The sequence below is a fragment of the Pistacia vera genome, unplaced genomic scaffold (assembly GCF_008641045.1).
Source record: "Pistacia vera cultivar Batoury unplaced genomic scaffold, PisVer_v2 Contig623, whole genome shotgun sequence".
NCBI lineage: Eukaryota > Viridiplantae > Streptophyta > Magnoliopsida > Sapindales > Anacardiaceae > Pistacia > Pistacia vera.
Window position 1 is genome coordinate 111,267 of NW_022196472.1, and position 54,267 is coordinate 165,533.

The following is a 54,267-nucleotide window of genomic DNA, read 5'->3' on the forward strand; positions in this document are numbered from 1 at the left end:
AAGCAATTATATATGGAAGAAATCAAACTGAATATGAAACCCTAGACAACATAAACACCAGAATTTAATAATATCACCAACGAAAAAAATTCACATCAAACACTCATACAATTCTCAACATCCCACACATAAAAATTTCTCATCCATCACACAAACCAACATAAACATCACAAAGATTTCATATCAATCCCTCAAAACTGTCTTCTTTAGCAATTCAATTGGTAACATAATTTGTAGGGTTAATTTTGACTGTACATATTTAATTTAACTGACCTATAATTCGACTTTGAACAATCCTAAATTTGTTACCGCTTTGGCCGATTTTAGCAATTGCAATTTTATTAACTTAAGCAAATCTACAGTTTGTGTATTACTTGTCATTATGATATCAGAGGATTATAACTAAATGACATTTCTAGACCTATCAAATAAAAAGAAGACCAAGATCTCTCTGCATTCACCTGATTGCCAAAACCAATCACAAGTATAATCTTACCTTTCTTTTTCAAAACTGCCCCCGCCAAGAATCTTTACCACAAATATAGGTAATTATGTGCCTTGCTAAATGAAAACATATTTGGAGTCATATGCCAAAATGAGCAAGTAATGCTATACCAAAAGGGTAGAGGAGCTTAATTCATAATTTTTCTTATGACAAGGAATAATCAAATCAAACTACCATCCACTCATATTTTGATGGAACCACCTGTTCAATAACTCAATCCCAACACACACACACACAAGAACATAATTGAAATAACACTCAATTGGATTAAACTAAAATTTAATATTGAAACTGATTGATAAAACAGTAGCAAGGAAAAAGAGACCCCAGAACAATGCCCAACAGTTCGAGGAGCTGGAGACCTCCTACAACACTTATCTGAATCAACTTGATACCTCATTTACCACACCCTAGCTATTTATACTCAATTACTTCCTATACTACCCTTACCCTAACAACTTTATTCTATCCAGCCACATGCATGCAGAATCCTATAACAAACTGTAACAACCCTCACACACACTCATTTCTCCTTAGTGTAACAATCTTCACTCATACTCATTTCCTCTTAGTGCTCCCGTTTATGCCCCCTTGACTTATAGACTATATTGACTGGAGGTCTATCAGATTCGCTCAAAATGTAAAACAAAAAGTGACACAACATTCCCATCTGTTTTCATAAGACAACAACAACACAACAACAATATACTTTTCATCATCAATTTTTTTGCTTTTACTCTAAATTTCATAAATCAATAAATAATTGGAGAATAAATTGGAAGTTGAGGCTGTAATTTAATGGCAAGGTGATAGAGTAATTCAAAACTGCCCCCGCCAAGAATCTTTGCCAGAAATATAGGTAATTATGTGCCTTCCTAAATGAAAACATATTTGGAGTCATATGCCAAAATGAGCAAGTAATGCTATACCAAAAGGGTAGAGAAGCTTAATTCATAATTTTTCTTATGACAAGGAATAATCAAATCAAACTGCCATCCACTCAGATTCTCTCAAAATGTAAAACAAAAAGTAACACAACATTCCCATATGTTTTCATAAGACAACAACAACACAGCAGCAATATACTTTTCATCATCAATTTTTCTGCTTTTACTCTAAATTTCCTTGACTCTATAAAAGTTGAGAATTTTAAACATTTAATGTGCAAGTGCATAAATCAATAAATAATTGGAGATTAAATTGGAAGTTGGGGCCTATAATTTAATGGCAAGGTGATAGAGTAATTCAAAACTGCCTCCGCCAAGAATTTTTACCAGAAATATAGGTAATTATGTGCCTTCCTAAATGAAAACATATTTGGAGTCATATGTCAAAATGAGCAAGTAATGCTATACCAAAAGGGTAGAGGAGCTTAATTCATAATTTTTCTTATGACAAGGAATAATCAAATCAAACTGCCATCCACTTAGATTCCCTCAAAATGTAAAACAAAAAGTAACACAACATTCCCATCTGTTTTCATAAGACAACAACAACACAGCAGCACTATACTTTTCATCATCAATTTTTCTGCTTTTACTCTAAATTTCCTTGACTCTATAAAAGTTGAGCATTTTAAACATTTAATGTGCAAGTCATCAATCAATAAATAATTGGAGAATAAATTGGAAGTTGAGGGCTCTAATTTAATGGCAAGGTGATAGAGTAACTTCAAACACCTAGATAACAGGTAGAGAGCAGCCAACTTGTTGTTAAAAAATTCAAAAGAAAATCAGCAAGGTACCAAGGCACTTATGTTATCGAACCAAGTGCAGATTCAAGAAAAAAATAAATCAAACAACTGATGATAAGACAGTAAGGAGCTCAGCAAATGATTAAGCCATACTAAACTCTGCCTCACCATTGAGATAATCAATTCCAATGGGTTCCTATTACTAGACGGTGCCAAAACAAAGAAGCAAATGGCAAAGATGGTGGACCAACGACAGACGAAAAATGGACAAGTTAGGGTTACAATGGAAACAAATAACGCAACATTCAAAGAAAAGAGGGCAAACCACTTACCGGAAATAGCGATCGACTGATGAACGAGATCGTCGATATATTTTTCTCCACCGGCGGTGAACGAGTTTTAGCGCTGAGAACTGAGAACGAAATTGTGCCTGTTGTGCGATTTGGGAAATTTTTTTTTTCTTTTATCCTGTAGTTTCATTGAAGTTCAAGGGCATGTTGGTCACAATATGCAAAAATCTGAGGATAATATGGGTACACCAATCTTCGTGGCATTTCTGAAATAAATGATAAAAATCAGGGTAGTTTCGTCCGAAAAATAAAAAAACCGAGGACAAATACGTCTGTTTGTGCAAATTGGCTATTTTATAATTATCAATAAACCAAAGGATATTTTCATCCGCAAACTGTTTAGGGGCAAGATTGGATAGAAATCATGATTACCGGGGTAATGTCTTAATACCAGCCCCCCATCAGGTAATATTATACCCGGCAATTTACCCCCTTTTTGGCACTGTTTGTCATCTTATTTTCCAGTAATGTTTTTGTACAAAAATTCCAAACACTGTAATCTATTCAATTAAACAAATATTACCAAATTTCAACCCAATCCAAACGGGCCCTCCAAGTCTACCCCTAATCTTCTATTTTTCCCATTCCTCTTGTCAAAGAAATTGACCCAAGCAGAGATTAAAGAATACAATGAATCTCACCTACCACAAGACATGCCCTGGGTTAGGTTCAAAAGTATCAAAATACAAAAACCATATGCATAAGCATTTACAAGAAGAATTCCATAAATATGGACATTAACAAGGTAGGGTCCGTTAATAACACAAAGGCAAAGCACTAGATTAACACCCCAAGTCTTCCAATTGCCAAAGTAGCCTCGTCTAGCATAATCAACCGCCAAGATGTCATATAACCAAATCCCCTTACACCACCAAAAACCTATCACATAACAACAAACCATAAAATTAGCTCCCATGGGATGTTTTAAAAATAGACATAGGAAGACCCCATTTCTTGGCAAGTCTTCTATTGTAGGTATTCTTTATGATCTTGCTAAGGTCCATAGCTCTCTCCCTAACCACATTCTTGATGGAGTTGTAGAGAGTATGTGCATCATTGCATTCCCCACCAAAAAAAAGGCTATTCCTCTCTCTCCAAATAGAGTAAACAGTGGCTCCCAAACTTAGCTTCCCTATAGAGTACTTTAGCTTATTCTTCCTCCACCTACTAGCTATGTGCTCAACATAATCGTTCCAAGGCCGGGTGACATACCCAAGAGAAGAGGGCTCAAGGATACGATTCCAAATCCTTTAGGTGAAAGGACAAGCAAAAAAGAGATGATCGATCGTTTCTTGCCCATGATTACAAAAACAACACACATTGCTAGAAGCTATTCCATACCTCATCAGTTTGTCCCTAGTCTGAAGTCGATCCTTACATGTCATCCACGTGATTATGGAGTGTCGTGGAATAGCTTTTGGGAACCATACAAGGTGATGCCACTCCACTCGGTGTTGGTGCACATGAGACGAGTAACCTCCCAAGCCGATTTTATAGAGAACTTACTAGATGCATTAGGCTTCCAAACAACCACGTCCTCGCCCTCCTTTGGATCAAAGTCGATAGAATCCTTCATGGCCATCAAAGCCCAAGAATTAGCCATTGGCCATCTCCACTTTGTCCCATCCCAAATCTCACACACCTTAGCAAGATGATGTAGCCTTGAATCATACATAATGCGGCTGCCATATCTATCCTTGAGAGGGCCTTTTGGGTGCCAATTATCATGCCAAACATAAGTTGCTTGACCATTTCCGATGATGGCTTTGATGTGCTCTCTAGTTTCCCTTCTAAGCTTCAAAATGCTCCTCTAAGCCCAAAAAGCATTCGAAGGTATAAGAATCTCCCAAAAGCTCTTCCTTGCCAAGTAGGCTGCTTTGATCCACTCAACCCATTTGGAGCCACTACGTATTTGATTAAGGTTCCAAACATGTCTCATCATGGCTACCTTATTCCAATCTTTAGCTCTCACAATCCCCAACCCACATTCTTCAATAGGGACACAAACCTCTTCTTATGCAACTTTGGCCTTTGAGGTTTTCATGTCACTCCCAGAGCAAAGGAAAGCCCTTAACTTAGCATCAATTTCATTGAGGATCTTTGAAGGGAGCATGAAAGTAGATGACCAATAAACTTGAATGCTAAAAAGAATGGCTTTAATGAGAATTACCCGACCAGCATAGGAGAGGAATTTGTTCCGCCAAGATTGAATGTGAGCCAAGATTTTGTCCACCAAACGTTTGCAATCAGTAAAGAAAAGCTTTTTCATTATGAGGGACACCAAATACTTCATTGGTAGCTTTCGTTCTTGATACCCAATGATCGGCAAAAGAGCTTGTTTGCTCTCCTCACTCACACCGGAGAAGAAAATGTTGCTTTTTGAGGGGTTTGTTTCTAACCTCGCCCAACAATAAAACGATCCAATGCTCTCTTGACAATGCCAAGAGAGTTTTCATCCATGTGGCAAAAGATCATTAAATCATCTGCAAAACAAAAATGGGTTAGGTTTAACTCTTTGAACCTCGAATGGTGCTTAAAAGAAGGTTCAGTCGCTGCTCTATTTAGAAGTCTTGATAGCACCTCCATGGAAATCACAAAGAGATAGGGAGAGATAGGATCTCCCTGCTTAAGCCCTATAGACTCGCTAAAGAATCCGATTAACTCCCCATTAATGGCTATGGAGTATTTAGGAGTTTAATGCACTCCTCTACCCACTCAATAAACTTCAAGTGAAACCTGAAAAGCACCAGAGCTTTAATAACAAAATCCCATCTTACAGAATCATAAGCTTTCATAAGGTCTACCTTCAGTGCACATCTAGCCCCTTTGGCCGACTTCCTATAATAGTTGTGGAGAAGTTCTTGGCTCAAGAGGATATTGTCTACAATTTTCCTCTCTCCCCCCCAACCGCAACCCCCCCCCCCCCCCCCCCCCCCCCCCCCCCCCCCCCCCCCCCCCCCAACGAAGGCATCTTGGGCTTTGTTGATGAACTTAGGCAAAACTTTTTTAACTCTATTGGCCATAATCTTGGATATGCATTTGTAGATGGTGTTGCAACATGAGATCGGCCGAAACTCACTACAAGATAAGAGGTTTTCATTCTTTGGGACTAAAGCAATAATGACACAATTCACCTCTTTAAGCATCTTCCCAAACTTAAAGAAATTCTAGATCGCTTTAACAACATCATGGCCTATAATATCCCAAGCTTTTTTAAAGAATAAAGCTCCATAACCATCTAGCCTCGGTGCTTTGTCTTTACTCATTCCAAACATGGTCTCTTGAATCTCTTCTTTGGAAACCTCACTAATCATGTAGTTGGCCTCCTCCTCCAAAATAATAGGGATGAAAAGTTCCTCCATGCCTTTATAGGAAATGCCTGCACACTTATCTTTGAAAAGATTGGAGTAGAAAGACACAAACTCATCTTTGATTATATCTTGATCACTAGTAATCGAATCTTCCCCAATTTCCAAGGACATAATCCTATTCCTATTCCTCCATCCAGCAATCGATTTAAAAAAGTAAGAAGTGTTGGCATCCTCTTCTCATAACCATTTAGCCCTAGACTTTTGCTTGGCTAAAGATTCTTTGGCTTTTGAAAGCTTGACCATCTCTTCTACCTTAACTCTCTCCTCTTGCAAAAGAGCACTATCAACCGGATCCACAAAAAGTCTTTCTTGGACTTGGGCTAGATCATCTCTAACAAATTTCACTCTTTCCGAAATGTTCCAAAACTCCTTTCTATTTAGTCTCTTAAGCTCAACCTTCAACGCTTTTAGCTTAGAGACCAACCTATACATGGGGTTACCCTCTACCTCCAAACTCCACACTCTCTCTACCATAGGTAAAAAGTCCTCATGCTCTGCCCAAAAATTGAAAAGTTGAAAAGGGATTTCTTACCTTGAAAGTTCAGTCCACTATCAACCATCATTGGGCAATGGTCCAATATGCCTGGAGTAAGGAAGAAAGCAAAAGAGTTGGGAAACTCGCTGCTCCAATGCTCATTACACATCACCCGATCAAGTTTGCACCAAATCCTCCTATTGAGCTCTCCTTTGTTATTCCAAGTGAAGAATGACCCAGTAACATTAAGATAATCAATAACCCATGCCTCACGGTGGCTAACATTGGCATGGTGAATAAGCTCCTTCCATAGCTCCTTCTTTCCCCCACACTATTCATCCCATAGACGATAGAACAAAAGAGCATGGAATTATCTTTCAATATTCTAACCTTACAAAGAATTGCTTGAGTCGAAGCTTGGATAACCTGCACATGCAAAATATCTTCATCCCAACCCACCCAAATTCTCCCCCTTTCACAAAAACAATAGTTCTCAACCATATTCCAATTGCGGAACACCATTTTCTTAACAACATCCATATTATTCTCCCTAACCTTAGTCTCCAAAACAGCATATAAACTTAAATTATTGCTACTAATAAAATTCCTTACCTCTTTTTGTTTAATGGGGGAATTAAGTCCCCTAACATTCCCCACAGCAACTTTAACCATGGTTAAGAGGTAGCTTAGGTGGAGTTCTCGCTTTCTTCGCTAGTTTCTTCCTCTTCGCTAGTTTCTTCCTTTGATTCTTAGAAAGGCTTCCCTTTTCCTTCTCCAATCTTTCCTTTTCATCCACGCGTACCAGGTTCCCAAATGGTTGACAAATTGGAGAGCTAGTTCCCATATCATCCTCCTCAAACTTTTTCAAGAAAACAACCTTGGTAGTTGGAGTTCTCTCCTCTCTATCCTCATTGGCATTCGCAAGTTCCTCCCCCAAAACCACTCTACCACACTCTGTTTCTCTTTCCAGCCCCTCCTCAATACCATTCCCTCTCTTCCTCTCCTCTCCTCCCCATTGGCAACATCTCTCTTTTCCTCACCCTCTTCAGATAGCACCACAAATTGGTTCACACTCTCACAAGGTTTAGGGGCCTTACCTTCCTTCTTTCCCTCTACTATTTCCTTACTTACTGCTTGAGGGACACTCATATTCTTCTTACTAGCAACTTGTCTCCATTCTTGCACATGAGGAGAAGTCGGCTTTTTGGGTAACAATGATCTGGGTTCCGTAGGAGCCAAATGAAAATTTCTTTGGACATGCCTAAATGTTTTGCACCAAGCACAAGTAAATGGCTTCCACGCATACTCCACCTTAACTAATGCAATCTCACCACTCAGAATCTCTTGCTCAAATTCCTCCTTAACTCTGCCAAAGAATCCATCTCAATGCACACTTTAGCAAATTCAAGCCTTTCGCCCGATTCGATAATATTGTCCATATAAAGAGGGGTGCCTATTACACTTGCTATATGGCTTAAACCCTTAAGGGTCCATAACTCAAGAGGGATACCATATAATTTCGCCCATATGGGTACCCTAGTAATCCCATTCACGCCCAATGAAAAATTAGGAGTCTATAACTTCAAAAAGAAAGGCTGCTCGCCTATGAACCATGGACCACCCTCCAGCACATCCATTTTAGTAACCTCATCTGGGAACTTGAGAAAATAGCCCCCATGCACATATAAAGTGACCCCCACGGCTCCAAAACGGCTCCAATTTCTCTCAACATAGCTTTTTACTTGGTAAAACGACAATTTCTTCCTAAGGAAAAACCCGACTAGACAATTACTCCATTTGTCTATACCTAAAGCCGCAATTTCAATAGGGGTTGAAAGTCTAATCTTAGCACCCTCCTTGCTCATATTTGATTTGACATATTCAAGGCAAATATCAGACCTCTTTGAGACAAGAACACTTGTCCAAGCTCTTTTTTCCTCCCTTTTCACCGGTTTCTCATCACCACAATCATTTGGCTTCTCAATTCTATTCACTCCATCCACCACTTTGCTTGGGAGAGGGAGGTAATCCTTAGAAATCTCATCAACTTTTGTTGCCACATTTTCATAAATTCTCCCCTTTCCATTAGAGCAGTTCCCTAGCTTTGAGTTGAAATCACCATTAGCCAATAGTACATCATTCTGGCCTAATTTTTCTATAGCAATAGGTGCCTCTTCAACCTCACAGCCCTTATCCACACCATGGCAGATTGTGTCCTTCCCATTTTCACCAGACCTAGAAGAAACTCAGTTACCCTCCAAAGCACTCTTGGATTCAGCACAAATAGCTCCTCTATCCACCCAAATGATTTCACGTTCTTCAAATTCGGAATTCCCTCCATTAAAAGGTTTCACCAATCGAACTTGGACATATTCTCTATTAGAAATGGCAGCCCCTTTCAAGACTTCATTAGGCATTAATTGGCTCACCAAAAAACCATACTCACACTTTCAATCTTCTTTTCCACAATGTTTGGATGCTGCTCACTCAAACCAGAGTTTTTCCCACGTTCAACAGCCCCCATTGGAGGCAAGGAAGAGAAATGGCAAAAAAAAAATTGAAAAAATTTTGTACTCTTTTTTTTTTTTTAACTCACCTGATGATGTGGCATCTAGGGTGACGTGGCACACGTGGCAGGATGGGGGATGATGAGGCGGTGAGGTAGCATGACAAATGAAAGGATAAGGTGATGTAGAAATTTGTTAGAAAAAAGATAAGACAATCACAATAACCAATAGGAAGAGGTGAGGTGGAAAAGAAAATCACTTATGGAGCTTGCTATTAACTCCAATAGGAAAGCAATGAAATCCAAAGAGATGGGGAGGAGGGACAACAAATTTAGACGAAAAATTCAAACAAAATTCAAATCAAGATTGACCACTTAAAGAGCATGCTATTAATCGGTCACAAGGGAGAAAGGGATAAGAGAAAATCGCCAAGCCAATAGGAACAAAGGGAAATCTTAGCCAAAGAAAATGAGGGAGAAACAAACAAAGAACCACTCCAACTTTTCAAACAAAGGAGATCAAAATGGGCCAACAAACCAAAAGAACTCTACCACAAACCTCAACCTTTGGTGACTAGCAAAAAGCAACACACTCCCACTTCAGATCTTCCAAGCAGAGTCGCATAAGAACATCAAAATAACAACCAGACCTCAAAAGAACAAACACAAGGCTGCTCTACAACCACGCAAATCAAACTCAGCAATACACAACAGCTCCAACAATACCACAACAACCAGAGAAAAGCAGGCCTGAGGAAACCCAAATAGGTCCACAAAAAGCAACAAAGGAAACCCAAAACTAGACAAAGAAGAGGGCAAACAAATTGGCACTTAAAGAAAAACACACAACTGAATTGAACATAACCAAAATGAAAACCAGAAAAAATAAGAAAAAAACAAAGGATGGGGGGAAGGGAGGAGGTAGAGGATGGATACGAACGGAGGTGGAGGATGGATAAGGAAAGGGGTGGAGGAGGGGGGGTTAGAGATGGAGGACGATGAATGAAAAGAATGGGAAATGTAGTGGATGGGAGTTGGTGGGTGGAGGAAGGACGAAAGGGAATGTGTTTAGGTTTGACTAATCCTTTTGCAAGTACATATTACTTTCCACATAACAAAAGTTGCATCCTTGTAAATTTTTATCTATATAATAGCAAATCTAAAACTTCAAAATATGTTCCTTTGTATTAAATTTTAGGCAGAAATGTATTTTGTTGACACATTACTATGTTCCAGCCTATACTGACTGTGGAGCTATACCAATGCAGCAAAATAATACTAACAGAAATACTTAAGCCCACGATCTTCAATTCACACCATCCCTCGCCTTCCACAATTGCCATAAAGTATTTCCTAATTCATTGCATGAGTACATTCGATAACAAGCCTTTACGGAATCAATCATCATTTTGTTGTTTGTTTGCCATAAAGTATTTCCTAATTCATTCCATGAGTACAACTATCAACTAAAATCTATAAAAACAAGTCTCCTATCCCAGGTTAGCTCTTTAAATGCATCCACGTCTCTTGTTGTGAAAAAAGCAAGCTGCATAACAGGTGAATACACTATTTAGAGTCATTGTATCAGTGAAACCAGTGTCAGCAACAAAAGACAAAACAAAAAGCATGAAGATGGAGCTTCTAATATGCTTTACACGATAGTAATGATGCTATCCATTTGGAATAGGAAGAAATCTGTGAGAGTTACACACAAAATTAGTAATATTTGGACAATTACCTATGATTTAAGAACCTGGCAACATTTCTGTAGCATGTGGCATCCAAACATAGAACTTCTTCATCTTTTGGAACTCCTTTTGAAGCCCAATATGCATCATGTAGAACTTTTTAATTTTTTTAGTAAAATCAAAAATTCGGTTTTCTATTTCTATAAACCAAAGCCAAATCGGTTTCGTAGATAACCGCAAAACCACTTCGGTTCAATTTCTACATTTTTCTGAACACCCCTACATTTGGGTGTTGGGGATACACCTCGACAAGAACTCATCAAAGTTAACAAACTCCATCGGAATAGGCACGAAGTAAGCGCCAAAGTCATTGAGCGAGTCATCGTCTACTGAACGGGAGTGGTAGAAACGAGAACTTTTTTTTCCAATGCCAGAAATAGGTCGACTATGAGGGTTTGCAAAAATGAGTGAAATAGGGGATAAGCATAAGTTCTAAGGAAAAATTGTGGGAATAGTGAATGAAAAATTGGTGGCAAAAGTTTTAGGCAAATTTTTGTTTTTGTTTTTTTGTTTTTTATATACTTAATCCATTTAGTTAAAAATTGTCAAGGATTGAGATTACAACAGTCAAGAACAAGATTTACAAAATTTATTTTTAGCAAATTCCTTGACAGTTAATAATTGTCAAGAATCATCCAAAACGGTCAGTGATTATTTCAAATTCTTGACAGTTCATAAACGGTCAACAATCAGTCAAGAATTACAATTCTTGACTGCTTTTTAAAATGGTTAAGAAAATTTGTCAACTCATTCTGTCAAGGAATGGGGTTTTTCTAATAGTGAATACAGACATATAATTCCTTATCATGTTAATCTACTCAAACTCATTTGACATCTTTATGTTCATTTTAAGTCCTTTCTTCTAACATAATCATATATTATAAAAAAAAAAAAAAAAACTTAAAAGGAAATTGGATGTATCCAACAATTTCATCACCAAGACCAATTCCTCCAACAAAAATTGGATAGAAGGGATCAGAGTATTGGACCATTTCGAAAAGGACATCATGTATCTCCAATCTTACATATGTTTTATTGTTTATGGGTACTCTAAATATTTTTTCCAGAGTTAATCAATTAGATAAATGAGTGAGCTAAACATGAATTTCACACTTGTAACAATTCTGGAATTAACATGCTAATCTATCTAACCAAACAAAAAGAAAAAAAGTTTCCATAATAAAGAAAAAAAGATATTAATGATAGCAAAATACCATGAAAAACATTCAAAACCTCTATTAACATTTCTGAATTATTTAACCAATATTTTTCTACAAAATCTTAAAAACATTAGTTACAAACTCGATCAAAATCTCCATTCAAAACAAAGGATTGGCAGTGTGCATACTGCTAGAAACGAAAGTACATCACCTTCAATGGAAATAAGTGCCCAACAGTGGCTACAAAAGTGTACGTAGTAGCCGCCATGCCAACTTTAAGTACCAACCATGCAACTCTGCAACATTTACACACTGATAGACAGAGACTATAGCAAAAACACAAAATGCTCAGAAAAATGCAAACTGTAAGAAAATACACACGGATTTTGGCTTGCATTGACTTATCATACAGAGTCTTATCAAATGATAATGCAATCATAATAGTGGCAACCATTGTACCTAGAAAAATGTATGCATTTTCAACTGTGAACAATTATTTTCCCGACCACCATCATGAGTTGGAGGATTGTTTACCCTACCATCATGAGCAAATGGAGGATTGTTTACAACACCCCCCCCCCCCCCCCTTTTTCCTCCCCCCTTTTTTCTCTCAGTGCCAATCTTTTTCTACACAATCTTAAAGCCATTAGTTACTAACTCGATAAATATCTCCATACAAAACAATAGTGGCAGTGTGCATACTGTTGGAAGCATCAAAGTGAGAAAAAACATCACCTTCAAGGGAAATAGGTTGGCCATAAGGGCGTACGTAATAGTTTTCATGCCATCTTTCAGTACCAACCCTGCAGCTATGTGACATTTACACACTGATAGACAAAGACCATAGCAAAAACACAAAATGCCTAGAAAAACGCAAATTGTAAGAAAATACACATGGATTTTTGCTTGCATCGACTTATCATAGCGTCTTATCAAACAACAGTGCAATCGCAATGGCAACAACCATTTTACCTAAAAAAATGTATGCATTTTCAACTGTGAACAATTCAACTCTAGGCCCATTATTATTTTCCCTATCACCATCACGAGTTAAAGGATTGTTTATCCCAGCATCATCAGCAAGTAAAGGATTGTTTACTCGATAAGGATTTTTGCTTGCATCGACTTATTATAACGTCTTATCAAACGATAATGCAGTCTCAATGGTAGCAACCATTTTACCTAGTAAAATATATGCATTTTCAACTGTGAACAATTTAGCTCTAGGTCCATTATTATTTTCCCCATCGCCATCACGAGTTGAAGGATTGTTTACCCCACCATCATCAACAAGTGAAGGATTGTTTACCCGACATGGATTTTTGCTTGCATTGACTTATCATAGCGTCTTATCAAACGACAGTGTAGTTGCAATGGCAGCAATGATTTTACCTAGAAAAATGTATGCATTTTTAACCATGAATAATTCAACTCTAGGCCTATTATTTGCCCATCACTATCACGAGTTGAAAAATTGTTTACGCACCCCCCCCCCCCCCCCCCCCCCTTCTACATAATCTTATAAAAATATATTATGCACATCTTGCGCATATATTGTGCACATTTGGTGCTACTATAAAAAATATATATTATTTGATACATATCATATTTAGACATATAATTTCCTATCATGTTAATCTACTCAACTCATTTGACATCTTTATGTTCATTTTAAGTTATTTCTTCTAACATAATCATATATTATTAAAAAAAAAAAATTTATATAATTAAAGACATATCAATTGAAATAAGTTAACTAAAAATGTAACACGGTTGAAAAAAAAAAAAAAAAAAAAAAAAAAAAAAAAAAAAAAGGAAATTAAAAGGAAATTGGATGTATCCAACAATTCCATATCCAAGACCAATTCCTCCAATAAAAATTGGATGGAAAGGATCAGAGTATTGGACCATTTCGAAAGGGGCATCATGTATCTCCAATCTTACATATGTTTTAGTGTTTATGGGTATTCTGAATATTCTTTCCAGAGTTAATCAATTAGATAAATGAGTGAGCTAAACATGAATTTCCCACTTGTAAAAATTTTGGAATTAACATGCTAATCTATCTAACCAAACAAAAAGAAAAAAGGTTTCCATAATAAAGAAAAAAAAAAAGATATTAATGGATAGCAAAATACCATGAAAAACATTCAAAACCTCTATAAACATTTTTGAATTATTTAACCAATATTTTTCTACAAAATCTTTGAAATATTAGTTACAAACTCGATCAAAATCTCCATTCAAAACGAAGGATTGGCGGTGTGCATACTGCTAGAAGCTAGAAAGTATCAAATACATCACCTCTAAGGGAAATAGGTGCCCAACAATGGCCACATGAGCATACGCAATAGCTGCCATGCCAACTTTAAGTACCAATCGTGCAGCTCTGCGACATTTACACATGGAAAATGATACAGTCACCGAAAAAAGGATACCGAATTCATGCACCAATAGACGTGGCACCATCATGACCGTTGATTAATTATGAATTTTATTTTTGAAAAAAGCGGATGGTGCCACGTCTGTTCGGTGCATGAATTCGGTATACTTTTTCGGCAATTGTAGCATTACTCTTTACACATTGATAGACAAGACTATAGCAAAAACACAAAATGCCCAGAAAAACACAAACTGTAAAAAAATACACATGGATTTTGGCTTGCATTGACTTATCATATAGTCTTATCAAAACGACAATGCAGTCATAAAACCACCATCATCATGGAGGATTGGTTACACCACCATCATTAGCAAATGGAGGATTGTTTAGCCCCCTCCCCCTCTCAATGCCAATATTTTTCTACACAATCTTAAAACAATTAGTTACTAACTGGATCAATATCTCTATACAAAATAAAAGATTGGCGGTGTACATATTGCTAGAAGTATGAAAGTGATCAAACACATCACCTTCAAGGGAAATAGGTGCCCAGCGGTGGCCACAAGGGTGTACGCACTAGCCGTCATACCTTTTTTTAGTACCAGCCATGTAGCTCTGTGGCATTTACACACCAATAGACAGAGACCATAGCAAAAACACAAAGTGCCCAAAAAAACGTAAACTGTAAGAAAATACACATGGATTTTTGCTTGCATCGACTTATCATAAAGTCTTATCAAACGACAATGCAGTCGCAATGGCAATAACTATTTTACCTAGAAAAATGTATGCATTTTCAACTGTGAACAATTGAACTATAGGCCCATTATTATTTTCCCCACCACCATCATGAGTTGGATTACTTCACCATCATCAGTCTTCTGCAGACTAAAATTAATGAGGTTTCATCAAGTGGACTAGGCTAGCTTGTTTGAAATGGGCTCTAGGCGGTCCAACTGTAGATTTCAATGGCAATTTCCATCACAATTTTTTTTTTCCACACGAATGATATTGTCGATAAATAGAAGCAAGTTTTATTCATTAACATCTCAAGAATATTCTAGCATAGTTGGGTTGGTCAAAACAACTTTCATACGAACTCTCAATGGTTTATTTGAATAATCGTAGACTATAACTACATTTGCTTTTGAAAAAATTTCTTCGTTAATATTAATTTCTGTAATTTTTTCATTTCTTTCATGTTCATATATATCAATGAACTTTGGCAATTTTGTATTTTATTTGGAATGATGATATAGTCATATAGAAATATTTATATAACAAATTTAACATGTTATTTAATATACAAATATAAAATAATTGGTTCATAAAAATGAGTTTAGACTCCTACCAACCAACAAGAACTAAGAATCTATGGAAATTTAAATCTTTAAATCAAAACCGACCATCTAAGTAAGAACAAAAAACAGGTCGCCTAACATAGCATATGGATGTGTTAATTAATATTGAATATAACATACTTACTATGTATATGTAATCTTTAAATTAATTTATAATTTGGGTGATATTATCTCATTAATCTTAATATTAGAAAATAAGAGAAGGTATTAGATGTAACTGTAATCTTATTATAGTATCATAATTTTGTCTTCTATCTTGAGATGTTAATGTGTAATATAATCAATTAATATACCGTAATATGAGGAGATATTTTTATATTTATGTTGTCATTTTTTATTAAAAAATATTTTTTCTACTAATTAAATGATAGTACAAAATATAATGCCATCTTAATTTTTTTATTACTTGTAAAAGTTGTTAGTATAATGTATCTATAAATTTTAATATTTAATGTAATTTTGTAACTCAATTCTGAATGTTATTCCTAAGGAAAATAGTTCACCATATAGAGTAAACGACTTTTTTCCATCCAAATAATGGACTAATGACACTTTCTCACTCAAAAAATTTCAAAATACAACTTTACTATACTACACACTATTAAAAGATAATCAACTATTATATTAGTAACCGCAAATAATAAATCTATTGAATATGAAAACAATAGAATTATATGTCAATAAAATAAAATGACAGGATGAATGTCGAGGCATGTGTAACACACAGTTTCCTTAAAACAGATTCGCCTCCTTCACTCGCGTGCACAAGGATTTGAGCAGCGTTTATTTCCTAAGATACAACGACAGATAAATAGAAAGAGAAACACCACTCTTCTATTCTAACGAACTGAATTAAGCATTAACTCCAATAAAAGAAAAACTTAAAAACTAGAGAGAAAATGGGAGATTGAAATTTTGGTGTTTTTAAAATGAGAGGAAAAACACATTTTTATACTACTCCAGGTGGGACAATACATTGAATTCCACCACCTTTTCACTTTCCAACTCTAAAACCCCATTCATTAATCCACTAACCTTTCATCTTTCAACTCCTTAACTTACACCATCACTTTCATTCCATTTATTTCATTTAATTTATTAAAATATTGCAACACCCACATCACAAATCCGTTAGTAAATTTCATTGTGAATGAAGGCAAGATGGTCAAAAGTCCGTTATAAGTAAGAGTGTGATGGTCAATTAACATTTTTCATCAAAAATCAAAATTTAAAATTCCACTTTGCTGAGAAAACAACAAACGACGAAGGAGGACGACAATTCACAGTCGATGACTAGCAAGTAACCAAGTGTTGGGGTTTGAACGATTTTGAAGAGGGGAGGTCAGTGGTTGAAAGGGTGGGAGAAGTCGGTTTGGGACAAATGGTCGAGCAAGTGGGGTGGTGTTGTCTAGTGAGGCATGGGTTTTGGTTGGGGCAAATTGTCAAGCAGGTGGTGTGCGCCCTAGGTTTAGAAGCTGCGGGAAAGGTTAGGGATGTGGGAAAAACCAGAAAATTCACCTACAAACTCAACCAATTTAACACTTCTCAATACACACAACAATCTCCCACCAATCTCCCTATAAAACCAACTCCACAAACAACTATTGGTGTCACAAAATGCGACTATCGTGTGGTAGTGAGTGCGGTTCATGAGTAGCAAACAACGATTGGAGACAGCTGGTGGTTGGATGGGTTTTATTGAGGAGGGGATGGGGGTTTGAATGGTGGTGGCAAGGGTGATTTCCTATGGCGAAATAAACCAGAATCTGGCTTTGAAGATGGGAAATCACGCTAAAAGGACAATGGCTATCGGCCGGCAATTGGAGGGTGCACTGATGTGGGAGTGAAAAGGGTTTTGGTGTGGGTGATGTAAGGAGTCTGAGGGAAGTGTCAAGGGTTGCGATGGTGCCGAAATAAGGCCAAATCCGACAGGTGGTGGTTTCGACCATGGTTTAGGCTAAGAATAGAAGAGAAAGAAGAAGAGAGAAGGGTATTTTTGTCTTTACAATAAATATCACTGTATTTAACCGAAATTGTTAATAGAATATAACGTTTGGATAGTAAAATTGTATTTTGAAACTTTTTGGGTGAGAAAGTGTCATTAAGCCATTATTTGGGTGGAAAAAAGTCATTTACTCTCACCATATATATCAACAAAATCAACGCATAACACAAGATCATTCAAAGTTCATCTATAAAGTTTTGTTACTATTATATTATTTATCAAAACATTCTATCATTTAATATAAGGTTATTTACTTTCTACCCTCCATGTTTAGTGGTAAGAGGTAACCTCTAGGATTCGAAAAACCAAAACATCCATTAACAACCTCACTTTCATCTTTTGTCAATATCCGATTAACTTTGACCTACCTTGATCAATGACTCCTTTACATTGGTTTAGAGAAAGACACTCAACACCTCCCTTGTTTAGTTGAAACAGACCACCTTCAAGTTTCTAACTTTACCTTTTTGTTAATATCCGTTTAATTTTGACCATTTTTGACCAATGACTCATTTACATTACTTTAGTTGAAAGGCACTCGATCGTGTCCCCCCAAGACTTGATGGTTTTTTTTTATTGTAAATGATTTATTTGTATTAAAAAACGGTAGATTACCAAAAATAGGGATGATAGTGTTAATTTCTCAAATTTGGGGTTGTCGTCTTTCCTTCAAACCTTATCTTCATTGGTACCAAATTAACCTTTGATATACCAATGTCAACTCAGTTTTGACATTACTTAGGAAGCAAGTTACAAAAAGCCCATGGTGGGTCAAGCAAATGAAATCTACTTAGAATTTTCTAAAGAAAGTCGGTATAAATTAGACTCCTCGGCATCTTTTTACATCAACAAGGAACAATAAATTAAGTAAAGTTCTTAACAGAAACCAAGCGAATCTGAACACATAATTCTAAACTTTATTATAAAAATAATAATAAAAAAGATTTAATAAAAAGTTCTAAAGTTTTGGTTGTTTACCAAAGAACCTGTTATAAAGTAGGTATAGTTGGTAACCCATATAACATAAGCCAGCTGCCTATCTTTTTCTTCACAATCTTCCCTTTATATACCGCCAATGATTCTCCCCAGCAACCCACAATCACAAATCATCTCTCGGAAAATTCCCATTTCAGAATTTGCAAAAAAATATTACTCCATTCTTCAAAATCTAGTTAAGTTTCAATGGCAGCTAAGAGAATTGAAACGGTTGTAATTCTGATTATTGCAGCAACATTGTGGGCAGGAGCTGCAGCACAATCAAGTGACTGCTCTAATGTGCTCATCAGCATGTCCCCGTGCCTGAATTACATTACTGGAAACTCCTCGAGCCCATCTTCTTCATGCTGCTCTCAGCTTTCCAGTGTCGTTAAGTCGCAGCCTCAGTGCTTGTGTCAAGTCATCAATGGCGGCGGCTCCTCACTCGGTATCAATGTTAATCAGACTCAAGCTATGGCTCTCCCTTCTGCTTGCAACGTCCAGACTCCTCCTGTCAGCCAATGCAACGGTGAGAAAATTCCCATCCAATTTCTCCCAACATAAATTCTTTATTTGCTTTTCGAAACTCTAATTGTTTGGTTCTAAATGGCAGCTGCTTCTCCCTCGGGATCTCCTTCAGGTTCAGGTGCATATTTAACTGGACTCTTTTTGTTCATATAAACAGTTGATACGTTTTCACACTTGAAAATTCTCATATATATATTAATGTCATTCAATTATTTTGTGCAGGTGGGGGATCAAAGACTGTTCCATCAACAGATGGGGATTCATCAAATGGAAATGCTACAAAGCTCACATTTTCTCTGCTTCTGCTGTTGCTCTTCGTTGCATCTACTCAGTTTTAAATTAATTTTTTACCATTTTACATATAAAAAAAGTGTTGCATTTTTTATTTTTATATATATTTTTTGGGAGTGTTTTATTGTATGATTAATTTATATTTTATAGGGGGAATAATAATAATTATTATTATTATTATTGATTTTGGATTATTGTATTATTGTATTATTCTCTTTACAATTTTATAATAAAGTTCATTATAATGCTCAAAGATTATGTGGTGGCATGGTCAATAATTAAGTGTAATTTATTATCCATAAGACAAAATTTGGCTTAAACAAATCATGATGTCTGATGGAGCAAAAGCAAAAATAAAAAAAAAGTTAGGTACACAATTTGATCATATCAATTACAAGCTTCCAATACTGACTTCTTCTTCACTGCATCATAATGAAATACCCAAAAAAGTTAAACACCTAATTAAATTAATCAAATCTAATTAATCTAAAGCTGATTTAAAATGTGGACAGACCAACTGGTTCTAGACTTTTGAACTCTCTTAATTATTATTATTATAATTGATATAATAAATTATTACATCTATAATGATAAGAATAAGAATATTATCTACTGTTGGGTACTGCTTTATTTCTGCATTTGGATTTATTTTATAATTAATTTTGTATTTTAATCTTATAATAAAAATGATTGATAGAGTTATGGGTCCGTTTGGTTCATTATTATGATAGTTTTTAAAATAATATTTTAAAAAAAGTTAAATTGGATGGATATTACGATGTACAATTTGAAAATTAACAAAAATATCCCCTATGTTTGTTTATTTATTAAACACCCCTATAATAAAATATTAAAAGTCAACAAAAACACCTCCAACTCATCCATTAAATACGGACAGTCGGCCACCACCGCCGGAGGATGGTCGGAGTCGTTATATTAGCGCATGACCGACTAGATCTTGCTGGTCGTGAATCGATATGGCATTTTTTAATCAGATTTAGCCGGTATTGCGCCATTACACCAGATTCCTGTCAGATTCTTACAGTGGTGGTCGGAATCTGGTAAATGTGGGTTGTGGGGGTGTTTTTGTTAATTTTTTTAAAAAAATTGAGGTTGTTTAGTTAAATTAACAAATTTAGGGAGTTTAAAAGAAATTTAATAATATAGAATAATATTTTGAGAATAAGTGTTATTGTTTAACTAATACTTTTCCCAAACTATGTACCAAAGGAGCCTTATGTTTTGTTCCCCTGTCACACTCTATCTATATTTTATTAAATTTAAGAGATAGAATTTCCCTTTATATTTTATTCCGTCCTCCCTTGAAATTCCTTTCCCTCCTTGTTGTATAAGTAATCCTTTTATACTTCTTCTGCAATTTGGATTTCTTTATTTCATAATTTTTTTATATTTAAGTATCAATTATAAACATTTTAAAGTTTTTTAACATGTTCGTCAAGAACAAAAAGATTAATGGTTGAATTGAATTGTTAATATTTGTTTCATACAAATATCAAGACATCTACACCGATTATTGATAATAACAAGACATTTACACCGATTATTGTTATCAACGACATAACTATTTACAAGTTCAAACAATCTCAATCCCATCATTTTTTTTGTTAAGTTTATTATAAATATAATCATTTTCTTTATAATTAGCCTCTTTTATTCGAAAAAAGAAAAAACAGTTTGATTCTTTTAAATTGAATTTTGTAAATATAGATGTATTTTTTCAAAAGCACTATTAAAACACTTAAAAAAAAATTAACATATTATTACATCAAAAATTGAGATTCCCTTTGTTTTATCTTTTTTTTTTTTTTACATATTATTACATAAAATGGATAAATGCATTAAAACAACTGAAAAATGAAAATTTTAGCATATTTTTTTTACAAATTATTACATTAAATGGATAAATATTTTTATTTTTCAATAATCTTAACTATATTCTAACCGACTGCCCTTGTATTTGTATATATATAATCTAAATCTCATCTAATTCAAAGGCACGAGGTTCATGAGTCCGGGTCAAAGAAGAGAAATGACATCACCCGAAACGACAACGTAACGTCGTAGTAAGCAGAAGAAAGAAAAAATAAAAAATCCATTTAAGAAAGGAAACAATTTAATAAAAAAGAAAAAAAAAACACGTGCAAAGAACGTGGGAAGCAAGAATGAGAGAAAAAGAAGAGAATAACGAAAATGCCATTGCAGCAGGTGAGGTGAATGAAGCCACTAGGATTGGAATATCCTCCATGCCTATTCTGTTTGTTTTAGGTTAAACACAAAACACAAAGCCCCAAGCTCATCATCATCATCTACACCAACAACAACAACAAGAAGGTTAAACTTGAAATCCACTTTGTAACGTTTATTAAAAATCACATTTTTATTTTTATTTTCTTTGTAAACTCATCGGTTTCTTAGCCGTGAAACCAAACCACCAACTCTTTCTTTCTATTCGTTTTCCAATTTCCCATTTCTTAATTACGGAACCCCAAGTTTCGTGTTTCTCCCCGTCTTTGCTCTTTCAGGTAAATCGTTTTATTTTTTTATCTCTTTGGGAAATTCGCTTGTGGATTTTAGCTTTTCTTTTTTGTGCCGAATTGCTTGTTTATTTTTGAAATTGTTGAGTGTCTCTTTTTTTTGGTAGTTCAATTAGGAGTGAATTTTATGTGGGAAATGGATGGCGTAGAATTTTTTGTTGTTATCTTTTTGTGGGCTTCAATTTTTATTTCAATTGACGCCTTTGTGTTGTGGTGGTTTGCTGTTGTTAGTCTGTGAATTTTGGTGAAGTGTTTCGTGTTGTGATTGTGAATTGGTTTTGATTTTGGTTTTGGTTTTGTGAAGCTAAAGTGAATCATGGGTTAGTGGTTCAGTTAAATTTTGCTGAGAAATGTAACAACATTCTTTATATCTACAAATTATGCATTTCTTTCGGAGTCATTTTGTCAAATCGCGAGTGGAGAATTTGTTTCAAACGCATACTTTTTTAGTTGCAAATGTGTTAGTTTGGATTTCATCTTGTAGCTTTTAAGCTTTCATTTTGTTCTACAATTTATAGTTTTTTTTAATTGAGATTCAGATAGTGGTTCTAATTTGAATCTCCCTTGCCTTTTGATAAGTTTTGTGATGTTTTTTCTTCACATACTATGGGATCATGTGGTGTATGTGTAAGTATTTTTTTGGAGGGATTCTACTGATTGAGAGAAGATTACCTGAACAAAGGAAAAATAATGAAAAGAAATGGGATTTTTTGGGTTCGAGTAGCTATAGTTTGTTTGTGTGTACTTTCAGGTTGGCATGTTGAGGTATATGTTAGCCAACCTTGGCTGGTAAATCTTTCCTTAACAAGGAATTGTTAGGTTATTAAGGCCCTTCCCAAAGGTTTCTCGAAGCTTAAATTTGATTGGATCTTTCTGGTTAGTCTCATTCAGAAAGGGTTTATGAAGAATGTGGTACCAACTCCAAAGCTTTAGGTTTGAAAGTTTTTTTGGCAAACATGCTATTGATGGAGCTCTAGTCTCAGAATTTTCCCTTTGGAAATAATACTATGTGGGGTTTGTAGATTTTATGTTACTTGGAACCCAAAACTATACCCTATAAGGTTTGTGAATTATAGGTACCTATGCAATACAAATGTTTCATAATTTGAGGCCAAGAATGCTAAGACTAGAACTTTCTTTTTTCATATAATTGGAGAGGAGTTATCCATTTCAACAGTTTAGTTGAACTTGGTGTATTAATGTTGAATTTGATGTCTCAATGTCAGTGTTAATAACTTAATTCTTTTTTAAGAAGCAATAAACATCTGTAGTCTTAGAATTTTGGTCACTTTAAATTCATAGATGGCAAGACCTGATGCTAGTCAATGACTTTCCCGGTTTGGTGAAATTTCAGTAGTCTTTCTTTGTTTACCAGTTTTCTTTTCCGCCATATGATGTATGCTTTCCAATCTGATAATGAGAACATAAAATTTGCCTATCCATGTTCTTGCTACTTTTTAATGGTAAAACAATTATTATGTTTAGTTCCTTTATGGCTTTACGTAGAATGATGGGGTGCTATAAGTTCATGTTGCTTAGAGTTTCATCACGATAATAGCTGGTGGGTATGAGCCAAACTTCAAACTTTAAGAAATTGGATTCTTTTGTGTCGGGATTGCAGTGGTGAAATGATGTAAGGGATTATTTTTATTATGAATGTAATGAAAAGTCTCAAACTTTTATACATTTTTTAACAAGGAATAAATTTTTCCAAGCCGTTTTCACTTCTATTACAAGGCTTCAGATTTTAGTTGTGGTCTATATGATGATCTGGTACTGTTGATTGATCTGTTTTATATGTGGACATAACATTTAGCATTTGAAAGTATATACTAATATTACTGCTAATGCATTCCTGCTTGGAAGATTCCATATTAACCTGAAGTCTGATTCTTGATCTAGAATACTGGAGCCTTGAGCAATTGAATTTGGGGCTTTATCTTTTCAGATCCAATTGGCCCAGTTATTGATTGTCTCTTGGTGTTTTGTAATAATATGTTTCTTTATGTGCTATAGGCACCCAAAAGTTATCAAATGTGGTGATTGCTCGTGCTTGAAATTTTGTGAACTAGGTTTCTCTACAGTATGTTTTATTGACCTCCTTTACACCAGTTTTCTGATGCTATGTTGCCCATGATCTTATCTTCTCACCGTGAAGTGTAGATAGAATTGAGTCTGAAATTTGGCTATTTTCATTTTGTTGGATTTGAAGAACTTTTTGACAATTAAATCATGCATCCAGATAAATCACATTTTTGGAATTAATTCATCCGGGTTAAATTTGGATTTTGAAACTTTATTGAAATTTTTAATACTGGAATTGTAAAGTTTGATTTGATCACTTGTTCTTGTAGCATGAACATGTGAATTAATAAGAAGGAAAAATAATGAAGTAATAAATGCTTTTAACCTCAAATCTACTTCGTTCTTAATTTTTAGTTTAAATTTTCTTGTAGATGGTTGAGTCTGAACTTTCTCGACTATAATTTTGAAGGATTTGTTCTCTCTTAAATGTGGCCTGTGCCCTGTAAAACAAATGCAATGAAATTCAATTTTCATTAATATTTAAGGACACCTGGTGTAATATTATGATTTTAAAATTTGAGCACTACTAAACGAATCTCTTAAATTGGCGTATTTTGTATGTTTCAGGCTCTGTTTGTGAATGCTATCATCAGTATAGTGACAAATCCGTGGTGAAGATTGTATGAAGCGGATCAAACTGTGATTATTATGTCTGAACTGATTGAAGGTCTTCCAGACGCAGTTGCCCTTAGGTGCCTTGCAAGGGTTCCTTTCTACCTCCATCCTAAATTGGAGCTTGTTTCTCGTTCCTGGAGAGCAGCCATTCGTAGCCAGGAGCTGTTTAAAGCACGGCAGGAAGTTGGTTCATCAGAGGAGCTGCTATGTGTGTGCGCATTTGACCCTGAGAATTTATGGCAGCTTTATGACCCTCGAAGAGACCTCTGGATTACTCTCCCTGTTCTTCCCTCAAAAATCAGGCACCTTGCCCACTTTGGTGTTGTCTCGGCAGCTGGGAAGCTGTTTGTGCTTGGTGGTGGCAGTGACGCTGTTGATCCATTGACTGGAGATCAAGATGGGAGCTTTGCCACAAATGAGGTCTGGTCATATGATCCTATAATACGACAGTGGGCCCAATGTGCATCCATGCTTGTGCCTCGTGCTATGTTTGCATGCTGTGCATTGAATGGAAAGATTGTTGTAGCAGGCGGTTTCACCAGCTGTCGAAAATCAATTTCTCAAGCAGAAATGTATGATCCAGATAAGGATATCTGGGTCCAAATTCCTGATCTCCATCGTACTCATAATTCAGCATGCACTGGGCTAGTCCTTGGAGGAAAGATGCACGTCTTGCACAAGGGCTTGTCGACAGTGCAAGTATTAGACCCTATGGGTCTTGGGTGGACAGTTGAAGATTATGGTTGGCTCCAGGGTCCAATGGCAGTTGTTCAGGGCTCTATCTACATCATGAGCCATGGATTCATTTGCAAGCAGGAGGGCAACTTGAGAAAGGTAGTGGTTTTGGCATCTGAGTTTCGAAGGAGAATTGGGTTTGCAATGACAGGGATGGGCGGTGACATCTATTTAATTGGAGGGGTGATCGGCCCTGATAGATGGAATTGGGATATCAAACCAATGTCCGATGTTGAAGTTGTGACAGTCGGGGCTGAGAGACCAACCTCACGCCAGGCTGCTCCAATGACAAGATGTCGCGGAACAATTCTTGGATGTACGCAGCTAAAGATTTAGTTTATGTTTTTATCCTAACTGTTGCTTTGTTGTGAAAAATTGTACTCTTGTTGAGGCGTCTGCACATCTTATCGGATATAAGAAACGAAGGTCTTGCTGGAAGCCCTGTTCTGTTTGTTGTAAAGCCATAATATTTGGCCTTGTGTCTACTCCAGTTTAGAGGCCGACACTGAAGGTTTCTATCCGTTTGACTGGCAACAAAATGAGTCGTACATGAAAATTATGTAGTAGCATGCATGAAAAAGTATTTCTTTATTGGGTATTTGAAGAGAGAACAAACTTCTTGTAATCTTGTTTATCGCTAGTTTATATTTATTTATTTGTTTTTGGTATGAGAAATCAGAGTGCAAATTCGCATAAATCACAATGCCAAGAATTTGATATAAATCAGAAAAAGAAAGAGCGATTGGGCCTCATTTCCATCCTGAGGCCCATTGAGCATAACATTGATTTTCTTTTTAAAGAACAAACGCCCTGGTATGACGGAGCCATTAACCCCGCAAAGAGTGTGGCATGTACCACGTCTATACAAAATTTTAATTATTTTAAATTTTTAATATTATTATAAAATTATTTTTAGTAAAATGGTGTAATGAAAATAGAAGTGGTGTAAAAGCAAAACCCTAACTTCGAGACTTTGGCTTAACTTGGGAAGAAGAAGAAAATGGAGGAAACTCAAATGGAAGAGGGAGCAAACAACAAAGACGTGGAGGTAGCTCCGGCCCTCATTTCCGTTCACCCTAATCAGAATTCTGTTGCTGTCGCTGTCGGGTCGGACCTCCGCGTCTACGATCTCCTGTAAGCTGTCTCTTTTCTTCTTCTTCTTCTTCACTTGACTAGTACTCATTAACCATTGGGTAAATGAATTTTCTGTTGGGTTCAAAACCCAGCAAAGACAAATAGTTGCATTATGATAACTTCTAATGATTTGTGAAATTAGGAGAATTTGATGAGATGCTTGTACATGTAAAAAGTCACTATTAAGTTTTATTGGAACAAATTATGTATCTAGTGGAAGACATTTCTTTTTTTATTTGTGTAATTTGACTTTATTTTTATGTTTCTGGTATCTTGACAGTGGGGATGGTGCAGTTTCTTTGCTGGATGATTCTGGTGGACCTTCTCATAAGGATTCTATCAGAGCTATTCGATATGGAGCAAATGGAAAGCTCTTTGTATCTGCCGGTGATGACAAAATTGTCAAGATATGGTCTGCTGAGTCTTGGAAATGTATTAGTTCTGTGTAAGTTATTCAAGCCCACATGGGGTTTTATTAGTTTTAAAGATTTTAGCCTACTTGATAGTCTAAGTTTTTGAACTGGGAAGTTCATGCATGAATAACGCAGAAGGCTTCTATCCCACATTTTACTAATTTTAAGTTTTAATGTCTGTGGATTGATGTAGTATGGTGATTGCCTCTAAAAGTTTTGTTTGTTCCTCACAAAAATAGTGGTCCTCTAAAGCAGGTTCCTGGGTGCTCTTTAGCATTTTGCATGTAGTAGTCACCTGCAAGAGTTAAATCCAATCTCTTCACTTATTCACTCAGGATTCTTAACGTTACACCATGCAGTGATCCCATTTATTTATGACTCAATTTTATGTCTGATGAAAGTTTTTCAATGGAGGATTGCTTAACTATTGTGGATCTAACAGGTGCTCTGAGAAGAGAGTGACTGCAGTTGCCATTAGCAATGATGGTAAGTATGTTTGTTTTGCTGACAAATTTGGAGTGGTTTGGGTTGTGGACCTGCGTGAACTTGATGAAAGTCAAGCATCAGCCAATAAGAAGGCAGCACCGTTGCTTGCTCACTATTGTAGCATAATTACTAGTCTGGTGAGGATTCTTATTCGTATAGATGTTTGTTTTTTTTAACTGTAGATATGGTTTAGGGGTGGTTTGTAGGAATCTTCAACAAATTGACACTTGAGTGCACCAAATTTTCCTTTAACATGATGATTGAATTTACTTTCTATACATTTCTGTGCAGGCTTAGGCTATTGTACTTTAGTCTAAGTATTTGTGGGTCTTTAATGAAATGTTGTTCTCGAGTTCAGAGAATTGATGACTGCCTTTGTTGTTTACCAATTGTCAATGAAGAAACAGATCGCTAGGAATTTCTTTCTTTGTGCTTTTTCATCCCATTTTCCTTATTTTCTTTTCAGAAACCTGCTGGTCAGGCTTTTTCTCTGTGTGCATGTGAACACTTTTCTTTAGCTATTTTTTCACTTTTCAATCTCTTCTTGCCTTTTCTGTTGAGGTGGGGAAGTTGATGAAGTTAGTTTTGCAACCTTGCTGCCTACATGATTTTCACTTGTATACTGGTCACTGTTGAATTGAATTATTTGCAGGAATTTTCTCCAGATGGACAGTTCGTTGTTAGTGCAGATAGAGATTTCAAGATTCGTGTAAACTCTCTTAGCCCATTGAATGACATAACTTGTTAGCCTGTCTCTGCACTTCATTTACATCATATCATTTTTATGACAGGTTACTGTGTTTCCCAAAAAGCCTTTAGATGGAGCCCATGAGATACAGAGCTTTTGCCTTGGCCATACAGAGTGAGTGAGTTTTTACTATCTAGTGTTTTATTGCATTCATTTGATATTCGCGGGAAGTTCTTGTGCGCTGAAGCTTGTGGGTGGAAGAAATCTTCCAAAATGACACTTCCGAAGTGAATTGATGGCATTTTGTGTGCTTTCTGAAATGTATCAAACATAAAACAAACTTAACTTTAAATTTACCATGTGGATTTGCTGCATAGCAACAAACTCTCACATTTGATCCTAAATTACTTTATACCTAAATATGTGTGGATAACAATTTCTAATTGCTAAGGTTGACATGTTCATTTTTTATGTATCTATTGACAGGTTTGTGTCCTGCCTTACATTTATTTGCACTCTGGAATACCCCCAAGGGTTTCTTGTTTCTGGAAGTGGTGATTCAACAGTGAGTATCCATAAGCTGACAATTATCATGTTGTTTATTCTCTTTTTTGAGATACAAAAGTGTGGTAACAATTTATGTACATTGCTTTTGCAGGTTCGGTTGTGGGATATTACCTCAGGATCTCTCCTTGATACTTGTGAAGTTGGTGTGAAGGTATCTCACTTGTAAAATTTCCCTGAAGTTGCTGATGATAGCACTGATTTCCCCTGATGTTTCTGAAATATCACTTGTCAATTTTGATGGACACGTGAAACTGTATTTTCTGTGCTCATACACATACTGTTTATATTAACTCAATATTAGATACCTTGCTGAGAGAATCTTTTCCTCTATTGTATGTGTGACTTATCCTACAAGACCACAAGTAGGTAGTGGTCTTGGCATCATAGGACAGGTGAAAGCAAGTGATTAACAGGTTATTTTTATTTGCTTACTTGGTTTCTTTTTTAATTGCTTCATGAAGGCAGGACATTTAGTGTCTGAGGGAAGTGGTGAGGGTCATTCTACTGTGACTGATCTTTCCACAATCCAGGACAGTCAACTTGTTGCGGTGGCTATTCAGAGGCAAGTTTCATCAGTGATCTGTGCGTTACCTGTGCTTTTTTGAACAACTTCTGTCTTTGATTTTAGTACTTCATGTCTATATATTGTCTCTTTCAGCTTGCAAGGAATATTGATATTGAGCTGCAACATTTCTGCTCAAACACTTTATTTTGCCAAGGTAAGAAATTCAAAGTACACCAGTAGTAGTAGCAGACTTGGAAACAACAGAACCATTATTCAGCACTTACAAAAAAAATTAAACTTGCTATAGTTGTCTTTGATGGATGAATTGTTTCATGTCTTACCTGAAAACACAAATTCCAGTGGCCTGTTAATTTAGCCAATCTGCCATGTTGTTACATGTATGGCTCAAATCTAGATTGAGATATTAGCTGCTATTCAACATGAAATATGGATATTCCTGAAAGCGTATATGAATGGTTGATTCCCAGTGTTGGGCTTCTGCAACAAAGTATGTGTAGGAAGTTGTAGACGTTCATTAGATTTTCAAAGGTTAAGTCACCGATGTTTGTACCATAGATCACAAATAATTTTAGTTTACTGTTCTCAAATAGTGTGATTGTTGCAGGTAGTTTCCATCAAGGGAGAGAACTTCATTCCGACAAGCTTGGGGAGTAGCTCTTCTGTGGGATTATTGTGGATGGTGACCGGCGTCTCCAATGTGCCTGGTTTTGATTACTCTTCTCTGTCCCGAGTGAAGGTCATTTCGGGTTTCAACAAGAACTCTGCTGATTCTGTTGAGAATGAACCTACTGTTTTAGAAGATAATGACATACCTGGGGGAATGGAACTGCTCAAGAAGTTACAAGGAAGTGTTTGTGTTGAAGAGAAGGTCTTTTTGGCGGCTGCTGAAGCTGTAAAAACATCAATTTGCAATTTGTTGATCAAAAAGCAGTACTCTTCAGAGAAACGTGAATTTAGAAAGAGAACAAGAAATGATAGAAAAATCAAACAATAACATTATTTCAGTCAGGGTGACAACTCTTTTCATTTCGCTAAATTTTGTAGGGATCCGAATCTCAACCAATGCTGTTGCTCGGATAGGAAGTTTTGTAATGTTAATTGTGCCCATTAGTAAGAAAATGATTGTAACATCTTACTTTACTGGCAAGGTGTGTGTGTGATGCTTGGTATTAATGAATCACCGCAACCATTTGTGATTTTCATTTATCTTTATTATCAATGATGTTGAAATTGAGAGGACATTATTAAGAAAATGATACATTACCCTTCATGAGAATTTATGTATGAATTAAGCAACTTTCTGGAATCAGGAGTTTCTTTAGATCTGTGGTATAAGAGCTGAAGATCCTGAAATAGCTGCTACTGATGATAACTCATTCGAACTCTCTATTACATGGTGAGATTTCAGGTAACAAAAACTACCTTTATGATTTGAGGTTTGAGGAATGGCCATTTGAAAGGTACATTGAAGCAGTCATTTCTGTTCATTGATTCTTTGCTTTCTCGTACATTTAGAAGCTTTATTTTGTTGATCTTCATCCAACCACGTATACAGTTGTGAAAATTTAAAAATTAAAAAAAAAAAACCTTTTAGATTTGTTAATTTAACTAAACACTCTGATATATAAAAAGTTTATAAAATAATAAAAACACCCTCACTCACTCACAGTGCCAGATTCTGACCACCATCATCAGAATTTAGCTTTACAACGTATACTGATAGGATCTTGTCAGTCATGCGTCGATCTAGTCTTTTTCGATCAGATCTACGATGGATCTAGTCCAAAAAGATTAGATTTGATCGTCGACGGTCAAAAAATGCTAGATTGATGAATGAATGGTCCGTTTCGGTCATTTGTAGGCCGTTGTGATAGATTCTAACTATCACCACTGGTAGTTGCTGAAATCTGATAATTATGGATGAATGAGGATATTTTTATTAATTTTTAAATTAAATTAATAAATTTAAAGGGTCTATAGATAAGTTAAAAATATAATAATATTTTTTAAATAATTAAACAAACAATTATTTTAAAAATAGGATTAAAAATAGAATAAGGAATAATAACAGAAACGTACCCTAATATTTATTAGACCTCACAAAGAGACAAAATAATATGGGCAGTAGGCAGTAGCAGTGCCTACTTTAACAAAAGAAAGAAATCTACATTTGTGTGTGGGCCTTTATGTGTCACCTCGAAATTCAATTCAGCTTCACCATCATTAATCTCCAGCCCTTCCTTTTGGTTTTGGGAATATCTTTATAGCTACTTCCACTATGCTTCTTCATTCATAATTATTATTATTATTTTTCTTTTTTTTTTAACTCTGCAGTTATCAGGCCAGCTTACCTAAAAATATAACCTCTAACATCTTTTAAATATTACATCCAAAAATCTTAAGCAAATTGTTAAACTGTCTAGACTTGGTTTCTTCATCATAGTTACTTTCCCTCTTCCTTAATCTCTGAAATACTAATATCAACCCACTTAAGCCTCTACAAATGCACTTCTTAATTAGTCTCTTTTGTTAATTAATTAATCACTAATTAATGGAGCCATCACGTTTCTCAATCAAATCTTATCTTAGCCAGGTGGAGATGGGATTGAAATTATGCATGGATTGGTGGTCAATAAACCAATTATATTTCTACACAGATGTTTGTTCATTTTATGTTTCACAAAACTTGATGGAAAGAGACTCCCACTTTAGGTGATGGAAAGAGGATCCTCATCACCATTCAAACTTATTGAACAAGACCTTTACATGGGTCCCTTATGGTTTAACATTACCCATCAATATATTGCCACCTAAGCCTTTTTATCATTTTTGGAGTTGAGGGGGACTTGGTTTGGTTCTTGTCAGCGTGTGAGTAGATAAGCGGATAAGGGTTGAAGATATCTTATTATATAATAGGTTTATTACAATAATTTTCCGAAGTTAAAAAGGAATAACAAAAGTTATCTTATTATTAAGTTTTAGTTATTAAAATAAATGATAAGATAGGAATCAGATAAATACTTATTAAAATATAATATTATAAGTTTTAACAACTCGTTAACAGTTTACTAAAAATAAGAGATTTTTTTTTTTAATCGGGATGTTCAGACCAGTTTACGTACACTTTAATAAGTTCTCGAGATCTATTGAATACACTATAAACACAATATTCCAAGTTAATCATAAATGCGGTAGGTGACCTCAAGATGATTCGAATCTAAGAAGTTAATGAATAGAGCAAATCTTATTAATAGCTAGACCAACCCTTTGAGATTAAAAATAAGAGATGTTTTATTACTCTTTTTTTCCACGATTGAAGACAAAACTATTCAGGTGTAACTAACCCCAATGGCTAAAGAGCTTGTCATCCGGCCACAAGGGGAAAGGTGAATTTTTGTTACTTTCGAAACCTTGAGGATATCATTGTTTGTAATTAAACCTTGGGGGGTCAATGTGATTAAGTCTTAAAAGAAATAAAATGTGGTGAAGTAATGAGTTTGGACAGGAAGAAAAAGATAAAATGAGATGAAAGACTTTGGAATTTGTTTGATAATTGAGGATGGATGGGATGGGACTGTGTCCATGTCTTGCTATTTATTATCATTTAATTCAAAGGCGTACTATGTTTTTTGTGAAATAACAATCTGCTATCCTTACTTTCCAAAACTATCCAATACCTACCCGCCATTCGTCTCTAATCTACCCGAGTTTGACAGTATCGATCATTAAAATGTCAATTTTACCCTTAATGATTATTATAAAAATAATAAATTTCAAAATTCAAAACCTTAATTTGGGATCAAGGAGCATTTGACTATATTAATCGAATGTTGGAGTATTAACGACGTGCAAGAGAGAGGCGATCGAACCAGGTTTTTGCGTGACTCAAGCTAGATTGTTGTTAATTGTCAACCATCGGGCAATAAGGGGTACTTCTTTTTCTTTTCTTTTTTGTCCATTTGAAAGGTTTTTGAGAGAGATTAGGGTTTCTAAACCTTAGATTTATTCTTTTTTCTTAAGGTTATATATATATATATTGCATAAAATGATGTAAATGCACTTTAACGGTTAAACTTTGTGTTCGAAAGAAAAAAAAAAAAAAAGGAGTAATATATTGATAGTTTCCATAACCAAAGGGTGATAAATTATTTATTATTTAGAAAAACATTGGATGAAAAAAATTGTAATTCAGCCTTAAATTGAATATGTATAGTAATTATCATGGCAAAATTTAAGAATTGAATTGATGCTTTGAGCATGGCGTTATGCTCTAAAAAGGACATGGAATATTTTTTTGTAAGATCTCGAATAAAATATATGCCCCATTATCATCGATACCCTTCTCACATAAAAAGCATTAGTTCACTAAAAATAAAAAATAATAAAATAATGAAATTAAACAGTAATAATACTGTTTAGTAATAATTTGTGTGTCACATCGACGTTGTTATTATATGATGGAAAAATTGGTTTGACATTAATAAGATGATAAATCAATTAAAATATGAAAATAATTTTTATAAAGCTTTCTCTCTCACAATGATTTTCTTTGAGAAAAGAGAAGAGACAAGGTGGGCAAAGTGAAAAAAAAAAAAATAGTACGTGGCCCGAGTTTGGGCCGCGGGCCCAGAATTAAGTTGAAAAAGTCAAAAAAATAATAATTATTATAAGAGCCAAGAAGGGCCCCCCTAGCAATCTGAGTGGCGAAGTGGGTCCTACTTTTAACTTAAAAAGAAAACGGCGTGGAGTTTGGTTCGTGTGGTATACGTCTCTGCAGTTAGAAACACTTAAAAATTTCTCACCATCATTAATCTTCTTGTGGGCCTTACCCCATAACTGGGACCACTGTGAGCCCATTAAAATTGACAATACTAACATTAATAATTATAAAAAACAATAAAAAAAAATCTCATGAAGGAAGACTTTAACATTTAATACGAGGGATCATTATAACTTTTATTTAGATGATAGTTTTAAGGTTCTAGAAAATTAGTTGAGACGTATAAACTGATATAAATATCTTCGATTATTCAAGAAAAAAAAATCTAGAATGATATAGGATTCAAGTCTCATATGGATTATGTTCTTATGGGCAAATAAAAAAATTATTGATTTTAATTAAATTTTTTTCATAAATATGATGTAATAGTTTATAAATAATTAACTTATCATTAATTTTTTCTCCTAATTATCAACTGATGAATTATAAACTGTTATATCCAACGTAAAACCTAAAAGAAATATTATTATATCTCAGAGATAAGTTATAAAATGACAAAAGAAGATAATGGCGAAAATTATCGAGGAGGAAGAGGAAAGAGCCAGCAGCTGGTCCTATCAATCAATGAAGGCTTAATGTACAAACACACGTGTCCCTTAAAGAGAGCTCATGACTGGCCAAAGCTGCACCCTTTGCCTTTGGGTCCCCAAACCCTCCTCTCTCTTAATCCCCTCAACACAATTGTTTGTGTTTTCACCCATAAAATATTCTTTTTCTTCTTTCTTTCTTCAATCAAATCAAACAGTAAATTCTTCCATTCGCCAGCTTGGACACAAGTATAAATTTTATGTTGATGTATTAATATTGCTACACCGTTACGGTGTAATCTGTACCATAATACCGTAAAAGGGCGATTAGAATGGTACCAGGTTTGAGTATTTCATATCAGAATTCAGGAAACTGAAAAACGAAGACCAAGATGAGAGAATCAGGACAAAATAGCGAGAAAAAAGGCTCTCCAGACAAGGACAAAAGTCGCAAACACTGACACACAAAACAAAAATAATGCAATGCAATGCAATAAATGGAAACAACTACACGTTATTGGTTGCATAATTTAAACTCTTAAACACAGCTCATTCTCATGCACACGACTCTCAACTCAAAACTTTCTCTTTATAACCCCAAACCCTTCGGCTTATCTCTTCCCTTTCAACTTTAAAGTCTTATTAAAGTTTTCTCTCTCTCCATCTCTTTTGATTACTCACCTTTTGTTTTCTCTTTACGTTTATCTTTAAGCAAAGTTTCATGGCCATTTTTGCAGGATTGTAACTAAACAAAGACATACAAAAACAAAGTAAAGTTGAGGGAGAGAGAAAGTGGGTTATCTTTTTTTTTTTTTCTTCTTTGGGAATAGCAAAACAATTTATTCTGTTTCCGACAGAAATTAGCATCAGGGGTATATAAAGATCACTGTTCTTTTTGCAGTAAATTTTCAGAGGTGTTTGTTAATGTTTGCAGTTCTATCATGTGGGTTGTTGTATGCGCATAATTATGATGAGTACATGAATTGATTCTTGTTCTCGTTAAGCAACAATTACAGAAATACTAACACAAAAGACGAGAAAACCCAGTTTTTATGCATTTGTTTTTACTTCAAACATGGAGGCTACAGAGATTTAGGACGCATTTCAGCTTCCCAAGAGTGTCTGCCGTCAGTTTTTTTTTTTTTTTTTCATTTCTTTTTTTCTGGGTTTGTGTGTAACATAGACTCCTATAGACGCGGTCACAGTAAAGCCTTTGTGAGATTTTGAGCCTCAAAAGTTTGATAATCACGGCGGTCTCTGCCTTATTTTAATCTCTTGATTCAGGTGAGTTGATGTAAAATTTGTTTACAACTGCATCAGTTATTCTCTTTTCTTCATTTCCAAAACTGAATTTAATTTACATCTATCTTTCTTTCTTGTCTGTGCGGAAAAATCTTAGTAATGTTGAGAAAGAGATCAAGAGCAGCGACCAGCAAGCAAAGTTTAATGGCGGATCATCACAGTTTTCAACCATCATCAAACTCCCAAAACAACAAAAGACCTATCTCTTTCTTATTTTCTCCACGATTCCGAGCTTTTACAACAAAGGGTCTCGCTGAAACTGAGGTTGTGATAAGTCCAACTTCAATCCTCGAAACAAAACCATTCTCTCCTTTCGGAAATCTCTTCTCCGATGACATATTAAAGACCCCAAAACTTCTCGCTGATCAGAACAAATATTATTCCAGGGAAAGTTTAGACTCTAAACCCATTGGTTTAGGTCTTATTGACGTATTAACTGACAGTAAAACCATTGAAGAGAATCCTTCTTCCAAGCCAAATTACAAAAAAGTTTTCTTTGGAAACAAAATCAGAGTTCAAGTTCCTCCATTGCCTGTTTCTAATCTTTCTCCGTCTCCGTCTCCGTCTACGAAATCTCCAACTGAGTTTGGGATTAAGTCTCCAGCCAAGAATTCTACTGTTAAAACGAACGATAGTTCTCCAGGAGTTGTCACAGGGTGTATTTCTGTGACAGAAATGGAACTTTCTGAAGATTATACGTGCGTGATATCTCGTGGAGCAAATCCGAAAACCACTCACATATTTGACAACTGCATTATTGAGAGCTACTGTTCTTCATCCGAAAAACCCAACTCCCCACTGGGGAATAAAAATAATAATATTAATATTAATAATAACTTCCTCAGCTTTTGCCATACTTGCAAGAAGAATCTTGAACAGAAAAACGACATTTACATCTACAGGTTTGCATGCTAAATTCATTTTTTTTTTTCTTTTGTTCTTTTTTTTTAAAGAAAAAGTAATTTTTTATCTTCTTTAATCATCATTAATTGATAAGCTAATTGTACTGCAGGGGTGAAAAAGCTTTTTGCAGTCAAGAATGCCGCTACCAAGAAATATTGCTCGATGAATTGGAGAATTAACCAAAAAAATTTCCATGAATCTGATTGTAGAGGGACAACAAAATTAATTATTTTTCTCCAAATAATAGAAGAGAGATAATGTAAACTTGATTGCTTCTTTCTAGGGTATATTGATATCCAAAGCTTTTGTTTTTGGGTTGCAGTAGAAGATGAAGAAGATGATTTATGATTGAAAACTTTGCCTTATCTTTTATTATTTAATGATTATTGTTGATGGGACCAATTATTATTTGAGTCATGAAGATTCTTTTCTTCCTTTGATGAGTGTAGTTTCTTTATCTTATCTCTGGTGGCCATAAACATTTCTGAATTATGGTTCAGTGATGACTACAGTTTGGTATTAATTATTGGTTTATATATATTATGGGATAGATTAATCTGAAACTGACTTTTTTAAAGAGAGACAGATCCAAATTTCACGTCTTTTTCTTCACCAATTCAGTAAGCAGTAGGTGGGAAATTATATACTTGATCAAGAGATAAAGTTTAAACAGATTTGTATTCCCTTATATCTATATATATTTGTTTTCTTCCTTTTCATGATAGATTGAGAGTTACTACTCACCAACCAAAGAAAGAGGTGGGTTTCTTTGAGGCTTAAGGTTAATAACATAATTCCCCCAAAATTTGAGTAATACTACACTTACAACCCAATCTCATAACCCCGACATGATAGTTCACAATTAATCAGCTTGTAAATGAATCCTGCTACTTGTTATGGGTCCCGTCTACCTATTTGCGAACTCATCAATTGCGAATTATTATATTAGATTGTGACAAAAAGTTTGTAAGATTAGATTGTAAGTCAATCTTTATCTTTAAACTAAATGATAAGAGGAAAAATTAGGTAAATATTTATTAGTTTATAATAGTGTATGTTGAAATGGCTAACTAATGTTTCATTATTGACAGGAGAATTTTTGTTATTTTTAAGAAAAATTTTGCTGATTCAAATAAGCCTCAGGGTGCCGAAAACCCCCAAAATGTTAGGCTACTAGGTATTTTGGTTTTAAGAAAATTTTGAAAATGAAAACAAAAAACTGGATTTTATGTTATTAAAATTTAAAAATGTTGTTCATTATTATGATTAAAGAGCAATAATATGCTTACAATAAGTTATACAAACAGACAAAAAAAAAAAAGATAAAGTAATTATTTTATATGAATTTTGTGTAATTTTTGTTTATTTGTATAACTCAGTTGTATGATTCAACTGTAAATAAAACATTATTGATGTTTAAAATAGTAGTTGCATATAAACTTTATTTATGATCGTTTTCTTACGATAATAAAGTAAGAATAAAAACATTTTTTTTTCTCGGATTTCAACTGTAAAAATAGTTCATGATAAAATATTACAAATTTTCAAAGACGAAACAAAAAAATAATAAATAAAACGAAAAATTAAAATACAGAAATCACATCCTAAAATGTTGTTAAATAATAAATCATTTTAAATAATTTTTATTTACAAACTGTTTAAAATTCAATTTAATCCATTTTACTTTTGAAATGGCAAATACCCAATAATAACAATTTATATTAAATAAATCAAGTTTGAAAATAAAGTATTCGTTAGCTTTGTAGGTTTTAATTTCAAATCTTCATGTAAAACGTTTTAGCATCATAAAAAATAAAAACAAATTATGCCCTTCTTAATGGATGAAACATCTATATAATCACAGAGGATCGTATTAGTTATTAATTAAGATATGGCTGACACATGGATTTAGACCACTCTCAGTATTTTGAACTCATAATATCTTTGTATAATTAAAATAATGCCTGATGAAGATATGGATCTCAACCAAACTTATATAAAAATTGTAAACAAACAAGCTTGAGATACGATGCCAATTCTTTTGTACTTGGTCACATGAAAAATAAATTAAAAAAACTGCTCGAGTTCAAAAAATACACTTAAAATTTGAATCAGGGGCGGATCTAGCCATCGTCCACCCTCAAATTTTTTTTTTTTTAAGTACTAGTATGTATAATTTCTATATTTTGGTTCATCCTAACAAAAATATTAATATGCAATTAATTTTTATTTTGATCCACACGAACAGAAATTATCATCGACAAACTTCAATGGAACTAGTTGATAGAAAAGAAAAATGCTTCATTCTTTAGTTGTTCAATGTCTGCTCAACCCTATTTACCAACCTTCATGGAAACTATATATATACTTGCTGGGATAATTGTCCATCTGTCGTGCAGTGTATGCGAATACGTGTTTTGCATTGCTTTCGGGAGGGTAATAGAGGGGTTGACACCTCAACAAACATGGGACTGTATCTTTCAACTATTTAATACTGTATATTTAAATTTAAAGAAGTTCATTTTGTCTCTTATGTATAACGAAAATCCAATCAATTAATAAAATCTTTAAGTAAAGTTTTAATCCGATCATTCCCTCATGGAATCAAGAACTTGCACCGCAGAAACAGTGGAGTTACTGTAAACAATAACATTATGAAAATAAAGAAAGGCCCTATAAGAAGTGGACGATAATGATAAGAATAAATAAAGTTGTAACTTCAATTTTCTTGTTGATGATTCAGAGTAGGATTGAAAATAAAGAAAAGAGAGAGTGGAATTGTTTCATGCTTCTTTTAATATAATTATGATAAATGTTTATATATCCTTTCTTTAGTAGTATTCAACAAAGCGAAAATATTAGACACTAATACTGTTTCCAATGTAAAAGAAAGTAACAGGCCTCTCCAATATTCATATTCATCATTTTGGCTATGGATACATATTACAAGAAGAATTTTCACAGATTAATATCATACTTCACATATGCATACTCTATTTAAAGGCGGCGAAAGAGTCATAATCTAATCTATGGACAACTTAAATGTGACTATCTGCCCAACAAAAGGAAGTGTTAAACCCCACCCAGGATCTTACAGCGATATTATATGTGCACAAGAATGTAAAGCACCCAAAACGAGAGCGCTTTTACTTTCAAACTGAATATGGTAATAGAGACGACAAAAGAAGATTGAAATCTATGGATCGGATATCAATTTGGAAAATGAATCAAGTAAAATGTTAAAACAAAATGAAGACACCCCACTTGAAATATCAAAATTCACAAACACCTAGACCTAGTCATGAGTAATCAAGATTCTACATCTCACAAACCCACAACAATCATGAAACTAGAGGATCAATCTGGGAAACTCAAAACTACCGTAAGAAAAGAGCTAAAAAGCATCAATCTGTACAAATGGACAAAACGATACAGGTCTAGTACAACATACAACAAAGCAGCAAAATCCTAGTTAACCCAAAAATCAAATGAAAGAGAAAGGAGCCTTGGCACATCATGTAAGATTGCCCCATTTGCAGATAGCTGGACAGAGAAAGAAGCTAAGAGTAGAACACAGCAGCACAGTTTAAGGTTTCAAGTAAAACAGTATTCAAGCTTTATCCTTGTTTAAAGATCCAAAGACAACATCATTCTGAATAATTGATTTCATTTCCTAAAAAAGAGTCAACAATAATAAGATACTCTTACAAACACTAGCACAAACATTGAACACAGCATCAAACTTCCATTTAAATCCAACTATAAAGCAGCGACATTGCTATCAGAACATAACATGTAATTGCGAAGAGTGAACCTCTTAGTCTGACACTACATATTGACTCAATAAGAAGAGTGAACATCTTAGTCTGACACTACATATTGACTCCTCTGCTTCAAGAGACTCCTGGTACAATAACCGCAAGACAAAGATAACATGCAGTATTAAGACACAGGTGAAAAGAAAAAGAGATTGCATATATCGGAAACAGCATACATTGATTACACGAAATCACGAGAACTGCATACAGTTCTTTACAAGAAAGACACAGACACTGCATATGGTTCCATACAAGACTTAACGGTCAAGACCATAACTATCACGAACATGTTCTAGTCCTGAGAAAGCCTTCCAAACACTTCTCACAATGGTACCCTGGAACACAAGCGAATTGATTTAACGTCAATAAAACATATAATTACTTCAACATGATAGTAAATCTACAAAAGGATTGAAAGTTAAAGACATGGAAAATTATTACCTTGTAAATGGCTTGGCAACAGTCAACGAATCTCCAAGGAAAATAAGCTTTTCGAAGACCAGGAGACAAGTGGTGTTTCAACTCAGAAGAACAAGAAACTAATAGTACTTAGAACAGGACAGAGCAACACGGATTGAGCTTAACTTAAAGGAGCAGAAGTGGCAAATAACTACTTTCACTTCCCCCTCCCACTTTTCCCTCTCAAAAAACACGAAAATGTGGTGAAGGGGAAGAAACACATGTATACAAAGGATTAAGATTCTAAGTAAACGAGATATAGTAAGAAATTGTGACTACAAAGAAGAGATGCTTGATTGCTGAGCATCTAATTGAGGGAAGGTTGAACCAAGAAGAAGAGTTACAATATAAGGATCATATAAGTTGCCAATTGACACAGTTAACTAAGAAACAAAGAGCCTAATCGATGTAAGATTATCAGATAGAAAAAGAAAGGGTTTTGAAATCGAAATCAAGGAGATAGAGATGAATAACAAGAATAAACAGAGATCTAAAGAACTTGTGAATGGTCTAATCAAGGTATCTACTATATATACACGGTATCTAACACTAGAGGCCTAAGAACTTGTGCTTAAGTCCATGACTGTGAGAATCAACAGTTTTACCCTGAGAGATTAGATTATACTGACAAGTTATCATCATAGATTCCAAATCTAACAAAGACGTAATTTTTCTTCCAGCCCAGTAGCTTAGATAGTAGTTAATTGCTCCATCCCACGCCAAATAAGATTGCAGGCATGCATTCATCACCACGACTCCCATATTCCTTCTGCTTCCCATTCAAGTCAACTTCCCTCCGTTTAGCCACACCATGTTACACTAACCTTGCCCAACTCCACATCAATCTCAAATGAAAAATCTGGAGATTGTTGACCCACCAGAGCCATCCACTACACCAACACAAACAAAACACAACCCCGTACGACTCAAACTACCAACCCAACTCAAAAGCTAAAGAAACGACCGCATACCAACTTGCACTACCAACCCAACTCTTTATTTTCTTCAACTGTATATACAATCTAACACTAACCCACTTCAGAAGCTAAAGTTATTTACAGGAGCGCATAAAGCTCCTTCTACTTCACTCATCGACATTGTCAAGATTGAGAATGCGACGCAGAGTCTTTGTCGCTGAGTCAGCACTAAGAAATATATCCCTAGTACGACCAATAAGATCCCTGGTTGGTGACGAGGGTGCAGATTTAGCCATTGGACGATCCATTTCAACAGCAGCCTCATCAGCCATTACTGGCAAATCAAGTGAAACGGTGCGTTTCGGCTGCAAGGAAAACTTGGGAATCGGCAAAGAGCTCGGCGGCGGCGAGTTGGAGTAAGCCGGCCCGGCCCACAGCTCAGACAATGAGAGGGTTTCAAACTCACCAAGGAGTTTCCCAGTGAAAGGTCTCTCATTTCTTGGGGTTTTCATGTTGATAGCTATAGGGTTGCTTCTAGCACTGGTTTTCGACTTCGTTGGGATGTTGTCCACAGAGTTCACGTTTCCGTTAACACTTGATGATGGTGTTTTTGACGAAGATGAAGAATTAAACGAAACAAAAGAAGATGATCTTTTGGTCACAGAAGCAGAAGAAGTACTGATCGGGGTTGGGAGTATACCTGCTCCGGATTCGAAAGCCCTACAGTTAACATCTCTGAAGTTTCTAGACCGACCCGACCCGTTTGGCTTGACTCTGCCGTAATATTGATTCTTGTGTTGAGCCACAACAACGAGAGTCTCCATCACTGAGTTAAACAACTACTACTCTTTACGAGTTATGCCAATTGCAGCAGATCCACCGTCAAAGATCACAACTTTAAGCCCCGAACTGCACGAAAAGCACTATAACGACTGGACGATCTTCTCCAAGATAGATCCAATTTGAACATCGATTTATTTCCAGATCTTCCTCAACAAACACAATAAAATTTATAAAAAATCGAGAAAGTAAAAACTGAAAATCTAAAAGCTAAAACCAGATAACAAAAGAGTTTGACAGTGATTTTCTAGAGAAAGCGAGAAAGGAAAATACCCGAAACTGAAAGAGAAAGTTGACTGTGAAGTAGTGGAGAAGAGATTGTCAGATCTAAGAGGGCGAGGGGAGGGCTTTGTAATGGTTGTTTGAGGTTCTGATTTTTGTGTAACTTGGAATTTTTGGGGTTTAATTTGCCATTGAAATGGAGAAGAGGAATCCACGGATCTGAAATGACTATCACAACTCACAGTCATGTTTAAATATCACAGCCTTCGACTGGTCACTGTGGATAAGGAAATGCCCCTGGTTTTGAAATTATTTACGAGAATGTCATCCTTGAGTTGAATGTAATTACTAATTAGAGACTATTGACCCTGGTCCGTTCTCAACTTCTCCTCCATATCTGTTTTTGGTCTTGGTTAGATTTTTTCGTTCATTGTTTGACTGTAGACACTCCTAATTTTGTTGTGTAAATTAAAATTATGATATTAATTATTTTAAAATATATTAAAAAGTTTGAAAAATAAAATAAAATTTATCTTATTTAAAAATACTTTTTATTAAAAAATAAACTATTTTTATTTCATTTATTCGCATTAATCGTCTTTGAAAAATATTATCCTTACTTTAATTATATAAGGATTTTCTTTTATATATATTTATAGAGTGGTATTTATTTTTTTAGTTTTAAGTGATATATATCTTTTAATAATAATAATAATTTAGTCGAAAAATTGTGAAAAATAATTAAGAACTGATCTAAAGTGCTTATAGTAATGTGATAACCATACCAATTAATTAATTATAATATGGATTTTTTTTCTACTTAAAATGATATTATTCTTATAAATAGGAATTTGGAAGTGACAATATGGATGGGGGTAGTTTAGTAAAAGAGAAAAATGAGAGATTTGGGCCTGGGGGCCACAAAAGTCATGGAACAAGTTGGGGTCCTACACATCCGGACAAAAGATAGAGATAAAAGCTTGGTTGGAGCGTAGTGGGTAAGGTGAGGGCTATGGCTCTATTCATGCACTGACACCTGTCAGTTTTCATTATTTGATTGAAATTAAATGTATCTTTTAAAATTTAATACGATAACATGTCATGACATTTTATGCCGTGCAAAAATTACATGCCTAATCTTCCGAATAAACCCTTGTGGGTAAGTAAATTTAGTATATACATATATTTATAAGAGCAATGTTATATTTATCGAATGATGCACACCGAATAACGTGACATAATCTTGATCGTCGATTAATTATGAATTAATATTAATCGATAGTTAAGATTATGTTACGTCATTCGATACACGAATTTAATGTGCATTCGTTGGTAATTGTATTATTTTCCTATTTATAATAGAAATTAAAATAAAATAAAAACAAGGAATTCATGAGCAACGGGAAAATGGAAAGTTAGGGAAGGTTAATGAGAGAGAGAGAGAGAGAGAGAGAGGAATCAAATTGCCTTTTCCTTTACACGTTCTTTGGGAAACCAAAATAAAGTAGGTGGGGGGTTCTTTGCTTGGTAGGCTTAAAAAGTGAAGGAATAAATAAATAAAAAGGCTGTCAAAAAAATTGTTCTTATTTACCTTTTATTTGCACGCCGAAGGCTAGTAACTCCACGTCCAAGCCAAGCATTTACTTCAATGACAAATGTCAAATGTACCCCCCACCGTCCATAGTGTTTTGTCCAAATAACCCTTTGGAATTGGAGTAAAAATGCTTTGTCTCTTTGCGAGGATATCTGTCTAAGATCCACCAAACAAGAAGCTTTTCTAAAGTGATGGCAAGTTGTTTAAACAAAACCAAAGTTAGGCGTAAAGACCAAAACGCACTTATTTTGATATTTATTAACTTAGGTTAAATTACATTATCATCCTTGAGGTTTGGTGAAGAGAAAATTTTCTAGTCGTCCGGCCAAAATTGTAAACAATTCATTCAAAATATTTTTTTGACCCCTTAAACCGTTATATTTAATTGTAAGATAAACCATTATGGGTTAGTAGTGTTAGTTTTCCCAAAATTAAAGGGTGAAAGGTTTCATGTCAAACCTCAAGGGTAATACATAATAAATCCTCAGACTCGCACATCATCAAGTTAAGTCTTAACTAAAGTTTGAATCGGTTTATAAGTGTTAAGAGAGTATGGGGGGAGGACAATTGCGCAAATGTGTTGGACTTTGACTATTATATACATCACTAGACTTTCCAGTGGTTAATAGGTGATTGATTTATTATGAGTTAAAAAAAATAAAAACAAAAACAAAATGCATATTTATAAGATTCCGATCTAATTATAAAAGAGTCGAAGTAAGTCCTCAATTTTATTTATAGTGTTATTAGGAAAGGGCATTGTTTTAAAGCAAATCTTTGGCATTAAAGATATACATTGGAAAAAGAAAGATGATTAATTTGTGACACATATTCGTCCAACAAAGTTTACATTTGTTTATTTTTAAATGCAGAAGGTGAGACAGAGCTGTTTCTTTTATATAATCGATGTTGGTTGCAAAGATAACACGAGTTATGCCTGAAAAAGTAGGGCTGACGTAAAGTCTTATCAGCATGGGTAGTCAGAACTTAAGATGATTCTATGACCGCTCAAATGCGGCCACATCACGTGATGACGTGAGTAGCATACTCCTGCCAGTGTAGTGGGTGTACGTCAGGTTAACAAATGGTTGGAGGTGCTCCATGTATCCAATCCCTACACAAGTCGAGGAAATCACTCGGGTAAGTGAGCAATGGGACGTAGAGAAGGATTTGCACGGCATCCATCCCACTCACAGATTTAGTTATCATTACTTTGATTCATCCCACTATAAATAGAGGTCTTCTCTCCTATTTGTGGTATTGGCTAATTTCACTCTGGAATAACATACTCTCTCTCTCTCTCTCTCAACGTTGTAACTCAGCTCGCTGAACGCAATCTGACTCTACTCATTAATACAATATCAGTGGACGTAGGATTTGCCTTGTAAGCATCCGAACCACTTTAAACATTGTTCTTCACCCTTTATTCAACTAAATACTTCCATAACCACGTGTAACTTCTAAGCCCGCTTCGTATTTTTCACGTGCGAATAGTTGGTGTCAAAATCAAGCATCAACAATTTGGTGCTAGAATGAGGGCTTGATTTAGTACTCGTTCTTCATCAGAAGAATCTCTAACTAATTGGTCTCATTACAGCAAATGGCTCGCGGTTTTGAATCTGAGCGAACCAATTATGGCAATGAAGAGATCCCCTAGGTACAGGAGGACACTTCTCCCAAAGTACCCCCAGCTTAGCAAAATATCGTGGGGGATATCCCTTCAAGCTCATGGCTTGATCCAACCGTCATGAGTTACCTGGAGATGTTTAATAATACTCTTCAAACGGTCAGTCAAAGGCTAGACCGATTGGATGGGGTCGTGCCACCCAAATCAAATGAGGCGGTGCCACTGCCGAAAACGCTTACAGGTCACGTGAAAGCACGAAAAAGGGCAAAAGCCTATACCGCGCGCACTACAACGCGTCAAATAAAAGGGAAAGCAAGTAGCGTACAGCGGACCTAAAGGCTCCAAGGGACCAGCAAACACCATCGTGCCCTAGGTAGAATACCCGTGGCATTGCGACTCGGTGACATGTCGCGGCCTGAGCCATCTTGCGCCACATCGCGCGAGCACTCCCACAAAAGTGCAAGGTGGGGAGATTCTCATTATTGCCAAAATGACGGCTTTGATCGTCGTCGTGCAGGGAATTCCCATTGTCCGCGAGTCGATTCGCACCACCGCGGAGGTCAGGATGGTTCCCCGAATCACTCAACGCCATCACACGACTCCGACCAGGGTGTGTCGAACATGGCCGGAGCTGCCAACTGCAGTGAGGAGGAATCTGACCTAAGGTCTTTCCTCAACCGCAACTGTAAGGGTCGAACCCACGTTATGAAAAGTGATCCCCAGATAGTGCCACTGCCTCAGATTGAGGAGTTACAGCGAGCTCTGATCAACTTAAGGCTCAGCGAAACAAGCAAGGGCAGGTCGTAGAGGCATCTCCCTTTTCTCTGGCAGTATTAGCTGCTCCCCTCCCTTCAAGATTCAGAATGCCTAACATGCGAGCATTCGATGGAAATTTCGATCCGTAAGATCATCTGTATGAGTTCAACGACCTCATGGAACTCCACCAAGTCTCTGACTTGGCAAAATGCCGCTGCCTGACGGTAACCCTTACCTCCCATGCCAAGCGATGGTTCAGGTCGCTCCCAGCGGGATCAGTAAGCTCGTGGCCTCAAATGAGCTTGACATTTTTTAGACACTTCCAGACGAACAGGAAGTTCTCGATGCCGCTAAGCTACCTAAACAACATAAGGCAAGAGAGGGGCGAGCCCCTTCAATCTTATATTGACAGGTTCCACATGGAGCTCCACAAGGTAGCTCACACTCTCGAAGAGTCCGTTCGGACTCTCTTTATCGCAGGAGTTCGCCCACAAATAGATTTGTGGAAGGAGTTGCAATCTAAGGACGATGTTTTCCTCACCCGCTTTTACAACCTTATGGAAAAGTACCTCCGCATTGAAAACTTTGTGGCTACGCTCAACCACCACAACCCTGGTCCTTCGAGCAGTGCTCCCGATCGGGGGGAGAACAGGAGGGCTTATTGCAGATGGGCTAATGACGATCAGTGAAAAGGAAATAAGCAGCGATACGAGCCCAAGAAATCCTACACCCCAATTCCTCGTCGCGATCTCGACAAGAGTCAATACACCCCTCTAAATGCCTCAATATCGGCTATTTTGGATAAGTCAGAGGAGGCCAGTTTGCTCGGAGAGCTCGAGTCCATGAAAAATCTTTCTTCGGCCAAAAACAATAAAAAGTACTGTCGCTATCATTGAGATAATAGGCACCACACCGATGAGTGTCGGGCCCTCAAGCAAACAATTGAGGACCTCATTAAGCAGGGACACTTCAAAGAGTATGTTGATGACTCTGCTTCCGTTAGGGAGAAAAATCAAGAAGAACCGGGAAAAAAGCGTCGTGATCGCAAATGTCTCTGCAGTGTAGGGATCATTTTTGGGGGACCACATCTCGTAGGGAATTCGTGAGGTGCCCATGAAAGGTATGCCCACGCAGCCCGTCATAACCCTATAAGTGTGATGAGCAAGACGTCGCGACCAGCGAAGGTTCTCAGAGAGGAGGAAATCACCTTCTCTGATAAAAACGCGGTACGATTGCATCATCCCCACAATGATGCTCTTGTCATCACACCCGAGATAGGGCGGTGATACCGATGAAATGACCAAAATGATTGAGTTCCTAATAGTGGACTGTCCATCTGCTTTTAATGGCATCTTGGGACGGCTTCTACTACGAAGCTTCAAAGCAGTCACCTCGATCTACTATCTAAAGATGAAGTTCCCTACTCCAATGAGGATAGAGGAAATAAACATATATATAAGATTCCGATCTAATTATAAAAGAGTGCAAGTAAGTCCTCAATTTATTTATAGTGTTATTAGAAAAGGGCATTGTTTTAAAGCAAATCTTTGGCATTAAAGAAATACATTGGAAAAAGAAAGATGATTAATTTGTGACACATATTCGTCCAACAAAGTTTACATTTGTTTATTTTTAAATGCAAAACGTGAGAAAGAGTTGTTTCTTTTTATATAAACGATGTTGGTTGCAAATTAATATGTATAAAAAAAAAAATATAATGCATAGGATCCTTAGGTAACATCCAAAATAATAAACAAGATATGCAGTTTTGAGTACCTTAGTATTTTAAATGATTAATTTTAGAGTTAATCCTTTTAAGATTTAAAAGATGACAAAAATTCTTCTATTGTTAAATTTTAGGTGTCAAAAAAAACGAAAGGTAATTTGGTAATATTTGTTAACTCATAAGAATGGAAAGTTTAACGATTCAATAACAATTAATCAATGCAAGGAGATTTTTGTTATTATATTATAATTTGGGGATTTGTCTTCATTTTAATATAAAGAGAATGTTAAATTTAAAGTATTTTTGAGATTTTTGAAAACTGTGAAACACCTTTCTTAAGTGAATTTTTTTATATTTTTGCAAAGGTTTTATGATGTTTTAAATAAATTTTTTTTTTTAATTTCAGGAAAAATTAGTCGTTTAAGGTTGATTTTTTTATGGACTTAAAATAATTAATTATTTCATATTGTTTTGTTCTGTTTTGTCAGCCTTTTTCCGCTCACTGAGTTTAACCAGTCGCTCGCGTTGATCTGTCTAACAATAAAATGTTCAAACACAATTACCTTTCCAAAATAAATAAATAAATAATGACCGTACAAAGTTTAAATATTGGCCTTTTAATTAAATTATAGAACAAATTTGATTGGCCGGATGTTAACTTTATTTATTTTTAAACAATAAAGTAAAGAAACTAGTGGTACTATTCGACACTGTAAAACTCGCCCATTCAAGATTTTAACATATTCCAAATTTCATTAATGCCCTTATTTCAATTTTTATAATTTAAGAATATACCCACTTTCTAACTATTATTCATGATGTTTGTAATGTCTAATATTGTCATTATCTTAATTTACAAGAATTTCACATATTCAAATTGAGAGTTAAATACATTAGTCTAAGCCTTCTTGCATCAGTTGTAGCGTAATAAAGGCATGGTATAGAATTTATCACACAATTAATAGTGTCTGCCCATAAAAAAAAATCCATTAATGTCTCAACCACCGAACACCAAGCAAGGAATAGCCATGTTCATCTTCTTAATTAGCTTATAAATCAATAAAGGATTCCATATTCTTTGACAGAAAGTGTTGGTGCAAGCTGCTTAATTTAATAGAGTGGTGGACGCCCAAATATATCAACTATGGATGAAGGATATATTATAAGGGTGAGTCCCTCAAGCTAGCCCGGCTCCGGCATATATACTTTTGACTCTACCAATAGTTGTACTAGGAAGATGGAAGGATATAAGCAAAATGTATATGCATGGCATGATTAATTATGTATTAAATGAGAGCTGTTAGTCGAGTTAATCCCACATGACCTTGGAACCACTGACCGAGTAACAGTTTGAGTGGCTATCTCTATTAGTACTTAAGAAAGGATTCGAAATTAGAACCTGTTGAGTATTACACCCAATAGTCCCTATCGAATTATTCGACAATCCAGAGATAGTTATAATCCCACGGGATCTTGGAACTACTAACCGGATAACAACTTCAATCGTTACCTCTATTAATACTTGAGGAGGGATTCTAAATCAGGACCCATTGAGTATTACACTCAATAGTCTCTATTAAACTACTCGACCACCCCAGTGATAGTTAATATCTTATTATTATTTCTTATTTAAAAATTATACGTTTTGAATTTTGATAGGATTCTAGTTTTAAACTTGGATTCATAAAAAGATTTCTAAATTATAAGAAAAATAAAAAGATCGAAAGAAAGAAAACTTATGTGGCAAATTGGGCATGGACAGTGGAGTGCCTTCACGGATTCCACTGTATGAGTGGAACAGTGATGAGCACAGCAGGCAGCTTCATATGGTGCGATAATAAAGTATTGCCCTGCCGTCCATTATTCTTCAAGTTTAAAGGTTCCTTATTTGTACCAAAATTCTGAGATTTCTCTTCTATATAACCTCTTGACTTCACCGAGACTCTCCTTCTCCTCACTTTCTAATCCAAGCTAAGAATCTCTCTCCCTCTTTTTATGTATATAAATTAATTATACCATCAGCAACTTCGTTCAAGAAAGTTCTCCTTTCTTATTGAATCTTTCTGAGTTTTGATCATGAAGGTCCACCCTGCACCATCAAAGCTCCAGAAACTCCCTCACGTATTTGCCAAAGTCCTTCAACTCCCTTTTCACTCCGAGGCCGACGTTTCTGTTCAAGAAACCTCAGAGTCTTTCCTCTTCACGGCTACCACCGATGATATGAGCCTGCAGAATGTTCGGGCTCATGTGATTGAGATATATCCTGGGGTGATGAAGGTGGTGATAACAGAAATGGAGGGCCGTGGTGATGATTTTTTGTTAGATAAATACGAGCTTGATTTGTGGCGGTTTCGGCTTCCAGCTTGCACCCGGCCAGAGATGGCAACGGCAAAATGTTTTGCCAGGGAGTTGGTTATTACGGTGCCAAAAAGTAAACGATTGTGAAGAACAAGTTCAAGAGGTAACGGATTGTGGTGAAGTGAATGGGAAAAGGAAGACTTGTTCTTGTTGAGTGATCATTATGCATATTCAATTGTTAGAGGAAGAAACTCAGCACTTAGTTTTGCTGTTAATTTGTCTCTCTCTACTTAATCCGTAGACCAAATCAAATAAAAATTATGTCACATAAATAATTATGTTTCAATCAAAGGCTTTTATAATCCATGCAACATTATAATTCATGAACATCTAACACATATTCTTCGTATTATATAATACAATATACTCAACTATTGAAAGACTATTGTTTTTGCTTTATGGTGCACTGTTTATATGAGAAAGATATGTGGAAATTAGTTCAGGGATTTGTTAAATTTTGCCTTCCCTTTGTGCATGCCACGCCATGGATGATGGAGGAAAAAGGGCTCTCCACTTTCAGCTTCAAGAATCTTATAGCACTCACTCTCTCTTCTCTTATGAATGATAGTGGGCTGGGTTTGGGACTGTGGTCCATTTGAACTTGCATGGACCTCAATCCATCACAAAAGTAAAAGACCCATTACCCTAACCATCATATATACTCTCAACATTTTGCTTTTCTATAAAGCATATTCTCCATTCCGTCGTTCTTTTCAGAAAACAACACATTCTAATTGGCAACATCGGAACTTTATTCTATTCCTTAAGTGTATGCATGCATGCATGGACATGCCATAGCAACGGATACATGCATGCATTGTATTACATCTTATTATATAAAATACTTTTTTGCAATAACATAAAAGACTTCTATTAATTAGGGGTGTTCATAAAAATGCAAAACCGAACCAAACTGATTTTTTGAAAAACCGGTTTGGTTTCAATTCAAAGAAATACATAAACTCAATTTCTGGTTCGGTTACTGGTTTAAAGAATTTATAAAACTGACTAATCGGAACCGATTTTCACTTTAAAATTTAAAAAACCTAAATCCTTAAATCTATTTCTCTTTACTCTTCACCCTTTACGCATTTATCCTCTTTTGCTACACACAAACACAAATTTTAGAATTTAGTGTGAGATTCAGACCAAGCACGGTGGGGAACATATTCATATGAAAGTTGAAAACAAAATTAACAAAATAAAAAATAAGGTAAAGGGAAACCAATTCAAACTGGTTAACTGGTTTTTCATAACCGATTAATCTATTTTTTTCTTAACCGATTCATTTTTAGTTAAAAAAAAAACTTCAACTAAAAAACCGGTTCGGTTAACCGGTGATGTACACCCTAGCATTAATGCAATTAACATTTATGCATATAACTATATGAGCAATATTAGTCTTATAAAGAGGCATATAAAGAGTCAAATCCAGCCCTTGAAATTCATAATTGTCTCTTTCTGTCTCTCTTTTTTCATTATTTCATGGACTGGATTTGACTCTTTGTATAACTCTTTGTATAACTCTTTGTATGTCTCTTTGTAAGGCTAGTATTACTCTAACTATATAATCGGTGCTATGTGTTTCTCAAAGAAAATCTAGGTCCAGAAATGTATGTAACAGGTGGCAAGTCCTATACATTTCAACCCATTTTTCCATGCCACTTGTCATGAAACATATCCCCACCTGTCAAAAACCCTCCAAAAATCTCTTTCCCATTTGCACACGTGTACAATTAGAAACCCTGCTGTCAAATTCTCTACAAACCTTAAACTCTCCGCAGCCTCGTACTCACACTACTTATATTCAACATCTCGCTACCACTTCTCAACCAGCACATTTGTCTTCTTTCTTTCACATTGGAACTCGGTTTAACACAATCTCTGCTGTCCAAACTCCGTTAAGTTAAGCCAAATATGAGCCAGCAACAGCCACGAAGGCCCCAGGCCGACCAGTCACCGCAGCAAGAACCCATCAAATACGGTGACGTTTTCGACGTCTCTGGGAAGCTAGCATCGAATCCCATTGCGCCACGAGACGCCGCCAGTATTCAGGCAGCTGAGAACATGGTCCTCGGACAGACCCAAAAAGGCGGCCCGGCTGCCGTCATGCAATCGGCAGCCACGGTGAACCAGAGGGCCGGTCTTGTCAACCGCGGCGCTGTTAGCGATACAGCCAGAGACCAAGGCGTCACCGTTACTGAAACCGTCATAGACGGCCAACGTGTTATCGTCGAAGCGGTTGGTGACCAAATTGTGGGGCAATATGAGCAACCAGATGTGCCAAAGAGATCTCCTGGAGCAATTTTTGATCCTGATTCAGTTACAATCGGTGAAGCTTTAGAGGCAACGGCTCTTTCCGTGGGGGATAAACCGGTGGATAAGAGCGACGCCGCTGCTATTTATGCGGCGGAGGTGAGAGCGAGCAGTAATAATGAGATTAAACCTGGTGGGGTTGGTGCCATAGCGCAGTCTGCAGCCGCCCACAATCAACGAACAATGTTCTTCGCAGATAAGACCACCATCTCGGACGTTTTGGCGGTAATTCTTGTTGATTTATTTTTCTATAGATGGATGCATTTTTTTTGAAGGATAGTGTGTGTGTTAATTGTTTAATTTTTTCTGTGGCAGGATGCAACCACGAAACTGCCTGGTGACAAACCAGTGACGCGTGAAGACGCTGAAGGAGTGATTAGCTCAGAGATAAGAAATAAAGCTGATTTGAGAACCACACCTGGTGGAGTGGCGTCTTCCATGGCTGCAGCAGCTAGATTTAACCAAAACAAATGAGATCTAAATATGAATAGTTTACTGTTGTTCTAAATTTAAGGGTTGAAATGTGAGTTTAGTTTTCCTTCTGTTTTGATAAAAAAGAAAATTATGTTTTTGTTTTTAGAAACTGCTTGTAATTTAATATCATAATATGAAATAGTAGTACAATATCCTTATAATCGAGGTCATTTTGCACGTAAACAATAATATGGTGCTGATCTGGAGAGGACGAGCTTTGTGATTTTGTGGGCCCTAGTCTGGAGAGTTTGCGTTGACTATTTAGCGAATTCTTGACTACAGTCTACACATAATTAAACCGATGACCATTCACATCGCATGGTCGATTTGGGCCCAAACCAAACATTAGTCATCCGGCAAAGTCTTTATTCGTTTGGGTTGTTGGACCTCATTAAATTTTTTGTGTTAAAGGTGGAATTTAACTAGTGCCAAATGTCGTTTCACCCTTAAAATATAAAAAAAAAAATCAGAGGGGAAAATAAATTTTCTAGGC

The 54,267-nt window shown here is 35.7% G+C and overlaps 7 protein-coding genes across 9 annotated transcripts; 6 read left to right on the top strand and 1 right to left on the bottom strand.

Annotated features, from left to right (window-relative positions):
• Positions 1-18,609: 18,609 nt before the first annotated feature.
• On the top strand, positions 18,610-19,501 carry LOC116111040 (non-specific lipid-transfer protein-like protein At2g13820). Its single transcript, XM_031397251.1, has 3 exons — positions 18,610-19,061; positions 19,146-19,178; positions 19,283-19,501. The coding sequence occupies exons 1-3, from the start codon at positions 18,740-18,742 to the stop codon at positions 19,396-19,398; spliced, it is 471 nt and encodes a 156-aa protein (XP_031253111.1). The 5' UTR covers positions 18,610-18,739; the 3' UTR covers positions 19,399-19,501.
• A 5,057-nt stretch (positions 19,502-24,558) lies between these two features.
• LOC116111018 (F-box/kelch-repeat protein SKIP30-like) lies at positions 24,559-26,016 on the top strand. Its single transcript, XM_031397223.1, has one exon. It carries the CDS (start codon positions 24,640-24,642, stop codon positions 25,675-25,677), a length of 1,038 nt encoding a protein of 345 aa, XP_031253083.1. The 5' UTR covers positions 24,559-24,639; the 3' UTR covers positions 25,678-26,016.
• Positions 26,017-26,237: 221 nt separating this feature from the next.
• On the top strand, positions 26,238-30,364 carry LOC116110996 (tRNA (guanine-N(7)-)-methyltransferase non-catalytic subunit wdr4-like). The gene is made up of 10 exons (XM_031397203.1): positions 26,238-26,475; positions 26,756-26,920; positions 27,331-27,511; positions 28,027-28,083; positions 28,166-28,236; positions 28,549-28,627; positions 28,721-28,780; positions 29,091-29,191; positions 29,288-29,348; positions 29,760-30,364. The coding sequence occupies exons 1-10, from the start codon at positions 26,342-26,344 to the stop codon at positions 30,147-30,149; spliced, it is 1,299 nt and encodes a 432-aa protein (XP_031253063.1). The 5' UTR covers positions 26,238-26,341; the 3' UTR covers positions 30,150-30,364.
• Positions 30,365-35,021: 4,657 nt separating this feature from the next.
• LOC116111027 (FCS-Like Zinc finger 8-like) lies at positions 35,022-36,883 on the top strand. 2 transcript variants are annotated; one of them, XM_031397233.1, is made up of 3 exons: positions 35,023-35,746; positions 35,862-36,666; positions 36,777-36,883. In XM_031397233.1, exons 2-3 carry the CDS (start codon positions 35,864-35,866, stop codon positions 36,844-36,846), a joined length of 873 nt encoding a protein of 290 aa, XP_031253093.1. In that variant the 5' UTR covers positions 35,023-35,746; positions 35,862-35,863; the 3' UTR covers positions 36,847-36,883. The 2 variants fall into 2 exon arrangements, with proteins under 2 accessions (XP_031253094.1, XP_031253093.1); XM_031397234.1 differs by having other exon boundaries at positions 35,022-36,666.
• A 3,559-nt stretch (positions 36,884-40,442) lies between these two features.
• LOC116111017 lies at positions 40,443-43,160 on the bottom strand. Of its 2 annotated transcripts, XM_031397221.1 has the most exons (3): positions 42,975-43,160; positions 40,927-42,847; positions 40,443-40,820 (listed from the first exon to the last, which is right to left on the bottom strand). In XM_031397221.1, the coding sequence occupies exon 2, from the start codon at positions 42,683-42,685 to the stop codon at positions 42,029-42,031; it is 657 nt and encodes a 218-aa protein (XP_031253081.1). In that variant the 5' UTR covers positions 42,686-42,847; positions 42,975-43,160; the 3' UTR covers positions 40,443-40,820; positions 40,927-42,028. The 2 variants fall into 2 exon arrangements, with proteins under 2 accessions (XP_031253081.1, XP_031253082.1); XM_031397222.1 differs by having other exon boundaries at positions 40,927-43,160.
• A 7,220-nt stretch (positions 43,161-50,380) lies between these two features.
• Positions 50,381-51,071, top strand: LOC116111006. Its single transcript, XM_031397212.1, has 2 exons — positions 50,381-50,455; positions 50,709-51,071. The coding sequence occupies exons 1-2, from the start codon at positions 50,381-50,383 to the stop codon at positions 51,069-51,071; spliced, it is 438 nt and encodes a 145-aa protein (XP_031253072.1).
• Positions 51,072-52,901: 1,830 nt separating this feature from the next.
• On the top strand, positions 52,902-53,808 carry LOC116111048 (late embryogenesis abundant protein D-34-like). Its single transcript, XM_031397259.1, has 2 exons — positions 52,902-53,525; positions 53,616-53,808. The coding sequence occupies exons 1-2, from the start codon at positions 52,902-52,904 to the stop codon at positions 53,772-53,774; spliced, it is 783 nt and encodes a 260-aa protein (XP_031253119.1). The 3' UTR covers positions 53,775-53,808.
• The last annotated feature ends 459 nt before the right edge of the window (positions 53,809-54,267 follow it).

What these genes read in the sequence shown, in the direction of transcription:
- LOC116111040 (XM_031397251.1), top strand. Translation starts at nt 18,740, where the DNA reads ATGGCAGCTAAGAGAATTGAAACGGTTGTAATTCTGATTATTGCAGCA. An exon ending in TCCTGTCAGCCAATGCAACG is followed by an intron (nt 19,062 to 19,145) that starts GTGAGAAAATTC and finishes TCTAAATGGCAG; the next exon opens with CTGCTTCTCCCTCGGGATCT. An exon ending in GGGATCTCCTTCAGGTTCAG is followed by an intron (nt 19,179 to 19,282) that starts GTGCATATTTAA and finishes TATTTTGTGCAG; the next exon opens with GTGGGGGATCAAAGACTGTT.
- LOC116111018 (XM_031397223.1), top strand. Translation starts at nt 24,640, where the DNA reads ATGTCTGAACTGATTGAAGGTCTTCCAGACGCAGTTGCCCTTAGGTGC.
- LOC116110996 (XM_031397203.1), top strand. Translation starts at nt 26,342, where the DNA reads ATGGAGGAAACTCAAATGGAAGAGGGAGCAAACAACAAAGACGTGGAG. An exon ending in CTGGAAGTGGTGATTCAACA is followed by an intron (nt 28,628 to 28,720) that starts GTGAGTATCCAT and finishes TTGCTTTTGCAG; the next exon opens with GTTCGGTTGTGGGATATTAC. An exon ending in GTTGCGGTGGCTATTCAGAG is followed by an intron (nt 29,192 to 29,287) that starts GCAAGTTTCATC and finishes TGTCTCTTTCAG; the next exon opens with CTTGCAAGGAATATTGATAT.
- LOC116111027 (XM_031397234.1), top strand. Translation starts at nt 35,864, where the DNA reads ATGTTGAGAAAGAGATCAAGAGCAGCGACCAGCAAGCAAAGTTTAATG. An exon ending in AACGACATTTACATCTACAG is followed by an intron (nt 36,667 to 36,776) that starts GTTTGCATGCTA and finishes ATTGTACTGCAG; the next exon opens with GGGTGAAAAAGCTTTTTGCA.
- LOC116111017 (XM_031397221.1), bottom strand. Translation starts at nt 42,685, where the DNA reads ATGGAGACTCTCGTTGTTGTGGCTCAACACAAGAATCAATATTACGGC.
- LOC116111006 (XM_031397212.1), top strand. Translation starts at nt 50,381, where the DNA reads ATGGACAGTGGAGTGCCTTCACGGATTCCACTGTATGAGTGGAACAGT. An exon ending in ACAGCAGGCAGCTTCATATG is followed by an intron (nt 50,456 to 50,708) that starts GTGCGATAATAA and finishes TTGATCATGAAG; the next exon opens with GTCCACCCTGCACCATCAAA.
- LOC116111048 (XM_031397259.1), top strand. Translation starts at nt 52,902, where the DNA reads ATGAGCCAGCAACAGCCACGAAGGCCCCAGGCCGACCAGTCACCGCAG. An exon ending in CCATCTCGGACGTTTTGGCG is followed by an intron (nt 53,526 to 53,615) that starts GTAATTCTTGTT and finishes TTTCTGTGGCAG; the next exon opens with GATGCAACCACGAAACTGCC.